The following is a 72,089-nucleotide window of genomic DNA, read 5'->3' on the forward strand; positions in this document are numbered from 1 at the left end:
CAAAGTGTGTAATTCTATTATATATGTATTTTGATGGTTTAAAGATTGCTGAAACTACATTAAATTAACATTTGTGAAGTCATTATAGCTTATATCTTTAGCACCACACATCTCTCAGAATTTCTTATTTCATCAGCCTTTACTACCATTTTATTAATTTTCTTCCAATAAAACCATGTCATTTGTAATGTCGAAGTCTTCCCTATTGAGGAAAATAAGAGATACATTAAAAAATATGCCTTTTCTTTTTTCAGTCTCATTGGTACTACTCTAACTTCATCCCTCCGTACCTCTGGATTACAAGTTGCAAAAGAGTTGTTTGGTCTCTTACATCTCTGTCTCTTATGTCTCTAACAAATTAATATTGTCTCTCCTGGTAGAAGATACAATTATCACTCAATTGTAATGTATTGCATTTTCAAAAGTAAATAATATATAACAAAATATTAATAAATATAATAAAAATAATATATTTTTCTCTAACATCTTCTTATGTTGCTTTTTAGTTTTGTGGAATAATCTTCATTTTTATCTCCACCTAATTTCTTTTATTTTTATTCTTTTCAATTTATCTTTATTGTTGAAAGCATTACAGATGTCCTCCTTTTATTCCCCATTGACCCTCCCTCTGTCCTGCACTTGTCCCCTATCCCAGACCTTCACCACATTCTTCTCTTTTTTATTTTGTTTTGTCTTCTCTTTTTAATTGTGTTGTTATTTTTTAATATATATTTTATTGATTTCAGAGAGGAAGGAAGAGGGAGATAGAAACATCAATGATGAAAGAGAATCATTAATTGACTGCCTCCTGCATATCCCTTACTGGGGATCCAGCTCTCAGGCATTTCCCTGACTGAAAATCAAAACCATTACCTCCTGGTTCATAAGTCAATGCTCAACCACTGAGCCACACCAGCTGGGCTTATTGCATTGTTATTGATGTTGATAACAGATGACAGATATTGGAAGATGATGATATTTGAAGTTTTTTTCTGTGTAACATGTTACTAATGTACATGTGAATTGTCTATCAAATTATTTAAAGTTGACTGTGACATTTTTTCTACATATACTATGGCCCTAATGAAGGAAAATTTAGTTTTTGACACTAACTAGCTAAGTTTTCAAAATTGGCAAGCCTTTAGTAACTTGAGGAACTCATAATTTTAAAGAATTTACTTCCTCTTAGATTTTATTCTGTTCTGCCTCATTCTATCTTTACTTTATATTTTATATTTTTTAGAAACATGAAATGTGATATTTGCTTATCAATTTTTATTCACAAACTCTACCATCTCTATGACATTACTGATATCTTATCTTAAGAGTTATGTACTCTTACAGCAAACAAGTGGATCTGAAAGGAGTAAAAAAGAATTTTTGTAATCTCCAGCATTTATAAATACCATGACTCTCATGTTGAAATGCTAAATACCATGCTTCAAAAACTAAAATGTCAAAACTTTATTGTTTTATCATGTGATTTAATTCACTTTCTTTAAGTTTTCTTGATTCTATTAAAATGTAATATAATATGTGACTTTATTAGGACATCTCATATATTGTGTATGTTTTTTTAAAATATATTTTTATTGATTTCAGAGAGGAAGGGAGAGAGAGATAGAAACATCAATGATGAGAGAGAATCATTGATTGGCTGCCTCCTGCACTCCCGCTACTGAGGATCGTGCCCGCAACCCGGGGCATGTGCCCTTGACTGGAATCAAACCCGGGACCCTTTGGTCCGCAGGCTGATGTTCTATCCACTGAGCCAAACCAGCTAGGGCAGAGTATGTTTTTTGCTAAAGTTTAGTTATGCTAACTTGTCTCTTCATTAGTTTGTAGTATCTTATAAAGCAGGACACAATTTCAGTTTTGCATAATGTGTTAGGGGAAAAAAACACTTAAAAAGCAATGTAAGCATATATTAAAATATTTCATATTAAATTTTCTGATTTGATTATCTAAGAAACTGTTGTAAAGGTATAAAACATATTCTACATGCTCCTTATAAAAATAGACCCTGAATTGGTAGCTTCTCATTATACAAATAAAGCCAATACTGAGACAAGCCTTTTTAATTCCCTATATATTAAAATGGAAGAGATATTATTAGAGGTGGATGAGAGAGTGAGAGGTAAGGCAAATATATCTGTTCAAAAATAAGTGGTCCATTTCTTTACACTATCTAATATTTAAGGGAGAAAGTTTATAATATCTGTCTCAAGACACAGGGTGGACTGATTGCTCATTGCTAAGTATATACTAACTGTGTTAGGATTGTCTTATTGGAATAATTAAATCCCAAATATGTTAATGTAACCCAAGAATTTTATTTCTAGTTCATACAAAGCCATTGCAAATGTCCCTGACCGGGTGCATCTTAAGCATCATTGCTCTAAGCAGTGACCTCAGAATTCAGGTTCTTTTCCTCATACAACTTCCCTTTCCCTCAGACTTACATGTCCAGTAGTGTGAGTAGGGAGGGAAAACACACGAGAAGTGATGAGATATTATACAATGTGGCATGCATGTGGCACAAATCATTTTCACCAATACTCTACTGGGAATAAATCATCACCAATACTCTGCTGGGAATAAATCACTGGCCAGATCTTATCTACAAACATGGGGACTGGGAAAAGTAGTCATTTTGCTTATCCAAGTGGAAACTATAAAAAATAAAAACATGATCATGTGAGGAGTGGCTGATATTTGCATTTGGAGACACTTTGCTAAGAAATACCCCTTTAGTCCCAAGTAGACACAAATAGGTTGATGTAAGAAGTTAAAATAGATTGATGTAAGAAGTTATTTAAAATAGCTATTCAAGAATCTTGGGCAATGTGCCAATTTATTCTTCCACATCAATGATGGAACTGTCTTCACTGCTGACCATTTTATGGTGGTAGCCCACAGGGGTCAGGGCACTGGGAATGGCCCTGGAGGCAGTGCTCCAGGAGGTGGTGACAATGGAAGTTCGATGTCCTGGCCCCAGTTGTCCCAACTGTGTGGGACCCCCCATGTCCCAAGTCTAGTATGTTAAGATATCTTACCTTAGCTCAGTATATATAACTTCTAGATCTATCCGTGTTGTCACAATGGTAAGATTTCATTCTTTTTATGGCCAAGTAATATTCCATTGTATATATGTACCACTCTTTATCCATTTGTCTATTGATGACCACATACCTTGGCTATTGTCAATAATATGCCAATGAATATATGGATGCATATGTCTTTTCGTTTTAGTGTTTTGGATTTCTTTGGATAAATACCCAGAAGTGGAATTACTGAGCCCTTCTTTGTTTCTTATTATTGCTTTGTTTTAAAGTCTATTTTATCTGGTATAAGTATGGCTACCCAAGCATTCTTGTTTCATTTTTATGAAATATATTTTTCATCCCTTTACATTTAATCTGTGAGTCTCGTGTAGATGGCATTTATGCGGGTCAATTGTTGTTGTTTTTTTTTTTTTCTTCTTTTTTTTTTATGTGGGTCAATTGTTGATAGATATGTATTTATTGCCACTTTATTATTTATATTTCTGATATTTTTCTTTTTTTTCTTCTTCTTAAAGAAAACCTTTTAACATTTCTTTTAATATTGGTTTGATGGATGGTGATGGACTCCTTCAGCTTTTTCTTGTCTAGGCAGCTCTTTAGCTGTCCTTTGATTCCAAATAAAGCTTTGCTGAGTAGAGTAGTCTGGGCTGTAGGTCCTTGTTTATCATCACTTTTAATATTTTGTGCCAGTCTCATTATGATGTATCTTGGTGTTGGCTCAGTTGTTTAAGACTCTGTACTTCCTATACTTAGGTATCTATTTATTTGGCCAAGTTAGGGAAGTTTTCTGTCATTTTTTTAAAATAGGTTTTCAAGTCCTTGATCTCTTTCTTCTCCTTCTGCAACCCCTATAATGCAAATGTTGATACATTTCATATTGTTCAGAGGCCCCTTCAACTATATTCATTTTTGGATTCTTTTTCTTTTTTGCTATTTTGATTTGGTGTTTTCTACTACCTTACCTTCCAATTTTCCAATTCAATCCTCTGCTTCATCTAATTTACTGTTGATTTCTTCTAATGTATTCTTCATTTCAGTTATTATTTTCTTCATATTTGATGTATTTTTTCATGTTTTCTATCTTAATTTTTATGTTTATCACTTAGTTGAAGTTCTCACTGAGTTTATCTACCCTAAGTTCATTGAACATCCTTATAACAAGTATTTTGAACTCTATACTTCAAAATATAGTATAGATTGCTTGTCTATAGTAGATTGCTTGTCTCTATTATATTTAGTTATTTTTATAGAGCTCTGATTTGTTTTTGTTTTTTATTTGAGACTAGAGGCCCAGTGCACGAAATTTGTGCATGGGTGGAGTCCCTAGGCCTGGCTGACAATCAGGGCTGATCAGGTTCCCCACCTCCCCCCTCCTTTCCTCATGGCCCGCATCTGCTGCCACCCAATCCCGGTTCTCCATCCCAGCCTGGGGCCTGGCCCCTATCAGTGGATTGGGGCCAGCTGGCTGGGGAGGAGAGACAGGAGAAGGGACCTGGAAGATGGCCATGGCCCTGAGGAGGGAGCCCCCCTGGGAAAGGGGCCACATCCACAGCCACCCACCCCAGGTTCCTCGTCCCAGCCTGGGGGCCCGGGCCTGATCGGGGCCTGCCATCTGGCGGGCGGGTGGAACCAGGAGGTTGGCTGGCAGGCAATCGGGGCCTGTGGGCTGGGGAAAGCTCCTGTGTTGAGCATCTGCTCCCTAGTGAACATCATAGGGACCGGTTGTTCCAGTAATTCCGGGTATTCCGGTCATTCCATTGTAATGGTCGCTTAGACACTATATATATATATATATTTGTGTGTGTATATATATATATACATATATATATATATATAGTGTCTAAGCGACCATTACAATGGAATATGTATATATATACATATATACGTATACACACACACACACACACACACACACACACACACACACACACATACACACACACACACACACACACACACACACACACACACACACACACATATATATATACTAGAGGCCCGGTGCATGAAATTTGTGCATGGGGAGAGGGTGTGTGTCCCTCAACCCAGCCTGCACCCTCTCCAATCTGGGACCCCTCAAGGGATGTCTGACTGCCCATTTAGGCCCGATCCCACTGGGCAATCAGACATCCCTCTCACAATCCAGGACTGCTGGCTCCCAACCACTTGCCTGCCTGCCTGCCTGATTGGCCCTAACTGCTTCTGCCTGCCAGCCTGATCACGCCCTAACCACTCCCCTGCCAGCCTGATTGCCCCTAACTGCCCTCCCCTCCCAGCCTGGTTACCCCTAACTGCCCTCCCCTGCTGCCCTGGTCACCCCTAAATACCCTCCGTGCTGGCTCAGTCACCCCTAACTGCCCTCTTTTGCCATCCTGGTTGCCCCTAACTGCCCTCCCCTGCTGGCCTGTTTGCCCCCAACTCCCCTTACCTGCAGGCCTGGTCCCCCCCAACTCCCCTCACCTTCAGGCCTGGTCCCCCCCAACTCCCCTCCCCTGCAAGCCTTGTCCCCCCCCCCCCCAACTGCCCTCCCCTGCAGGCCTGGGTCCACCCAACTGCCTTCCCCTGCAGTCTTTGTCCCCCCCCCCCAACTTCCCTCCCCTGCAGGCCTGGTCCCCCCAACTGCCCTCCCTTGCTGGCCATCTTGTGGCGGCCATCCTGTGTTCACATGGGGGTGGCCATCTTTGACCACATGGCAGTGGCCATCTTGTGTGTTGGAGTGATGATCAATTTATATATTACCTCTTTATTATATAGAACTAGAGGCGCAGTGCACAAAATTCATGCACAGGAGGGGGTTCCCCTCAGCCCTGCCTGTACCCTCTCCAATCTGGGACCCCTCGGGGGACATCTCTCTCACTATCTGGGACTGCTGACTTCTAACTACTCCTCCTGCCAGCCTGATCGCACCTAACTGCCCCCCACTGCCTGCCTAGTCACCTCCAACTGCCCCTCTGCTAGCCTGGTTGCCCCTCACTGCCCCTCCTGCCAGCCTGGTTGACCCTTACTGCCCTGCCTACCAGCCTGGTCACCCTATGCAGCCTGCTGCTCAGTCATTTGGTCGTCCCTCACTGCCCCACCCCCCCGCCAGCCTGTTCGCCCCACGCAGCCTGCTGTTCAGTCATTTGGTTGTCCCTCACTAACCCCCCTGCCAGCCTTGTCACCCATGCAGCCTGCTGTGCAGTCATTACTATGAGGGCGTCCTGACCAATTTGCATATTACCCTTTCATTAGTATAGATAGATATGTTTGTCTCCTCATTTTGGCCACCCACAGTGTTTGTTTCAGCGTATTAAATAGAGCTGCTGTGTCTTGCAGTCTTGCTATCTCAGCCTTCTGTAGTAGGTGTTCTGTGCTTCCCAGTGCACAGCCTCCCTATTCACCAGAGCAGGGCACTCTGGGTGTGCACCCCCTCCCATATGGGCTGGGTAGTTGAGCCTTGATTGTTGTTGGCACATCAAAAGGGCAGGGTTGACCTCCCACACCAATTGGCTGAGAGGACTGCCCATGGCTCCACAGAGCAAAGCTTGCTTCAGTTGGAGCTCTGATGCCAGCCAAGTCCACCTCTTGAATGTGTCACTCATGGAAGAGGTTGAATGATGCTCCCATGTGGTCTGAAGCTGTTCACTGGGTACGCTGGCTCTGGGGCCTCAGGGCAGTTGCAGGCTAAGGTCAGCCACTGCCTATGCCCTGTGTGGGGTCACCTGAAATGGGCTAAAAAGTGATATTTAAATGGTTGCCACTTATGCTGGTGTGGAGTTGCCAAAGAGAGGCCAAGCTTCAAACCAAGGCTGACTGCCATTGGTGTCAAGCTTAAGACTCCTTAGCAAGAAGTACAGGGTAAACTGAGGCCAGATGCTGCTTGTTTGGTGTTTATGAACCTTTGAGAAGTTTTAGGAAAGTCTGTTGCATGATCCATTTGTATGGAAACACCACTGGAAGTGGCATGGATGGGCCTTAAAGTTGGGTGAGTCAAGGTGTTAGGAAGTCGTCAGGGCAGGACAATGAAGACTCAGATATGGCACCTACCTGCACCTAAAGAGGGAGGGCTTAACATTTGTGTCTTGGAGAAAGCTGCACCTCCAACCTTTGCTCTGAAGCCAGACAATTCATTTCCTCCTATATGTCCCTGGCATCTTTTGAGCTGCCACCCCAGTGCTGTAGCTCAAAGTGAATGAGTCTGGTAAGTATGTGCATGGGTACTTTAAGAAGAACACCTGAGACTCTAGCAGCCCACCATATCACTCAGCTACAATCTCTGTTGGTTTTTACAGCCAGAAGTTATGGGGACTGCTCTTCCTGGCACTGGAACCCTAAGCTGGAGATGCTGTTATGGGGCTGGGTCTCCTCACTCCTCAGAGGGGATCACCTCACCTGAGATATTCCTTTGATTTTTTAACTGTCACATGTGGGATGGGACCTGCCTGTTTCACATCTCCACCCCTTTTAACAGGCGGCTTCTGTATACCCTTAGTTATAGGTCTTCTGTTCAGCTAGATTTCCGGTGGTTCTCAATGATGGTTGTTCCATAGCTTAATTGTTATTTTGATGTGGTTATGGGAAGATGTGAGTACCATGTTTACCCATGCCACCATCTTGATGGAAGCAAATGCTTTCTGCTATTTTTAAGGAAGCAACAGATTAACTTCGTTCCTATATTTCCCAAACTGTATAGTTGACTAGCAGTTGATGAAGAGTGTAAGATCTTGTTCTTGGAGAAAATTTTCTTTTCCAAGCATAAACTCAAGGGAACTGGAAATGAATATTTCTTTTCTGTTTCCGGAGCATTGTAGAACATTTAGGAGGCCCAGGCTTGGTGGCCAGAGATCCTGAATTGGAGCACATCCATTCCAAACATCTCTTCCACTTCCCATGTTTTGCATGACAGTAACTCTAACCTCATTCATACTTTAAAAACACTTATTGGGTACTTGCTTAGTTCTAAGATAAATGATTAGCAAGATAGACAAAACCCCTGACTGCTTACAAAGCAAAAGTATTGCAGTCTATGTAGTATAGTAATAAGTATGAACAAAGAATTTGGGAGAATAGAATTGATATCTGAAGATACAAAAAAAACAACAACACAAAACACAAAAAAACAACAACAGGGTAAATGAAGGATTATTCAATAACTTGTTTTCTAGCAGATGGTTAACCATTTGGAGAAAAATAATGGGACTTGCTTTAGAATATACTCCCAAATAGTTCTTAAATGGATAAAAGGTTAGATTTGTGAAAAGTTAAAGCAAAACACACAAAAATCTCAAAATTTAAAAAAGACTACTAATTATTAAATATTAAATGAGTAAAATAAACAATGATATATATATATATATTTTTTTTTTTGATCACATAAATATCAGCATCATAAACACAATTCAAAAGGTAAACTGGGAAAGAGTATGTGCACCAATATTTACTAAACAAAGTATAGAAAGATTCTCAACTCCTTGGAATAAAATTAGTAGTGATAAAGAAAAAAAAATCACAAAATACATTAAGATCCGCAGAGCTATAAAAATGTGCAGTCTCATTAATAAGGTAAAATGGGAAAAAATGACTTTGTCATCTCATATTAAAAAGTTATGTCATCTTGTTTTTCATTTATTTTAATAGATAGTACATGGTGTTGTCCAGGGATGGATCAAACTTGCATTTTTATATTCTTTGGTAGGATTAGAAATTGATATGAATTTATTAGTGGGCATTTGATAATATTTGTCAATAGCCTTTAAAAAGTGTTTATAAATCCTTTGACTAATAATTCCCCTTCCTAGAATTTATTTTTTATTTTCCTTTTGTTAATCCTCACCTGAGGATATTTTTCCATTGATTTTTTAAGAAAGAGTGGAAGAGAGAGGGAAAGACAGAGAGAAACATTGATGTGAGAGAAACACATTGATTGGTTGCCTCCTGCACACGCCCCAACCAGGGCCCGGGCTGGGAAGGAGCCTGTAACCAAGGTACGTGCCCTTGACTGGAATCAAACCCAAGACCCTTTGAGCCAAACTGGCTAGGGCCTTCTTAGAATTTATAGTATAAATATATAGAGATTCTCATGAAGATATATTTCCAGATGTTCAGTACATCAAAGTGCAATAACAAAACACTCTAACAATTTAAATATTCAATGATTTTGAAATTATATTTCAGTAGATCAAATAATTTCAAAATTGTAGCAAAATCATATCCTAAAAATAGTGAGATGGGGAGTGGGTATGAGTCCTGGGTCTATAAGACTCCGTATGCTGGGTTCTGGTCTTCTTCTTCTTCTTCTTCTTCTTCTTCTTCTTCTTCTTCTTCTTCTTCTTCTTCTTCTCTTCCTCCTCCTCCTCCTCCTCCTCCTCCTCCTCCTCCTCCTCCTGCTCCTCCTTCTTCTTCTATGGGTAACCATCAGAACATCTATTTTACCAGACAAATGATTGTAACAGGAGTATGCTTGCAAAAGAGCATTTTGACTACGGCGTAGAAAATAGTTTGCAAAGAGGTACAATTGGAACCAGAGAGATCAGTTAATAAGTTATTTATGTAGCTCAGTAAAAACAATGGTTCTTGGAACTCATCTGGAGATATTGAGAGTAGCTTGAGTTTGACATGCATTTTGAGTTTCAGTGACATGATTTTGCTAATATATTGAATTTTTAGTGTGAAAAATAAAAATCATGAACAGTTCCATTGTTAGTTCAAACAATTATATGAGTGAATTGCCTTGATCAAAATGGGCAAGATTTTAGGAGTAAGAAATTTGGGGTAGTCCAAACTCAGTTAAGTTTGATTTACCAAGTAGGTATCCAGAGGGAGATTTTGAATGGGCAGGTGGATAGTTAAGTCTATAGTTAAGGAAGCAAGGTCATTTGTATAGACATATATTTGGGAAGTAGTCTATAGAGATTCCATTTAAAGCCATGGGACCAAATAAGATTACTTGTGGAGTAAATGTAGTGAAAAAAGTCTAAAACTGAAGTCCTAGTATGACTTAACATTTAGAGTTTAGGTAAATAAGGAATATTCAAAAAGGAGACTAAACAGGAATGGCTTATGATGTATATGAGCTCATAAAGTCAAAGTGAAAAGATGATTCATGACTGTAGGAGTGACCACCATGACAAGTTGTTGAAGTACTGACAGAGATGAAGACTCAGGATTTGACCACAATGCAGTCATTTGTGATTTGATAAGAATTAGGGTAAAGGCTTGGAAGAAATCCAAACATGACAGTAGGAATTGAGAAAGTGCAGGCAGTAAAGAGAGAGAACTATTTGGACAACTTTTGATAAAGAGAAATAAAGAAACTAATGGCTAGAGAGGCAGTTGGGAAAAAAAGTGTTGTTTTTTTTTTTTTTTTAAATGGGTATAGTATAGCATGTTTCAGTCCTGATAGAAATGACTCAGAAGAGAAAGTGAAATTGATGATTCAAGAGAAAGAGGGAGATAATCAAACTTGTCAGGTTACCACCTACAATAGCAAGGTCACACTTTCCATTTTTCCTGTAAAAGCAGGCATCTTTTGATATTTTTCACATTTCATATCTCTAACATTCAAAGCAGAGAAGCAGAGGCCCAGAGCTCTAATGTTCTGTCTTATCAATCAAACATTTCCTGTGAGATTAAGGGCTATAGCAGCATCAACACCAATACCAATCTGCTTTTTCTTTTCCAAAAATAACCACATCTACCTCCATTCTTACATTTTATCATTTTTATTTTATTTTATTGATATTTTTTACAGAAAGGAAGGGAGAAGGATAGAGTTAGAAACATCCATGAGAGAGAAACATCCATCAGCTGCCTCCTGCACACCCCCTAATGGGGATGTGCCCACAACCAACGTGCATGCCCTTGACCAAAATCAAACCTGGGACCCCTCAGTCTGCACGCCAACACTCTATCCATTGAGCCAAACCTGTTAGGGCAATCATTTTATTTCAGTGGAAGAAGTGTCTCTCTTTCTACCTTTGTTTTATGGATCTATTCACAAATGGCTGACTCAATTAGTTTTCTGTTCTTTTCAACCAAAACAGCATTGATGAGGACACACTAAAGACATATTTACAATTGAAGAATGGATGAATCTAAGCACATTTTTTACAATTTGTGTGTGCTGTAGACATTAAAATATCAAAGCATGAAAAAACATGTGCACCTATGCACATACCTTTTTTTAAAATCTAGTCCTGAATTTGTCAGCAATCTCAATTGCTAAATACAAACAATTGAAGTTAACATTATTGGACAAATAATTAATTTGCCAGAATTAATAATTAGTTAGTGATAACAGATTCTATCAGGGACCAAGGAGCAAAAAACAATCAAATTCTGCCACAAGAATGTGCTCCTTATATGTCACTGGCAGTATCACCACCAGATATTTGATATTTGTTTCCAGGTCACTGGATTCATTGTTCCTAAATTCTCATCATCCATCACATTGCCACTCTGCCATCAATTATCTCTAAATGATTGGCTGAGCATAGATCATGTGACTTTTCTTAGTTGATAGGGAACAGGAAAAGGGTTCTTTTCCTACTTTTAGTTTTTATAATAAGAATTTACGATAAAACTTCTACATAATGCCTGTTAGGAAAAAACAACAACAACTGACAATTGATATGAAGTCTGTGTTGGAGTGAAAACATATCCTTGAGTTTCATGAACTTCTAAAAACATGCAAAGTATCCAGCAAAATTAGACTAACCCATAATGAAGTCCTGTCTCTTCAGTATTTCTATTTCTTTAATACAACCCATCATGAAGTAAATTTCCAAATGTACTTCTTGGCAGATATGCCCCAAAGCATAATTATTATCCCATGAATGTTTCTTTAGCAATGAAGAGAAAATAGCAATGAGCAATGTGTACAGTTTTTCTAATTTGGTGACTGGACTTACCTGACATTTGGTTTTATATATTCTTAATTACATGTTTGTAGTAGTGGAATAATTATCTCAAGTCAGCACTAGGCATATTCAAATATTGTGCAATCTCCAAAAACCTTTTTTTATTTTTATTTTTGGAAAACATACATTTAATTCTCTGTGAATCTATCTATAAAATTGTTACAAAATTACCTGACTTCCAGCATTAACATTTATATTAAACATAAAAAGCATCGATATAACTTTTTGGGGAAATTATTAAATCTGTACAAATAATATGTTATCATGGTTGGAAAGTTATTTTTAATTCTGGCAGATTAGCTTTAGAAAGCAATATTAGGTTATGGTGAAAAACTAAGTTGTTAGAACTATTCCTATAGTACAAATTATAATTAAGGGATAATCTAATTTGAGAAATATAATTAATTATTTAAATATTGTTTTCTTTGTTCCTTATTTTAGTTTTAACAGTCTCCTTTCCCCATTACAGACTATATATTAATAAAGACTATAAATAATTATTATCAGGTGGTCATTGACCTTTACAAAATCTTCCTAGTAGGGAACAGTGTAATTTTCTCAGTAGGACCTAAAACAGTGTCATCAAACACTGTGAGAGCTCCATGAATACTTTATGATAATTCAAGAGGACACATGTCCAAATCCACAGTCACTGATACCTTTTGGCATGTATATAAAAGAATGGCAATATTGGCAGCTTTGGTTACTGAATTGATGCTGGAGGTTGTTCGTTTTAAATAAGAGTCAGAATATCATGGTGTGAAGTGCAGAGGGAAGCCTATTGAGCACTTGCATAAGGAATTAGAAAATCTGGGTTCTATCCTAGTTTTGCTTTGTTTATTAAGTATTAACTTTATATATTTATATCTCTCTTCATATAGTAAAAGAGATATAAGAAATGCAATAAAATGCTAAAATATAATCCAAATATACATGATAAGGCCAAGAATATTCTCTAATTTACCAGCTCTACAAATCTTATGCTATTGTATAACCCATTAACCTTTATATATTGTTTTTAAATCCAAAAATTCAATGTAGGATGTGAGGGCAATCTGGCTGCGACATCTGTCACCTCATTGATCACCAGGGTTGATTTGGCTGATCTGGCTAGCTAAGCAGATGTCCCCTTCCTCCTTCACCGATCTATGTACGTCCCTTCCAAAGCTGTACCCTGGGGTCAATGAGGACAAGCTTCCCCCCAGAGGAGTGGACACGGTCTTCCATCAAGGGTATAAGAGTAGCTGCACGCCTCTCCTAGAATCTCCAAACAAATTCTCAAAAATTCCATGTAGTCGTGAGAATCAAGTAAGATAATAAATGCATAACCTCTTTGAAAATTTTAAAGCATTATGTAAATATATGGTATATGCTCATGGTTATAACTTTTGGTATCATTTTCAGCAGTGGCTTAGGTGAGGGTAAACAACATTTTCATGGCAAGCACTAAACTGATTTTTGTATTGATGATCCTCTGTATCAGTGATATTTGTTTACAGAGTATCTCTTGTGTGGTATACAAAGTGATTTAGAGAATTTGTAGGCAGCTCTTCTCCATTATCACTTAGCATTAGGCTAGTAAATCAAGGTTAATTGAGAAATAAGCCTGGCTTAAGAGGTCCATCCATAAGTCTGCAGTCCAGGTCAATGGTATCTCTTAGTGCTATCACATAAAGATAGCAGTTGCTAGATATAAAACCCAAAGGGGATTTAAAGGTCATATAAGTAAAAAGAATATATAACTAAACAAAAGCAGTTATTTGAATTAACACTATTCACTCTTGTAGGCAAATTCTCTGATATCTTGCTTATATTAGAGAGAGAATTCAATTTTAGCCGATCTCTGTCATACTGATATAATGTGCCACCTTCTACCAGAAGCAAAGATGCAATGCCTTAATCAGTCCATAAGGGAGTACAGTGTAGGATCCCAGGGGAATTGTCCTCAGCACCTTGGGATGCATGTTGTTTCTATAGACTCATTTTAAGAGAGTACTCTTGGGAGAGTTATTCCAAATGAGAGAACACATTTCCTTAGAATGTGGTGACATTTGAGGAGCATAAAATAATATACTGCCTTAATACATCGTACTTTCATTTTCTCCTTTTATTAATTTCAGATCGGATTTTTGTTCCTGGAAGGAGCAACACATTGAGAATTATCTTTTATTAATATCTTAGTTTAAATGGTTCACCAGTTCATTACCAATGGAAGAATAATGGAAAGGAGGTTTCTTTCCACTGGGTAGATTGGAAATGAAGATACAGATATAGCCTGAGAGGAAGATAACTTAGAATTTGGAGAGAGCATAAAAGACAGCATTGGGTTTGAGAGCAGTGAAGATAAACACTATTGCCCTGCTGGCCTAGCTCAGTGGTTGAGGATGGACCTATGAACCAGGAGGTCACGCTTCGATTCCTTGTCAGGGCATATGCCTGGTTGCAGGCTTGATCCCCAGTAGAGTGCACGCAGGAAGCAGCCAATCAATGATTCTCCTGATGTATCTATCTCTTTCCCCTCTCCCTTCCTCTCTGAAATCAATATATATATATATATATATATATATATATATATATATATATATATATGATAAACATTATTGAGTAGGTGATGGATTATAAAGAAGGAGGGAAACATAGGTTTGAGGGGCTTCTGAAAGAATTTCTGTAGGACTGCTCTTATAAAGGAACATACAAGCATACTTCAAAGATAGCCCTGGTGCAGTTACAATCGACCTCGATAAAGTGAATGATGCAATAAAGTGAGTCGTATTCTTTTGCTGATGGAAGGTCTTGCCTTCAATTTGAAAAAAATCCCACATCTGTGAAACACAATAAAATGAAGTGCAATACAAGATACGCCTGCACATTAAAAAACTGTGTTTTTTTAATGCATGCTTTGGAAATCACTGAGACAAATCTGACTAATACAACCATTACTAGAGGCACAGTGCATGAATTCGTGCACAGGTGGGGTCCGGTCGGCCCGCCCTGATGGGGGCCTATGGGGCAGGCCGGCATGGGGGAGATGATGTGGGAGGTGGGCCAGCAGGGGGGAGGAGAGGGGGAGAAGATGTGGGAGGTAGTCCAGCCCCGCCCCTGATTGGGGTGGGGGTGCCAATTGGGGGAAGGGCCAGCCGGGGGGGAGGGGCCTGAAGAAGACCCACTGACCTGGAGCTGAGCATGGGCCCCAGGCTTCCCAGGGAGGACAGCCTCATCAAGGAAACAGAAACCACCAGAAGGCTCTGCAAACAGGTCCTGAGCTTTCTTTGGCCAGGCAGACTCAAAGCTGGTGTCTCTGTACATTAGACACAGCCCAGCACTCGAATTTGTCTGTTGGTCAAATCCATTGCATCAAAAATCTTGTTCCCCGTCTTCTCTTTGGGCCCTTACAACAAATACAGGCCAATTGGAAGACGCGGGCCCCAGTGGCAGAGCCAGGCCCCACAATCACCTGGAATTTAGGCCTAAGACAACTGGGTAGCAATCTCCATGCAATAGAACACACTGCTTTAGAGTCTTAATTCTCCCCTAAAATGTGCCCAGCTGCTCCTCTTTAGCCGGCATAGACTGAACTAAGGAACCAAAGAAGAGTTTCCTTTGAGGTGGGATCCACCGGGAGCCTGCTGGTGGCAAGGTCCCTCCCAGGCGGCTGCCTTCCCCCCAAGCTCGGTGTGCTCTGAGCCGGTCTATTTCCTGTGGTGCCGGGTCCTGGGCTGCTGGTTGGGTGACAGGTCCACAGGGTTTCTCTCCACCGCCTTCCTGGCCTCCTGAGCAGTACCTGAGAGCAGTATCCTCAGGCCCAGTGCGCCAGGCGACTATTGCGAGAGCCGGGATTCGGAGAGCGAAGGACCTGGACCCACAGGTGGCCAGTCCATGCCCCCCACCCCACTTCTCAGTCTTGTTTGTGTGGATCGGCTGCTGCCCGAGACTGGCATCATGTAGGGAGGGTCACAGTGGGAAGAGGGGCACCCTGATCTGCCAGCCTTGGTGGTGATCATCTCAGTGCCCAGCTGATTGAATTCATCCCACAGAGCCTTCATTTCAAGCTGCAGGCTCACGCTGGCCACCTTCGCTTTCTTTACTGGTGCCTTGGTGGCTTCCACGCAACTGGCCCCAGGGCCGTCGGGCTCAGCAGTGGTGCTGGTGGCGGCCCCTGTGGCTGGTGCGTCATAGTGACCGGTCATTCTGCCATAAGATTCACTGGGCTTTTATATATATAGATATCCCATGTTTTGTCCTTGATAAGCTATACTTTTTATATTTGGCATTTTTCAAGTGGATATGATGCCATCCTTCTGGTACCACATTGGCTAATCAAACAGGTATGAAAGCATTGGTAATAAATACAGGATAGAACAAAAGTAGATTTATAGTCGTTTGTATGGAAAATAATACAATAATCCTACCTAATAAAACAGTAATATGCAAATTGACCTCACCTTCGCTATGCCCGAACCACGCCCACCAGCCACGCCCACCAGCCAAGCCACACCCACCATCCAATCAGAGCGAGTATGCAAATAAATCAAACCAAGATGGCAGTTAATTTGCATATATAGGTGCCCTGAGCTGACCCCCTGCGACGGATTGCAGGGAGCCAGAGAAGACACCCAGCTCCCGGCTTTCGATGGATGGTGGGCATAGCGGACACCCAGCTCCTCGCTCTGATTGGATGGTGGGCGTGGTGAGTGGACCCCCTGCCATCGAAAGCAGGGAACTGGATGTCTGCTCTGGCACCAGGCCAAAAGCCTCTGCCAGAGGCTTTTGGCCTGGTGTACGAGTGGAGCCCCTGCGATTGATCACCTGGGCAGGGAGCTGGATGTCCACTGTGGCCTGGTGCCAGAGCAGACCCCCTGCAATCGATTCCAGGGAGCTGGGGGTTGCTTTGCCCTGGTACACCAGTGGACCCCCTGCAATTGATCACCTGGGCAGGGAGCTGGGGGTCTGCTTTCGGCTGGGCAGGAGTGGACCCCCTGCGATTGATTGTAGGGAGCTGGGGTCCGCTCCTGTCCAAGAGGCTTTCAATCTGGGCAGGCCTGGGCAGGGGCTGAGCTGGTGATCAGAGGGAGCTGGAGGTTCCCTTCCCAGGCCTAAAGCTTCAGACAGAGGCTTTAGGACTGGGCAGGGCCCAGCCCTCCATTGGTGTGAACTATAGAGGAAACACCTTTTCTGACTGCACATTGGCTAAGCTTCCTGTATGCCACTGGTAATATTCTCAGTAACTTGGGTAATAAGAATCCAAAAAGGTGATCTAGGGTTTTTCCACCACACTTCTGGAGAAAAAAATGAAGGTCCGCTGCTGGAGGGCTAAGAAATGTCATATCCTGCCCTAGCCGGTTTGACTCAGTGGATAATGCCTCAGCCTGCAGACAGCAGGGTCTGGGTTCGATTCTGATCAAGGGCATGTACCTAGGTTATAGGCTCCTCCCTGGCCAGGGCCCAGATCAGGGCTCATGCAGGAGGCAACCAATCAAAGTGTTTCTCTCTGTCTTTCCCTTTCTCTTCCACATTCTCTAAAAGTCAATGGAAACATACCCTCAGGTGAGGATAAAAAATAAATAAAGAAATCCATATCCTATGAAAGACACATCTTGAAAATGCCTAAAGAAAGTTGTAATTTTTTCTTGGTGAAGGGACTGGAGTCCGAGTTGATGAAAACACCTTGGTGGCTGTGGTGACTGGCAGTGGCTGCAGCAGTGGGGTGATGGGGCTGGTGCCTTCCCCTGATCAGCCCAGTTGCCTCCCACAAAGGGAGGCCAGACTGCGGCTTAGGCCCACTCCCTGTGGGACGTGGGCCTAAGCCGTCAGTAGGACATCCCCTGAGGGCTCCCAGTATGTGAGAAGGGGCAGGTGGGCTGAGGGACCCCCAACCCCCAGTGCACAAATTTCATGCACCGGGCCCCTAGTTAGTAAATAATAGTACAATATTAAACTGTGTTTCCAATACTCACAACTGTAAACCTCCTTTTGCCTCACCGGTACTCACTGTTTTATTGCCTGATTCTTACCCTTCCTTACAAGAATTTCAGCATGTTAGTCTAGAAATGTCAGTCCTCTGTTTTTCTGATGCTTGAAGAAATGCTTTGTGATAATGCCATGAAATGAGCGTTTGACACAGGGAAATCTGTAAATCAACTTTTCACATTAGTTACTGTTACAGTGATTCACTCCAGGGGTGCCATTTTAAGGCCAAACTGTACGTAACTATTATTCAGTAGCAAAACACAAGAGAAAAAAATGCTGAGTCTGGAAAACAAGAGTTCATTTTGTGAATCCTGGAGAGGAAGGTTCCACAGAACAGAGAATCTGAAAACAGTTTTTCTCTCTAGGAGAGTCTCTTGCTGCAAGGTACTGCACATCTGAGACACACACATACTGATAGAATTTGGTGTGAAAATCAGCGGTTATGAGAGGGCTCTAAATGCTGCTTCTACAACCCACACTGCTATATTCTCCCTTCATCCCTGATTTGAAGCAGTAGGTCTTCCCCTGAGCATCACTTTTTTCATTTCATTTTTTTCTCTTTTAAATTTTTATTTTGCTTTCATTAAATTCTGCAGGGATGGTAACTGACAGAAAGCAAAAAGACACAGTGATAAAAAAGGCAGTGTGCTAGTTTAATTGTGTGCCTCAAAGTCGTATTCCAATATTATCATCAGTTCTGTCACAGTCTGTCCTGCATTTCAGATGAAATCTAAGAGGATAAGCAATTTAAAATAAGTTTTATGTGCTGCTTGTGAGAGCAGACAGATCATTGCATCCATCAAATCCCTGTTTACCTCAATAGAGACTGGCATGATCTTAAGCTAGCAAAAACTGCTCTTGGTTTGTTGCTATTAGTATTCTTGGCTGCTTCACGGTCCAAGGCCAGCAGCAGGAGATCACTTAGGCGTCCATCACCCATAGTGGTTCTTACAAAATATAATCCCTAATTCACTTCAGCACAAAGAAGTGTCTTTCATTCTGAAGTGCAGAAACTGGTAAAGAGAACACAATGCTGTTATTGACAGTGTGGCTGATAAGCTCTTGATAATTTGGTAGAGGGCTCAGGGTGCTTTCATTGTTCAATTAGAATTCTTTAAAAGTTATGGATGTTTTGACTGCTTTAGTGACTAGGTTCAAGCAGATTGTTACAGAACAGGGTATCAAATAATGACAAAAGGGCAGAAGTAAATTTTCAACTATATGGCAACAGATTGATTGGAACGTGGACTTTATGGGGTGCAAATATGATTATCTTCAACTGTTCATAAAAAAATGCAAAGTTTTTTCATGCACAATACAGCTCCATCTACATGTTGTTATTTGTGGATGCAATTTAATTCCTATCATATCTTTGTAGCAATGCAAACAAATAAAAATAAAAATCTTGCACCCTAGACTAAGCAATCTGAGAAACCTACAAATTGCTCTTTTAAGAATCATTGACTTCTTTTTGAATGATTTATCATGCACAACAGAATAGATGTTATCATTCATATTGTCATATGAATTGATTTCTTAATTTTGCTTTCTCATGATGATAATAAAATAGTCCCTAATATTAATGATAAGTTTAGGATATGTTATATTTACTCCATTATTTTTAATTTTCTCAACTGGTAATAAAAATTAATTCAAATTTCTAGTGTTCAAATATTGCATTTTTAAAAGTTATTTAAAGTATTTGTTAAAATTCATCTTTAATTTAACTATTAATGAATCACAGCCTTTTGGTTCAGTTAGGTTTTTAAATATATATATATTTTGTTGATTTTTTACAGAGAGGAAGGGATAGGGATAGAGAGTTAGAAACATCAATGAGAGAGAAACATCCATCAGCTGCCTCCTGAACACCTCCTACCAGGGATGTGCCTGCAACCAAGGTACATGCCCTGGAATCGAACCTGGGGCCTTTCAGTCCACAGGCCTAACCTCTATCCACTGAGCCAAACCAGTTAGGGCTGGTTCAGTTAGTTTAAGGCTGATTGGATGTCTTCAAATGATGTTTCTCAACAACTCCTGCAGGAAAGATAAATCCATTTTCTGTAGAGGAATGTGCCCCCAAAAACGTATATATATTTTAACAGCTAATAGCTCAATTTTTCAAATGAAATGTATTTTAGTAAACAATCCTATCTAATAAAGAGGAGTTATGCTAATTGACTCTCATGCCGTCACAAAGATGGGGGTGCCCACAGCCAATAAGGAGGGAATATGCTAATTGATTGCCCCACCCTCAAAGATGGCAACACCCACAGCCAATAAGGAGGGAATATGCTAATTGACTGCCATGCTCTCAAAGATGGCGGCACCCACAGCTACAATATAGTGGCACCCAGTCCCTTCAGCCCCGCCAGGGTGGCAGGCACACGGCAAGGCCGGGCCCGCTCCCAGGCAGGCCCAGCCACTCTGCGCACCTGCCTCTGGAGTTCCCTAGTTCCCTCAGACCCCAGCCACCCAGGGCCGGCCCGAGGCACAGGCAAGCCTCAGATGGCGGCTGCCCAGCCACCCAGCGCCACCCGAGGCTCAGGTAACCAGGGCTGGCAGAGGCTTGAGCTGCTGGCAGTGGCAGCAGCAGAGGTGTGATGGGGGGTCACCTTCCCCTTATCGCCCGGTCACCTGCTGCCCCTGAGGCCTCCTGGACTGCGCGAAGGGGCAGGCCAGGCTGAGGGACTCCCACTCCAGTGCGTGACTTTTCATGCACCAGGCTTCTAGTGCCTTTATAATTATTCAAAGTGTGTTTATACATTTTGGGGGGGACACCTATATATACTAGAGTTAAGACAAAAATTAAAGTTACTCTATTTTTGCATCATAATTATCTCAAAGTTATGCTGAAATATAGATTCATATAAATTCATACCATACTCCTCGTTTTTATCAAAACTAAGAACAATGATAGTTATTATCAAAATCATTGCTAAAATTAGTGTAAAATGCTTGGCTGATGTTTCTTTAACATATTTTGAATGTATTTATTACTAATCTCATTAAGGCAATGGAATTTGAATTGACCATATGTGGTCATATCTTGGAGAGAAATTATTTAACTTTTCAGCATATTAAGACAAATTATGATCTTCAATGGAACATGAAATAAAAAACAAATTCAACTATTAAGATAATGTTTACACCACCATCTGAAATGTTTGCTTATTTCCTCAACCAATAGCAAATGTGTTACCCGCAATGTCTTTTCCTTCTCTCCAAGTTTCTGAGGAAAGATGCAGCCAGGTGCTATTGTTATCAAGCTGAGCCTTTTTAAAGAAACTTTCCTCTATGTGTCCTGGCTTTAAAGTCCTAAGTGTAAATGTGGATGACTTTTTATATGACAGAACCTTTTGTATATCAGATATCATCAGATTTATCTTCAATAAACTAAATGAATGCTGTTTTATTGACATAAGATAAATCACCAGAATATTCTTTGAATTATATGATAGTTTATAGAATGTGGACAGGTGATCATCAAGTCAGAATAGATTATCTCTGACAAGCACACACACACAGAATACAAAAAAAAAATAGTCAAGTTTATTGCTTTATAATGCTTGATAGTTTAAGTAATCGATGTCCATTAGGAAACAAAGCCAATAGAGTCAATTTAATTTTTTTTTTTAATTTTTATATGGTACCTAAACATTTGGGGATCTCAGATCACTTAAAAAAAAATTTTTTTTTTTCTGAAAAAGCATCCAGGTCTTTTTAGCATTTGATCCTGAAAGTGCTCTAAAAAGTAAAAATTACTTTTCTGAGTGCTCAGCGCGCCTCTGGGCCTGGTGACTTCCCAGCGTTCAGATACTTGGAAAACCGAAACCGCCTCCAGCCCTGAAGCCGGAGAGAAGCCGACCCCTCAGGACGTGCCAAAGGGAGAAGAAGAACAGCAAAAAACGATTGAACATATTGATGAAGTACAAAATGAAAGAGACAGACTTAATGAACAAGCCAGTGAGGAGTTTTTGAAAGTAGAACAGAAATATAACAAACTCCGCCAACCCTTTTTTCAGAAGAGGTCAGAATTGATCGCCAAAATCCCAAATTTTTGGGTAACGACATTTGCCAACCATCCACAAGTGTCTTCACTGCTTGGGGAAGAGGATGAAAAGGCGCGGCATTATTTGGCAAGAGTTGAAATGACAGAATTTGAAGATATTAAATCAGGTTACAGAACAGATTTTTATTTTGATTAAAATTCTTACTTTGAAAATAAAGTTCTCTCCAAAGTTTCATCTGAATGAGAGTGGTGACCCATCTTCAAAGTCCAATGAAATCAAATGGAAATCTGGAAAGGATTTGATGAAACGTCCAAGTCAAATACAGAATTCAGCCAGCAGGAGGAACCAGAAAGCTTCTTTACCTGGTTTACTGACCATGCTGATGCAGGTGCAGATGAGTTAGAAGTCAAAGATGACATTTGGCCAAATCCATTACAGTACTACTTGGTTCCTGACATGGATGATGAAGAAGGCGAAGGAGAAGAAGATGATGATGATGAAGAAAAAGAAGGGTTGGAAAATATTGATGAAGAAGGGATGGAGGATGAAGGTGAAGAAGATCATGATGAGGGGCAAGAAGGAGAGGAGGGTGAAGGAGAAGATGACTAATGAACACTGATAGATTCCAACCTTTTTTAATTTTCTCCAGTTCCTAGGAGCAATTTGCAGTCTTTTATTTTTTTTTCTTTCCCCCCCTCATCTTGTGCTCAGTCGCCCTGTTTTTGAGGTCTCTTTTTTCTCCTTTACACCATGGTTCTCACTTTATTTGGGGGGATGTACCTTGAGCAGAATACAGTGGGAAAAGAATCTTTGCCCCTTTCTGTTCCAAATTCATTTTTATCCCTTCCGGTTTCAAGAAAAACTTAATGGAATCACCACCACCGTGCTCTGTGGGAACAAAGAAAAACCTTCTGCTCCCTTAGCTCTGCTGGGAGCTGGAGGTTGCTAGGCCCCTGTGTAGTAGAGCATAGAATTCTAGCTTTTTTCCTCCTTTCTCTGTATGTTGGGCTCAGAGATTACACTGTGTCTCTATGTGAATATGGACAGTTACCAACATGTACCTATCTACTTTCTCTTGTTTAAAAAAAGAAAAGAAAAAAAAAACTTAAAAAAAAGGGGGAGGGGGCTTATAGAAGGTCACCAAAGGGTGGGTTTGAGATGTTTGCATGGGTTAAGTGGGCATTTTGACAACATGGCTTCTCCTTTGGCATGTTTAATTGTGATGTTTAATGGACATCCTTACAGTCTAAGATGACACTTTTAAAATAAAATTATCTCCTAATGATGACTTGAGCCCTGCCAGTCGATGAGAGAATCAGCAGAACCTGTAGGATCTTATTTAGAATTGACATTTCTTTATTGTAATTTTGTTTCTGTTTATTTTAAAATTTTCTTTTTGTTTCACTGGAAAGGAAATATGATGCTCAGTTTTAAATGTTAAAAGTGTACAAGGTGCTTTGTTACAATAAAACTAAATGTGTACACACACACACACACACACACACACACACACACACACACACAAATAAAAATTCCTAATCTGAGAAGTACCCAAAATTGCTATGCTGATCCCAGGAAAATAATGTGCCATTCCATAAAAATGTTTAAAAACTTACTAAGGGCATATGAAAAAGAAAAGCAAATTTCATGTAGCTCATTATTTGTGGTAAGATTATTTATATAAAATATAATTACTAAGTTAGAACATATCTTGCCTATTCTTGGAGTATATTACTTTTCTTCCAATTGTCTTTTATAAAATCTATAGAAAATAATTCTTAAATATGAAATTCCTGCTCATGTGTAAAATTCCCAAATGGAACAGACCCTCATTCCTCAAACCATCATGTGTTTAAGTTGAAATAAATCTTCCACCCAAAAATTATATGTGAAAAAGACAATAGCACATACGCAGAAGGAGAGTAGAGGGGGGACATGAATATCAGAGTGATGGACCCAGAAAGAAGTAGCTGAGTTGTCAGGATTCAGAACAAAGTGAATAGGTGCCATTGAGTGTAAGTGTGAAATCAATATTTAGGGGAAGTAGGGAGTAAAACTTAGCTAGAAAAATAAAGGGGACAAGAGACAGGAGTGCTACTATTAATTACAAATTTCAAGTCATTTTTTAAGCCATCTTTACCTAGTTGCATAGAATTTATCACTGGGCCTGGGCTGACCTAACAAATAAGATACTTTTTTCTTTCCTCCCATTTTATTCTAGTGCTAAAATCATATTCTTGTCAAAGTGTCGAAGTTTCAACGTGATAGTACTATATAAATTTTAAACAGCTAATAAATATTAATCAATGTGATGCATTTTATACAACTATCATCTGGACATTTCAAAACATTTTGTAAACAGTTCTTACAAAGCGCCTTTAATTAATATTGGTGCCAGGGATGACCAGACTAAATATTTATTGAGGGGCATCAGTGTGAAACTTTTCATAGACATTAATTTGACATAATAAAGCACACAAGGCAATAAACACGTGAAAATAAGTGACTTACCCAGGAGGGGCTTATCTGGCATTCACTCCATTTTATATTGTCATGGACTATGAACTCCTCCAAAGACTTTGGGTTTCAAGAAGAGAAACTGACATGTTTAAATAAGAGTGAATGTTAAAAATAGATGATAAAGAGGAAATGACTGTGACTGACATTTCAGGAGGAGTCTTTAAAAAGTCAAAGGAATTGCATGGAATCAGACCTGAGGGAAACATTATAAAGTGATCAAGCTCTTTCTAGAAAGCATTAATAATTCCAAAAGATAGTTTCTGTCTCTGTACTTTTTTCCTTCTTTAAGTCCAAATTTTCAGATTATCAGTGAAGCATGTTTTCTTAGACCTCAATTTTAATATATATATATATATATATATATATATATATATATATATATACACACACATACACACACACACACACATATATATATATATATACTAGAGGCCTGGTGTACAAAATTTGTGCACGGTGGGGGGGTCCCTCAGACCTGCCTGCACCCTCTCCAATCCAGGACCCCTTGAGGGATGTCTGACTGCCAGTTTAGGCCCGGGACTGCTGGCTCCTAACTGCTCGCCTGCCTGCCTGCCTGATCACCCCTAACCATTCTATCTGCCTGCCTGATCACCCCTAACACTTCTGCCTGCCTGATTTCCCCTAACTGATCGCCTGCCTGCCTGATCACCCCTAACTTGCCTCTGCCTCAGTCCCTGCCACTATGGCTTTGTCTGGAATGACATTCGGAATGACGTCTGGAGGGTCATTCAGCTGTCCAGTCTAATAAGCATATTATGCTTTTATTATTTTATGTATATATTCAAATTAACTGGTCATGTTTTCCCCTCCTGAATATTCAACTAAAATGTACCCCATACTCCGTAAAAGACTTGTGCTTTGTAAAAGAGTTATGCCAAGGCTTGAAAGTCAAAATGGAGAATTTCCTTATTAGTTGTTTCTCTCTTCCGAAACATATAGTTTTTATGCTGGTATTACTATTTTTAAAACAATCTACTTTAAGATTAATCCATCCCTTTGCCCAGTTCCCCATATCCTGAATTATAAAACTCTGGGAAGAATTTAGTATAGCCAGTCCCAAACTCACCAAACCTTTGTGCATAAAAATTTTTGATGCAAGCTAATTGTTGGAAACACATAAAGCATTTTTTTCTAAAGTAAATATATTCTGCATATTGCCCCTTCTCTCAAATCAGACTGAAGAAATCTTTTAGTTAATAATGCCACTAAAACAGAATAAAACTATCATTTAAAGCTGTTACAATTTAAACATTAGTCTCTATGAAAAATCATTCCCAATACTTTTCAGCTTAAGACACAGCATTATGAATAATATTTATCTTTTTCTTACAAATTTATCTTCTTTACTATATCCTAGAAAAAGGAAGAGTGTCCTTGAAGCTCCTGAAATGTAGAGTGTATGGTCCACTTTCAGAAAATTTGGAGAAGGAAAATGGATTTCTGTTAGCCAATTTGGCCATAGATAGCATGCATTTAGAATAGTGTGAAGGTGAGATCTACATAGTATTTATATACTTCTTCTTTAGGAAGATTTGCATTTTCATTTCTTATATTGTTAGATGTGGTGAATTGTGGCCCATTATCAATGAGTATTTATGAGCTCATGTTGAATAGAAATAATCCTATCTAATAAAGAGGGAATATGCTAATTGACCCTCACACTGTCGCAAAATGGTGGTGCCCACAGCCAATAAGGAGGGAATATGCTAATTGACTCCACCACCCTCAAAGATGGTGGCATCCACAGCCAATAAGGAGGGAATCTGCTAATTGACTGACTCACCCTCAAGGATGGCAGTGCCCACTGCCAATAAGGAGGGAATATGCTAATTAACTGCCACGCCCTCAAAGATGGTGGTGCCCACAGCCACAAGATGGCGGCACCCAGTCCCCTCAGCCCTGCTGGGGCAGCAGGTGTGTGGCAAGGCCGGACCCACCCCCAGGCAGGCCTGGCTGCTCTGCATGCCTGCCTCCAGAGTCCCCCAGTCCCCTCAGCCCCCCAGCCGCCCAGGGCTGGCCCAAGGCACAGGCAAGCCTTAGATGTCAGCTGCCCAGCCAACCAGGGCCAGTCCTAGGTGCAGGTAACCAGGGCCGGCTGATGCTTGTGCTGCCAGCAGGGGCAGCAGCAGAGGTTTGATGGGGCGTCGTCTTCCTCTAATTGGCAGGTTGCCTCCCATCCCTGAGGGCTCCCAGACTGTGAGAGGGGGCAGGCCGGGCTGAGGGACCCCCCTCCAGTGCATGAATTTTCATGCACCGGGCCTCTAGTTGGGTAATATAGGGGAAAAAGAAACCAAGAAAGATTTATATCTAATTCCTAAGAGCAGACACTACCAGTATATATAAGAGTCATTTTAAAAGGACATTTAATTAGGCTCTAGTTGGGTAGTTTAGTTGGTTAGAACATAGTCCCAATATGCCAAGGTTGTGGGTTCGATCTCCAGTCAGGGCACATACAGGAAGCAACCAATTAATGCATAAATAAGTGGGATAAGATATTTCTCTCTTTCTTTCTCTAAAAATCAATTTTATAAAAGTATGTTTAATTATAAGTTTCAAACAAGATATTTGGCAAAATAAACTAGAAAACCTCCAGGCAAGAGTGAATTACTTTCAACTGAGATGATCAGAGAAGGTTTCATAGAGAAGGTGAAAGTGTAATTGATATTACTTAAGAAAACATAGAGTGCAATATTTCATACTAATTTTAGACTTGAGTTTCACTATTAAAAAGTTAGCCAAGAAAAAAGAAAAAAAAGATTAAATAGAACTCAGTAGGAATAAAAGAAAAAAGTGTTTTACTTTTTTCCCCTGTTGTTCTGTGAGTAACTCCTAAGAGAAAAGTAATCTAGGATAATTAAATAGTTTCAAAAGAGAGTTATCCAAACTTTAGCAAAAGTTAACATTCTGAATACAGAAACATGCTGAGTCAATATAACATGCTTTTTACTGTACCAATTAATGGATTTTTAAAAATAAATGAGAACAGTTATTTAGCCTGTTTCCAGTAATGTATAATTGAACCAGAAAGATAAAAGTTCAAGTTATCCTTCAAATTTATTTAGTTAAGAAATAGGCCTATTTAAAAAATTTTACTTGAAAACAGAGGTGGAAAAACTTAGAATATAATGGAAAAAGTAAATAAACACATAAGTATGCACACATATACACACACACATCATGAGATATATAATTTAATAAAATTCATTATTTATTTATTTAAGTTATAAGCTGCTCCATTTAAGTTAAAAGCTACTTTGTTTCAGAAAGGATTAAAAATGACTTTCAAACTTATTTCTAGTATTGAAATTTTCACTTGTCTTATTTTTATTTTATACCTAGAGGCCTGATGCACAAAATTCATGCAAGGGGCTCAGCCCTCACAGCCCCGGCTTCGTTTGGAAGGTCGTCTGGACAGTCGGTCTGCTGTTTGGTCTAATTAGCATATTAGCTCTTTGTTATATAGGATGAGGTTTTACTCTTGTTACTATCTACATTATTCACTTTGAATGGCTGTGATATGGTAGACAATTAGACATGTACAGAGTAGGATGATAGACCAGATACAGAAGGTCACCCATGGCAAAGAACCTTGGGTGCTTAGCAACAGACAATTGCAGGGTGGGACCTCCCTCCTAGGGGTGACCTTTCTCTCTTAGCATATCACTAGTCATGTGGTTTAACCTCCTGACCTTTAATATCCTTGGACATGTGGTTCAGATGCTCCTCTGATCTTTCTTCCTCTGGCATGTCGCCAGCCATGCAGTAGACCCCATTAAGGGAGGACCAAGGGGGGGGGGCGGGCAGTGGACAGTCTTATATGACTCTTATAATAGACCTTGCACAGTTCTGACCTGAATCAAATAATCTTAAGAACAAAGCCTTGGGTCTGTTGACCACAGAGACAGAGTTTTGGTCAAATGAGAGATAACATCTAAGCCTCTGTTGCATTTCAGCTCCAGGTCCAGAAAAGCAACAAAACTGGACAAAGTGATGCTATTGGTGACATTGGGATCAGCTATAATAACTAATGACCCCCTGACCCCCTACCCTGACACCGAACAATCAGTATAGACCATGACCCTAAAAGAACACACCTGGAAAGCTGGTAAATATTCTATTGAGAGCCTCACCTGAGACCTTCAAGACAAAAGAGCCAGTGAGTGCACTCTCTCTAGATCACACCTGTGCTTTCCCCACCCCTTTTTTTCACCCAGGCATGCTCTTTCTGGAGCACACAGCACTTTGCTATCACTTCTTCCCCCAGGGCTGTTCTCTTTGCCTTCCTTTTTCCTAAGCTCCAAGGGCCCTTCTTTTGCCTCTTGTTTCCTGAGTCCATGCAGCCCAGCTGGCTCACTTCTTTTATGGCTTCTTTACCTCTGTGACTTTCTAAATAAACTTTCACTTGTATTTAAATCTTGGCTCTGAATTTTTTCCTAGCCAAACTCAAGGACCAAGGTCTAACATCCGGTGCCATCTACTATTAACAGCTTTATGATGAATTCCTCTCTCCCTAAACTGCCATTTTTAACAGACCAGCTTCTGTCAAAAGTTTTGCCACATATCACGTCCCGTCTACCTGAAGTTCCACTTTTTGCTCACAAACTCCTCTCACTACAAATAAACATGCTACACACATTCTGTGTGGTTCTTTGGAGTCTGCTCATAATTTCCCTATTAGCAAAACAAGCTTTCCAAGTCTAACCATATTTTCTATGGGAAAAAAGATTAAATTCCTAGTTAAATAAAAATAAACTTTCCTAGAGAAACATTTATAAAACTTTGCAAAAACTCAAACACACATATATTAACAAGCAGAGCACTGAGTTTATAGCCTAAACCATTTATTTAAAATGGTTTCAGAGTTTTCACCCAACGATTGGATCTATATTAGGGTCCACTGAGTTTCAATATTACAAGTGCTAGTTTAAACTTAAGCTAAAAACATATTTGTGCTATTGCAAAGGATACAGCATAGTAGTAAATGCCCTCCTAGCACATCTGTATCCAAGGATTCAAACAATATTTTTAGAAAGCCTCCTTTTATCCTACTCTTGGCATTGTTCATCTTGGCATGGCTTAATTCACAGACGTTCATCTCTCCACATGGGTATAGGGCAGCCCTGGGAACTCCAAACTTGAGTAAGCTTTTCAGCTTTTAACACCAGGGAAGATATATCATAGATTATAATCCAAGGAAGGACTCTGATTAGAAGGATATTTGAACCATATTGGTGGCCAAGATAACGAAGCTTCTGGAATGCTCAGGCCGAATTAAGTATGCTTTACCAAGGCATTGAAATCAGGGCTTTTGGCATACCTTATCCACATGGGCTTTAAAAGTTGTCAAATCAAGGAACAATAATTATTCATAAAATTGGATTCAGGGTAAACAAAATAACCATGTGCTGTCCAATTTCGTAATTTTTAAAAACAAAAAAAATAAGAGGTTTAGTGATTAATTAAATTATTTATCTCTGCAGAGTGGAAGTGCTCTCTACTTTAAATTTAAAGTCTTCACTTCCCAGAATCTACATTTTCCACTGAGGTTTCAAAGTCTTCCTCACTGATATATGTGCAGAGTTCATGCTGAGAATATTTTCCCTCTCTCATTTCCCTCTCAATATTTGCAGAAAAAAAAAAGTATTATTCAAGCACATAATGTAAGGAGGGTAGTATAGTATTGAGACGAAGATAATGGAAGATTCTACATTTCTATACAGTCTTTCAAAGGCCTATTTGGGAGAATTTTGATTTTTCCTATTTGTGTTATCATTCAGGATAATGGTCCAGGACTCAGGAGACTTTTTTTTTTCAAAAAAAGTTTTACGCAAGGCATTACATGCTTGACAATTATTGGAGTATCTGGAAGAACAAAAGTATAGTGACTGCCAATGGATTAGTAATTTCAACTATGTACTAATACATTAGTTTTAACCCAGAGGAGAAGACACAGTTTCTGCCTCTTCAGCTATTTCCACTTGTGAAGTTGATGGCTAGTGATTGGGATCACTCAACTGCCTCAACTGCCTCAAGATTCTATTTAGACTTTGAAGAAAGTCCCCAATATTTATATCTCTGTGACCATTCTAGCTTGTAGGAATTACAGCAGGAAGATGATCTGTGCTTTAAGTCATTTTCAGGAACTTGAACAAGTGCCTCTCATTGGTGGAATCTAATTTGAATTCATAACTCTAGTTTCAAGAAAATCTGAGGTTTATAATATGTCACTTTCCAGATTTCATAATACTGAAAGCCTGCTAGGGTTGGATGCAAAGTACCAATAAAAAATTATATCCTATCTAATGAAAGAGTAATATGCAAATTAACCATCACTCTGCCACACCACAAGCCATGCCCACCAGCCAATCAGGAGCGAGTATGCAAATTAACCCAAGCAAGATGTCTGCGGCCACTGAGCAAGCAGGAGGGAGGCATGGGTTTCCCTGGCAATGCAGGAAGCTATGCTTTACACACACCCTGGCTGGCCTAGGCCTCTACTCAAGGCTACAAAGTTTCAATTATAGAAGATAAATGAATCCCAACAAAATTGGCGGCAGCCATAGAGCTGGAGAGAGCAGGAGGCTAGAGTTGCCCTCGGCAATGGAGGAAGCCAAGCTTTCCGCACACCCTGGCAGGCCTAGACCTCCACTCAAGGCTACAAAGTTTCAATTATACACGATAAATAAATCCCAACAAAATTGGAAGCAGCCACGGAGCAAGCAGGAGGCTTGGCTCTGCTCAAGGCTACAAAGTTTCAATTATAGAAGATAAATAAATCCCAGATCCCAGGGCCTCCACTTGGGTCACTGGGGGCATGGCTGGCCTGCAGAACACCACAGGCCCTTTGCCCAGGCCACGACACGCCCCAAGCGAACCCCCACCCTGATCTGGGACACCCTTCAGGGCAAACCAGCTGGCCGCCATCCGTGGACCAGGCCTATATCCTATCTAATAAAATAGCAATATGCAAATTGACTGTCACTCCAACACACAAGATGGCTGTCCCCATGTGGTCAAAGATGGCTGCCCCAAGTGGACACAAGATGGCCGCCACAAGGTGGCCAGCAGGGGAGGGCAGTTGGGAGGGACCAGGCCTGTGAGGGAGGGAAGTTGTGGGCGATCAGGCCAGCAGGGGAGGGCAGTTGGGAGGGACTAGGCCTGCAAGGGAGGGCAGTTGGGGGCGATCAAGCCTGCAGGGAAGGGCAGTTAGGGGTGACCAGACTGGCAGAGGAGGGAAGTTGGGGGCGAATGGGCCTGCAGGGAAGGGCAGTTGGGGGGACCCAGGCCTGCAGGGGAGAGCAGTTGGGGGGGGCCAGGCCGCAGGGGAGGGCAGTTAAGGGTGACCAGGCCTGCAAAGAAGGGCAGTTACGGGTGACCAGGCCTTTAGGGGAGGGCAGTTAGGGGCAAACAGGCTGGCAGGGGAGCAGTTAGGCATCAATCAGGCTGTCAGGGGAGTGGTTAAGGTGTGATCAGGCTGGCAGGCAGAAGTGGTTAGGGGCAATCAGGAAGGCAGGCAGGCGAGCAGTTGGGAGCCAGCAGTCCTGGATTGTGAGAGGGATGTCCGACTGCCCGTTTAGGCCCGATCCCACCAGGATCGGACCTAAACGGGCAGTCGGACATTCCTCCAGGAGTCCCAGATTGGAGAGGGTACAGGCTGGGCTGAGGGATACACACACCCGTGCATGAATTTCATGGACCAGGCCTCTAGTCCTATCTAATAAAAGAGTGATATGCAAATTGACCGTACCTCCGTTACACCCAGAAAGCCACGCCCACCAGACAATCAGGAGAGAATATGCAAATAAACCCATCTAAGATGGCTGCAGCCACAGAGAGCAGGAGGGAGGCTTGGGTTTCCCCGGCAATGGAGGAAGCCAAGCTTTCTACCTGACCTGGCCGGCACAGGCCTCCACTCAATGCTACCAAATTTCAATTATAGAAGATAAATAAATCCCCCCAAATATTTTGGCAGCCACAGAGCTGGAGAGAGCAGGAGGCTTGAGTTGCCCTGGAGATGGAGGAAACCAAGCTTTCCGCCTGTCCTGGCCTGCCTTGGTCTCCGCTCAAGGCTACAAAGTTTCAATTATAGAAAATAAATAAATCCCAACAAAAATGGCTGCGGCCACGGAGCAAGCAGGAGGCTTTGCTCCACTCAAGGCTACAAAGTTTTAATTATAGAAGATAAATAAATCCCAGATATCAGGGCCTCCGCTTGGGTCACCAGGGGGCGTGGCCGGCCTGCAAACCACCACAGGCCCCTTGCCCAGGCCACCCCACACCCCAAGGGAACCCCCACCCTGATCTGGGACACCCTTCAGAGCAAAGAAGCTGGTACCCACCAGTGCACCAGGCCTCTATCCTATCTAATAAAAGAGTAATATACAGATTGATTATCACTGCAACACACAATATAGCTGCCCCCATGTGGTCAAAGATGACTGCCCCCATGTGGACACAAGATGGCCACCACAAGATGGCCAGCAGGGGAAGGCAGTTGTGGGTGATCAGCCCAGCAGGGGAGGGCATTTGGGAGGGACCAGGCCTGCAAGGGAGGGCAGTTGGGGCGTTCAAGCCTGCAGGGGAGGGCAGTGAGGGGTGACCAGGCTGGCAGAGGAGGAAAGTTGGGGGCGACTGGGCCTGCCGGGAAGGGCAGTTGGGGGGGACCCAGGCCTTCAGGGGAGAGCATTTGGGGGTGACCAGGCCTTTAGGGGAGGGCAGTTAGGGGCAAACAGTCTGGCAGGGGAGCAGTTAGGCATCAATAAGGCTGGCAAAGGAGTGGGTAGGGGGTGATCAGGCTGGCAGGCAGAAGCGGTTAAGGGCAATCAGGAAGGAGGGCAAGCGAGCAGTTGGGAGCCAGCAGTCCTGGATTGTGAGAGGGATGTCCGACTGCCCGTTTAGGCCCGATCCTACCGGGATCAGGCCTAAACGGGCAGTCGGACATCCTTCGCGGGGTCCCAGATTGGAGAGGGTGCAGGCTGGGCTAAGGGACACCCCTCACCCCCCAAGCATGAATTTCATGCACCGGGCCTCTAGTCCATATAATAAAAGGCCAGAGGTGTCACTACTGAAACAACCAGAGACCAGACCACCATGGTCCCTCGTGGGCTAGCCTCACCCTCAAGCAAGCAGTTAGGAGCAATAAGGTAGGCATGCAGAGTGGTTAGGAGCGATCAGGTAGGCAGGCCAGCAGTTAGGGGAGATCAGGTAGGCAGATGGCCCCTCACAAGGCTGGCCACACCCCCCAGCAAAGAAAGAGGGAGGCCCAGACCAGCCAAGCCATCGCACCCCAGCCTGTTTCCTGCAGAGGGAGGCCACCAGTGGCAGGGGAGGGCAGGCAGCACTGCACAGATGGAAGGCAGTGGCAGCGGTGGGGGTGGGGCCAGCTGCCTGCAGCCAGGGAAAGGAAATCCACGATAGGCCCTGATCTCAGGCCAGGCCTAGGGACCCTACCCGAGGGGTCCTGGATTGTGAGAGGGTGCAGGCCGGGCTGAGGAACCCCAGAGTGCATGAATTTTCATGCACTGGGCCTCTAATACAATATAATTATATACATGTTTTATGTATATAAAGATACATTATATGTACACACATGCAGTAAATTTACAAAACTGTTGGGATATCATTGTAATGAATGAAATTAAGGTCCATTAATATTTTATTGTTTTTGTGTAAGATTTCAGAACATATAATAGTTTTTATTTGATTTATTCTTATGAAATAAAATATGTAGTCAAGTCTATTTGCTATATACTATGTAGCAAATAGTAATTTTAAAAATGCTTCTCTATCCTGTATTGTTGCTTCCATGAGTATACTTAAGAAAATGGCTTAATGAAGCTGGTCATCAATGTATGGCACTATAATTGAGATTGGGATAAAATGACAGCAATTTTTGAATCAGTACTTTAAAAAAATCAGTAAGTTTTCCTTGTGGAAGTGATCTATATATTCTGTTTCTTAGTACTTTTAACATCTGGGCTTACATAAAAAGGTATAGTAATTATTTCTCAAGATTTTATTCTGATTCTCTAGTATAAAATACATTCATGATTGTCTTCATCACTTCTTTTTTAAAAAGAGATTTTAGCAGAAGAGAGAAAGAATATTTTGAAATTATGGGCTGGCTATTATATTTCCTTCATACACATAGGCATTCTTGACAAGATGTATACTGTTTATGCCTGCTTTTACAGTCTATGCATAAGATTAAGTTTAGGAAGAAGAAGACAAATAGATTGTTCATTGGTCAGAGAATCAAAGGTTTCATTAATGTACAGCAATCAATGTCTTCACTGGCATGCCAGGGTTAAAATTATTTTAAAGGTTTCAACCTGGTTATTCAAGCTGTCTCATTCCCTGTCTAATTTAGTGTGACAGTTTTTAAAAACCTGCTTTGAAGTACAGTTATTCAACATTAATATTTTATTTTTATATGGTTATTCTTTTCAGTATAACTATATTGCTGAATCTTTAATCCAACATGCATGAGACTTGACATCTCCTAAGGTTTCTTACCCATCATATTTCAGTTGAGATACCCAAGGAGTTAATTGTTGGTAAGCACACAAGCTCCTGTGTGGGTGAATTAAATACAAGCATAGAAAGAAGATCATAACAATTCTAGAAAAAGGAATCAGTACATTAGGGCACATGAATTGGTTATTTAAAACCATTAAATTAACACACTGTAAACAAACTTCTGTGGGAGGAAAGTTTCTAATGAAAACACAAATGGTTTTAATAAAATACATGAATTTTTTAACACTTTCAGTGTTTTTATTAATCATCAGTCTTTTAATAATGATAGCTTCCTTGGCACCTCAAGTAGAAATAGTCTGTGTGTTAAGAAATACATACTCTAAAGGAAATGTCTTGAAACCAGTTAGAATTAATTTTCTGAGATTTAATGCTTTTCAGAGTAATAATACTTTTGATTTGCATGATAACTTTCTTAAAATGTCAAATGATTTACAGGCTATTAACTTATCTATTTTGATCATATATGGAATCTGTTGCAGTCTAGAATATAATTTCCCCTTGATAAATATATATATATATATATATATATATATATATATATATATATACACACCTAGTAGCCAGATTATTATGATCTCTGAATGCATAATAGTCTGGCCACTCAGTGTATAACCTATATAATAAAAGGCTAATGTGCAAATTGTCCCCTTGACCAGGAGTTCGACCAGTAGGCAGGCCGGCCAACCACCCATGTCCCCTCCCCCTGTCCAGGCTGGCCGGACCCCACCCATGCAGGAATTCATGCACCAGGCCTCTAATATATATATACATATTATATATATTATGTGTGTGTGTGTGTGTGTGTGTGTGTACCGCTTAATAATTGTGATTTTGTAATAAAAGAAAACACGATAATTTTAAAAGAAACATCAAAAATACTTTATCCAAAGAAATGTCCATCGCTAGCTACACATTTCCCCCATCTTTCAGGTAATTTGTGGATACCATCCCAATAGAACTTTTCTTGTTTTGAGGCAAACCATTCAGAGACCAAAATTTTCCACTTCTTCATATATTTTGAAGTGCTGCTCAGAAAGTGCATGTACCATCGATCGTAACAAGTGGTAATCTGAAGGAGAAAGGTCTGGTGAACAAGGCGGGATGGTTAATACTTCCCAGGCAATAACCAATGGACACAGACAACAGGAGGACGAGGGCATGAGGGTGAAATAGGAGGGTAATGGGGGAATAAGGACACATATGTAACACCGTAAGCAATAAAGAAATTTTTAAAAAAATACTTCCCAGGCAAGATCTTTTAACGTGTCTTTAACTGGTTTTGAAGTGTGTCATGATGCATCATCATGAAGCAAAGTTACTTTGCCTTGTCTTCTGGAACATTCTGGTCATTTCAAGATTAAAGCATAGTCAAATTGATAATTTGTTGTCAATAGTGATCAGTATTAACAGTTTCACCTGGTTTTAGAAGCTCATAATACACCACACCTTCCTGATCCCACCAAACACAGAGCATTGTCCTCTTTCCAAAGCGATTTGGCCTTGCAGTCGATGTTGATTGTTGACCTGGATCAACCCATGATTTTGTGCATTTGTGATTCTCAAAATAAATCCACTTTTCATCACCAGTCACAATTTGATGCAGAAAAGACTTGCTTTCATGCCATTGAAGCAACTTTTTACTGATGACTTTTCAGTTTTCCATTTGTCTTTTGTTCAGTTGATATGGCACCCATTTTCCTTCCTTTAAGATCTTTCCCATTGCTTGTAAATGATCAGAAATTGTTTGCTGAGCAATGTTTAATCTTTCTGCAAGTTGCTTTTGAGTTTGACACACATCTTCATCCAATAATGCTTGTAATTGTTGGTCTTCAAAGTTTTTCAGTAGATCTGGACTTGACCTTGTCTTTCACATCGAACTCATCACTTTTAAAGCATTTAAATCAGCGTTCACAAATATCTTGAGATGGAGCATGTTCACCATAAGCTTCCTGAAGTATTCAGCAGCACTTTTCTTCAAAATAAAGTAATGAATTAAAACTTTCCGCAAATACTCTTTTTTTTGGCACAAAATTTGACATTTTTAAGCATAAAAATATTTATGATGTTAACACCTTTAGAAAATTTGACATATGAAGTTTTGAAGCTTGTTGTTAATACAACAAAATAGCATACATATCAAATCACATATATATCAACATATGTGTAACTCCATCTATTGAAAAAAAGCCTCATTATTAACTGGTACACCTAGTGTATATATATATATATGTGTGTGTGTGTGTGTGTGTGTGTGTGTGTGTGTGTGTGTGTGTGTGTATGTGTAGGCTCTGCTTGATAGTATCAGCTGTGAGAGTTTAGGTGAGAGATGAGGAAGATGACTAGAAAGATAACAAAATGAAAGCAACTTTGCACACAGGGGACATGAAAATCTATGGATCCCTCCATTTCCCAAGCTAGTTAATTATGAGACAAATTCTCCTGGTTGTAACATATCAAAAAGAATTTTTAACCTGAGGAAAAGTTTCCTAAGCTATAGAAAAGAACCACTTACACCATATATATATATATATATATATATATATATATATATATATATATGTATATCTTTTTTTTTTTTACATTTTACTTTAATGCTAGTTGCTCCTTTCTATCATGAATAATCTTTTAGTTTCATTCTCCCTATATTACAGACAAGGAAAAGTCAATATGAAAGATAGCAGTGGGATATCATCACAGATGGATAGCCTAAAGGAGAATTTCATAAAATATATATCATAGACTAGCTTAGGTACTTTCAATAATAGAACTCACACTGGGTGCACAAGGTTTGCAGCAATTCAGGTCCTCATTTAAATTACCATTCTCTATTTTTTCCCAAATTGTTCCTGTTTACTGATTAGGTAAATGTACCTTTTATTATTCATTGATCAATCCCAGAAATTATAAGAAAAAAAGTTTTGTCTTTTAAACTATTTTATATATTTTAGAATTCATTGTTCCACATTGAAGTTTGATTTGTTCTGGGATGATTATCTTTATGATTTGAAATAATTGAGTAATTGCCTCACATATTTAAAAATTACTGACTTTTCAGAGTTTCCAAATGAAATTAATGTCAGAAATATACTTAGGAATTTTTCTAGATTTATAAATTCAAGATGTTCATCCATATATTTGAAGTTCTGCAATAGTTACCAAAATGTGAAAGCTCAGGAATAAATTAGAAAATAAAAATATCACAATGAGACTTACTTAAACTTTAGTAATTGATAGAGAAATTAATCACTTTCAACTAAATACTTAGAAAATTAAGATTCTACATATATTACTAAGAAACATTTAATTCTGGTTCACTTTAATTAATTATATTTTTGCATAGCATCTTTCTTCTTTCCTTTTTCCCTACAACCATTAATCCATTTGACCAAAGAGTCATGGACCCTTCTAATGTGTTTTTTTTATACATTAAGGAAATCATCAATTGTCTAGTAATTTCCAGGAATTTGTGCTAGGTTCTAGGAATAAAAGGGTAAGCAAAAAGAGGTCCTTACTTTTGTGTATCTTTCTCTTGTGAGGGAGGAGCCACAAATAATTACTCTATGGAAAATGAACTGAATGGGATTAGCAGTGCATGAGGACATACCAGTGAGAGAAGTCTATGGAGGAGAACCACCTTGCCCACCCATTGTGTTTCTGCCCTTCTGGCATAATTATGAATAGTGCCCTTATACTCTCAAAAATGTCTTATCCTAATATGCAAATTGTCCCCACGAGTGGGAGTTCGATTGACCAGGAGTTAGATGTTCACTGGCCACCAGGGGGCGGCGTGGAACATGGCGGGCATCATGGGTGTCAGCGACACCATGTTAGCAGTGGGCAACAGTGGAGGCACTGCCAGGCCCAATGGGCCCCAACAAGAGCAGGACCAGAGCAGGATGGTGGAGCAGGTGAGCGGGCAGCGCCAGGCCAAGGTGGGTGCGAGCGGAGGCCCCAGTCGCCCCACTGGTCACCACACAGATCAGCCCTGATCGCCAGCCAGGCCTATGGACCCTACCCATGCATGAATTTTATGCACCGGGCATCTAGTCCTATCTAATAAAAGAGTAATATGCAAATTGACCATACCTCTGCTACACCCACCAGCCACACCCACCAGCCAATCAGGAGCAAGTATGCAAATAAACCCAACCAAGATGGCTGCGGCCACGAAGAGAGAAGGAGGCTTGAGTTGCCCCTGGCCATGGAGGAAGCCAAGTTTCTGCAGCTCTGGCCTGGATCGGCCTCCGCTTAAAGCTACAAAGTTTCAATTATAGAAGATAAATAAATCCCAACAAAAATGGAAGCAGCCACGGAGCAAGCAGCAGGCTTGGCTCCGCTCAAGGCTACAAAGTTTCAATTATAGAAAATAAATAAATCCCAGATACCAGGGCCTCAGCTTGGGTCACCAGGGGGCGTGGCCAGCCTGCAAACCACCACAGTCCCCTCGCCCAGGCTGCCCCACGCCCCAAGCGAACCCCCACCTTGATCCGGACACCCTTCAGGGCAAACCAGCTGGCCCCCACCCGTGCACCAGGCCTCTATCCTACCTAATCCTATCTAATAAAAGAATAATATGCAAATTGACCATCACTCCAACATACAAGATGGCTTCCCCCATGTGGTCAAAGATGACTGCCCACATGTGGACACAAGATGGCCACCACAAAATGGCCAGAAAGGGAGGGCAGTTGGGAGGGACCAGGTCTTCAAGGGAGGGAAGTTGTGGGCGATCAAGCTTGCAGGGGAGGGCAGTTAGGGGTGACCAGGCCAGCAGAGGAGGGAAGTTGGGGGCGACCAGGCCTGCAGGGGAGGGCAGTTAGGGGTGACCAGGCCAGCAGAGGAGGGAAGTTAGGGGTGACCAGGCCTGCAAGGGAGAGCAGTTAGGGGTGACCAGGCCTGCAAGGGAGGGCAGTTAGGGGTGACCAGGCCTGTAGGGGAGGGCAGTTAGGGGCAAACAGGCTGGCAGGGGAACAGTTAAGCATCAACCAGGCTGGCAGCGGAGTGGTTAGGGGGTGATCAGGCTGGCAGGCAGAAGCGGTTAGGGGCAATCAGGAAGGCAGGCAGGCAAGCAGTTGGGAGCCAGCAGTCCTGGATTGTGAGAGGGATGTCCGACTGCCCGTTTAGTCTTAATCCTACCAGGCCTAAATGGGCAGTCGGACATCCCTTGCGGGTCCCAGATTGGAGAGGGTGCAGGCTGGGCTGAATGACACACCTCCCATGCAGGAATGTCTTGCACTAGGCCTCTAGTCCTATCTAATAAAATAGTAATATGCAAATTGACCGCACCTTCGCTACGCCCAAGCCACACCCACCAGCCAGAGCCACACCCACCAGCCAATCAGGGCAAGTCTGCAAATTACCCAGCAAAGATGGCGGTTAATTTGCATATGCTGAGGGAGGGAGGAGTGAAGACTGAAGACAACTTGGAAGATGGAGGAAAAGCGGAAAGCAAGGTGGCTGCCAGAGGGAAAGCCCAGGCGGGGCGGAGTGGGGCGGGGCGGGGCGGAGCGGAGCTGGGCGGGTGGCAGCGGCCCTCGGGTATAGGTACGGCGGCCGAAATGGCGGCGGCAGTGGCTGCAGCGCACGCGGCCGCAGCAGCCTCTTGCAGGATTCTTCTTGCAAATGGGCTACTAGTATTAAATAATAGGCAATATGACCATGGGACAAAACAGATTTTTACAAGGAATAAATATTTGGATTGTTTTGATGACTTTCCAGTGATGAAATAGATAATTAATGGTAGAAATGCATAGCTTCATGGGAAAGGCAGAGCTTAACTTTGGAGTGACACAGATCACAAGTATGTGACAGCTCACGACTAGATCTGTGATCTTAAAAATTAACCTATTTCTCTAAGCCTCAGAGTCATGATCATGTGAATTCTAATATCATCCTTAAGGTGTATTACAGAATTAAGAGAGATGGTGTTCTTGAAAGGCCTGAAACAATGAAGTTAAAATGTGTTCAGTTAGGGTTAATCGCTCTGCCATAAGAGAAAGTTCTCTCACTCATTGACTTTCTAGACTAAGGGAACTCTCACAAGGTCCTTAAACATAGGACAAAATTGGGGGGAAATTTTTGGTATTTTCAGCATGCCCGTGCAAAGACTATTTTGTATTAATCAAAAGAGCACAGATAAGTTCATTTTCAAACATGGAAAGAGAACTAAAGGACTGACATGATTACCCTTTGAAGCATAGTAAGTCTCTACTTCAGCTAGGAGAGGTGCATTGACTAACTGTGTTTATATTGCAATCTCTAGCTTGAAATTCAAGGGAGAAGTTTACTATAGTAAAGAAAATCTTGTCAAACATCTCAGAAATGGAAAAAGGAAGCTAAAATAAATATTATGTATATGGGAAAAGACAAATGCCAGCTTAAACTGTCCAACTTTTTTGGCATTCTTTATAATATGTATCTAAGGCAATAACTTGATGTGACATGATGGATACCTTTAATGAAATGTAAATCTGTATAAGGACTGTGGTTTGAGGAACCATGTGAGTTTACTGCAGGGGGATAATTTAGCACAATGTGGAGCACACCTGCTGAGCAGCCTTACAAATGCAGGTCTTTAGCACAGTCACACTGTAACGCTCAGTGATTTATTTGACATGTTTTCAGTAGTATCCCAATGTGATTTACATACATTCAGAAAATTAACATGTTTTCATAATTTTCTAGAATTATTTTAAGTAGTTGGCTTAATATGAAGTGACTGGAGGTTTATCCTGCAGATCGTTGACCCAGGAACTTTGCCAAGGATTGCTCCTTTTACTTATTTTTTGAAGATTCACATGGCAATAAATATTTCCTCACAGCAAGACATATTAAAAAGTAAAGACATGTAACATTAAATAGGTCAAAGATAAATTTTAGATAACATTGTTGGTAGGAAAATATAATCCCCTTTATTTTTAAAAGTGCATTTTTGCTGAAGATATGATTAAACATATATTTGGATGATTTTTGGAGTTCTTTTTAAAAATTCTTTATTATCAAAAGTATTACATATGTCCCCTTTTCCCCCATTGTCCTCTCCCAGACTGCCCCGCCCCCATGGAGGAGTTCTTAATAGCTTTTAGAAACTTAAAATGCTTAAACTAGGTTTTTTACTAATAACCTCAAGTATTCTGATTAGCAAATTGTCATGAAAAAATTTTTTAACCATGAACAATGAGTAGAATTTGTCATAATTTTTATTATAAAATTAATCTTTTATTTCTGCTTTATTCCTCTTAAGATATTTATTGATTTCATACACTAGATTACATCCCATTTCTCTGTATCTGTTTTTACAAGTACATAAATCAGAAATGTATTCTAATAAAGGTTCCACTCATAGAGTATATGAGAAAGACTACTGTCCTATACTTGTATGTGTTGCATACTGTTTTTCTAAATATTCTGCTTACATTGTCTTCTTACTCAATATCTGCCATGTAAATTGAAACCTACATTTTGAAATTGTATTATAATAAGCTTTTGGAGAGTGGAAAAGGGATGGAATTGTTTATTTTTCACGTCATTTTGATTTCATCATGTGAGGAAATCAATTGGACATTGAAGGAGGAAATTTGTGCTGGAAATAGAAGGAAACATTTACTATCTCTATGCTGTTTCTAACTTAAAAGGTACCTTACAACATCGAGGGATACCTTTTTAATTAACTAGGCAATCTGCCTGACCTTTATGATTTTATCTCTGCAGGATTATGTTTCTCTTCTGGGTTTATTGTATCCCCCCAAATATGTTGAAGTCCTAACCCTCAATATCTGTGAATATATCCTTATTTGGAAATAGGGCCTTTGCAGATGATAGCATTCAAAATAATGAAGAGCTACTCACAATTTATTAGCATAGTTCTTCTGTATATATGTAGAGTGCAACACCCATAAAGAGATTTTCATAGAATCAAGTGACAGTCAAATTCTAAGACTCTCAAAAGCCACACTTATGGTCTAGTTGGCATGGTTCAGTGGTTGAGCATCAACCTATGAACTAGGAGGTCATGGTTTGATTCCCTGTCAGGGCTCATGCCCAGGTTATGGGCTTGATCTTCAGTGTGGGGTGTGCAGGAGGCAGCTGGTCAATGATTCTCCCTCATCATTGATGTTTCTATCTCTCTCTCCATCTCCCTTCTTCTCTGAAATCAATAACACTATATTCATTAAAAGCCACATTTGTGACCAGGCTACCAAGAAGGATTAGGGTATAAAACACAATTTGTCAGCAGGGAAGCATCAAACATTCCTCTTCTGCGGTTGTTTCATGGCCCATACTGTTCACCTGCAAGGAGAGGAAAGGTGCCTTAGGTGAGTCCAGGACCTGACAGGAGGCAAATGTGTCAGGTCCCACAAGAGCCAGTGTATTTTGTCACAATTCCATAGACCTAGTTTTCAGATTCCTCTCAAGAGATATTCCTAGAATCATCACACTCAGGGAATGATGAATCTGTGGTTTCTTATCAAGCATTTCTAGATCTCTTAGTCCAGATGACATTTGCCAACAGAGGTCATCTATTATAATAAAAGCACAATATGGTAATTAGACCAGACAGCAGAACAACCTTCTGGACAAAGCCAGGGCTGCGAGGGTTGAGGCCCTTGCACAGATTTCATGCATCAGGCTTCTAGTTTTTACTATAATTTTTGTTTCTAACGTATTTTAATTTTATTAGGCTGCCAGGTAAACAGAGTTAGAAAATTAATCTAAGGTCAGATTCTCATGAAGAAGAAGGAAAGGATTTGTTAATCTATTACCTACAATATAAAGGAACACAATATTAGTGGAATTAAGCTACTCTTCAGTAGTATTTTGCACTTGGATCATGTTAAATACATTAAACCATTGAGTATTGTGCTGTACTCAGCTCAATAGTTCAGGTGTAGTATTACCGCTTGCAAAAGTGAAAATACACATACACATTTACAAAGACCCTTATCAAAAACCAAAATGACATTCAACTTTGATCTTGATTGTGTGCAAATATGCTTTCCTTAGTTCTATACCATCTAAGAAATTTCATAAATCTTGTTCTTCTGAATTTGTGAAGAGTACCTGGAAAAACACACACACACACACACACACACACACACATCTGCAAAAAAAGATACAATGGTTAATTTAAATGACTCATGAGACACCATAAAGCATGTTAATGTAATGCATTTAATAAAGGCAAAGGACACTCTAAAGAAGGTGAAAAAGAGGAAGAAAGAGAGTTCAGGCAAGAATTAGGGGCCTAAAACCTTCCCGAAGCATATCCCTTAAGTACTTGCTGTGAACACAAGAATGTGTTTTGTTTCTAGATTGAATCACCAAAACTTATGCAATGAGTACTGATTTGGGGAGATCTACTTCAAACTTTGTAGTGGGGACTTTCATGACCCTTTGTTTACAGAGTTAAGTCAGGCTGTCTAACTGGTTACTCTAGGAGTAAGCTATCAACAAACCAACTGGGCCTGGGTGCCAAAAGGGAGTTTCAGATGTGAAACAGCACACACTAAATCATCAGTTAGCCCAATGCCTTTATTTTGGCCAAAAGTCAGTGCTGTATTTCCAGGCATCCCCCAGAGATAAGCACAGAGCTGTGTGAATCCATGTGAATGTACCTATGCTAAATGTGAACTGTATGTTAATTAGTATAGTGTCATTTTATAAAATTTAAAGTATTAAAAAATTCAAACAAATTCAAGTTTATTTTTCAAAATGTTAAGTATGCTTATATAATCAAATAGATTTTGCTATTTGAAAAATCATATTAAGGATTTTAAAAATATAAATATATATATTTTTTCATTTCAGAGAGGAAGGAAGAGGAAGAAAGAGATAGAAACATTAATAATGAGAGAGAATCATTGTCCAGCTGCCTCCTGCACACTCCACACTGGACATCAAGCCTGCAATCTGGGCATGTGTCCTGACAGGGAATCAAACCATGACCTCCTGGTTCATAGGTTGACGCTCAACCACTGAGCCACTTGGGCTGGGCATCATCCTAAGGATTTAATAGCTTAAAACAATGAGCATTTATTTAACTCCATGTTTTTTTCTGTTATTTAGCAATTTTGGTTGAGCTCATCTGAGCTATTCTTTGAGTGTAGAAAGAGTTTACTCATTTGTCTACAGTCAAGTGCTGGGTGGATTGAGCGCTGGTTACTTTGGAAGGCCTCAGCTGGAATGGTTCATATCTGCTTCCCATGCTCTCTCGTTTTTCAGCAAACAATTCAGGACTTGTTTAAATGGTGCCTTGGTATGGTTCCCAGCAATCTGCAGGCTTTTTTTTTTTTTTCAATACAGTTGACATATTGATTTCAGGTGTACAACCCAGTGACTAGACATTATATAACTTGCTTAAGTGATCATCCTGATAAAACTCAGACCCATCTGACACCATACATGGTTATTATATTATTGACTATATTCCCTATGCCATAGTTTACATCTCCATAACTATTCTGTAACAACCAATTTATACTTCTTAATCCCTTCACCTTTTTCACCCATTCCCCCCAATCACCCTTCCATCAGGCACTCTTTAAAATGTTCTCTGTATCTATTTCTGTTCTGCTTCTTTGTTTATTTTGTGTTTTTTTTTTTAGATTCAATTTTTGATAGACATGTATTTATTGTCATTTTATTGTTCATACTAGAGGCCTGGTGCACAGAAATAGTGCGCTGGGGGAGGGGTCCCCCAGCCTGGCCTGCACCCTCTCTCAGTCTGGGACCCCTTGGGGGATGTTCAACTGCTGGCTTAGGCCCGATCCCCCTGTGTTTTGTTTTGTTTTGTTTGTTTGTTTGTTTGTTTGCAGACATCCCTCTCTCAGTCTGGGATCCCTCACTCCTTACTGCCCACCTGCTTGCTGCTCCTTACCACTCTGCTCGCTGCATCTGCCCCCTGGTGGGGAGGGACCACGGGAGGGCTCCAGGGTGTGTCCGGCCTGTCACGCTCAGTCCTGATCTGCCTGACCCCAGCAGAAAGCTAACCTACCAGTCAGAGTATCTGCCCCCTGATGGTCGGTGCACATCACCGCAAATGGTCGACCGGTCGATAGTCTGCCCCCTAGTGGTAGGTGCATGTCATAGTGAGTTGTTGAGCGGCCTCAGCATATCATTAGCATATTACGCTTTGATTGCTTGAACGACTGACTGGATGACCGGACACTTAGCATTTTAGGCTTTTATTATATAGGGTTTGTTATCTTTGTTCTGAAGTCTAGTCTCAGAGCTGGTACAATGCCACTTATGCCACACTTTATTGGCCAACACAAATGTCATAGGTTGTGTTCTACAGAAGCAGATGCTATTATGGTTTGTGGAGTATAAGTTATTTATTATAGATTTATATCTATGAGAGGAACAGAGTAAACAGAATTGGGCTGAGGAAGAAGTTTATATGCAATGCAGGTTCAACAGTCGCAGCCAATGTGGTGCACTCTGGAGTACGTCTTGCCTGTCCCATTGTCCTGCATTGAGCCACAGTGACTGGGCCCTTATTCTCTTCCTTTGCTCATGCACTGAAATTAAGCAACCTGGAAAGAAAACTACTTTAAGTGATAGGGCTCTCTGTAACTGAAGCAGAGTGAAAACTGTAAGCTACTGATAACTGTGTACCTCACAGCTGGACAGTAAGTCTTTCCTTGAAGAGGAACCTTGGCAGAACATTTCTGAATCTACTATAGCAAGTCAGAAGTCTAATCCAGATACAAGGAGGGTTATAATTTGAGCAGGTGGTATGAACTATGACCATGCTTGCAAACTTTCATAATGTTCAGAAACACATTAAGTACAATTTTTACTAATACAAATGTATCTTATTAAATGAACTGAAAAAAGCAACAATAACACAAAAGACAAAGAATGCTGTTTAGTAGGTATGTTTTGTGGCAAGTCCATATAGTAGCATATCTACCTATTTATTCCTAGATGAAATGGTATGATCTCTCTGCTCTTAGGTATAGCTCTTGTCAACTGTACATTCAGTATCATAAATAAAATTCTTAGAATGATAAGTGTTTTCACATTAGAATTAATGGCCCTATCCTTTTCCCATTCTAGACAGGCAAAACACTTTGATGTAATTTCACTGTCTGAAAGATGGTTTGATTGGCAGTTATTGACTATTAAAATCTGATATAGGCTGGTCTGCTGGAAATAGAAACTTGGCCAAAAGGCCAAGAGCACTGAGGTGTAACCCAAGGTATTCATTTAAATTTTGTAATGATTCTGAGCAGAACATTTCTAGTTAATGCCTTCGTCTTTTGTAAAATCAAGACCCCCATCTAAATTCTTTGTCCTCCTTATCTTTCACCCCTTTCAGTGGCACAAATTTTGTGACCTATATTTTCAAAAACTATTTTTATTTTGGGACTTATTTCATCTAGTAAATAATTCCAATTAAGTTCTTAGATACTGCTTTTTTTATTAAAAAATATAATTTTTATTGATTTTTTACAGAGAGGAAGAGAGAGGGATAGAGAGCTAGAAACCTCGATGAGAGAGAAACATCGACCAGCTGCCTCTTGCACACCCCCTACTGGGGATGTGCCCGCAACCAATGTACATGCCCTTGACCAGAATCGAACCTGGGACCTTTCAGTCCGCAGACCGACGCTCTATCCACTGAGCCAAACCGGTTTCGGCTAGATACTTCTTTTATTCACTTTTATTTTATTCCACATTTTTAAATTTTAAATTCTTTATTGTTGAAATTATTCCATGTCTCCTTAATCCCCCCATTGACCTCTCCTTGGCCTCTCCCACCCCCCAGCACATGTCCCTGTCCCCCTACTGTCTGCCACTAGAGTATCTTTCATGAGTCTGCATTGTGGTATCAGCTCCCTTCTCATTTTGCAGAGGTGAGCTATCATTTATCAGATGTCAACTGCTCTAACTAGCAGTTTCCTGAAGTATGTTCCTCAAGTCAGCAGAAGTAATTGTGGAGGAGTAAAAGAAACCCTCATATTCTTTTGCGGGGAAAACATCACTTGAGGGATCTGTTCTTTACATTAGGTAATTCTTGATAAGCGGTGGCTTACGGTGAATGACCCTGACTATGCGGCCTTCAGGGAGATGCTCCTTTTTCCTAGTGATAGGGCTCAGCTGTCAGTGTGACTGTCACTTGTCACAAAATACTCCAAACTATTCAATTTGAATCTAAACACTGTGCCACCAACATCGGTGACTATGTCCTGGACATGATAAATGCTGATAAGAGAAAGTTGTGTTCTAGCTATCTAGACAAATTCATTGCAGCAGTACCAACAGTTAATGTAATCAGAGTGGAAGATTTCAATGTGTGTGATAGCACTGTTGCCAACATGTGCTGTGGAGAAAACTGTGTCTTAGTGGATTGAAAAGAAAAACACGAAATTATAAGTAAATACCCACTCAATAAAGGATGTACTTGGAGTAATTAAGAACTATCTGAAAATGATATAATTTATTAATATTACCATAGAGAAAGGAACAACTAACAGAGAAGTTTAAGATGAATAACAAGAACTGAGATGGAGTAAATTTGAGCCATTCTCTGACTTTGTACTTAATTCATGATTATAAATGAAACTTATTGTAAATGTTATAGATGAAAGTTATATTTAATATGTTCAGATAGGTCCAAATGTTTTTCCAAAACAGCGGCAGAAAAACAGCATTGCTCCTTGGCTGAAGTTTCAGACTGAGTCATCCAAAGGAAAATGCTTTCAAGCTATGCTATCTATTTTTGGTCTAAGAATATTATTTTTTCTTCCTTGTTTCAGAGGGCAAGAAAGGTGGTTAAAAATAGATGGGGTTGGAATACACTATTGACAGGTAGTTTATTCAGGGAAATATTCTTCAGAAAACAAACAAAATTGGAGCAAAATTTGAATATAATGTGAAGAAATGAATAGAACTAATTAATGGATTCTGGTATCAATGGATGAAAAAATACCCACTACATTGCCTTATGTTGTTGCTCTCCAAGTTTCCTTCCTGTTTTGCCACTTACCATCTTTATCAATCAATACAAATTACTAAAGAATATATGTTTTTGCCGAAACCGGTTTGGCTCAGTGGATAGAGCGTCGGCCTGTGGACTGAAAGGTCCCAGGTTCGATTCCGGTCAAGGGCATGTACCTTGGTTGCGGGCACATCCCCAGTAGGGGGTGTGCAAGAGGCAGCTGATCGATGTTTCTCTATCATTGATGTTTCTAACTCTCTATCCCTCTCTCTTCCTCTCTGTAATAAAATCAATTAAAAAAAAGAATAAAGAATATATGTTTTGTGTTTTTTAGATATTTGGATCTCAGGCCTAGTATTGAGCAAATTTCCATATTAACTATGGAAAATGTGAAAAGTAGTAAAAACAAGAGAGGGGGTTATCCCCTGTTGGTTCTTCATTGAATAAATTCCAGTTGGATTTATGTAATATTGATTAGTTTAGAATGTCAAGGTGCAGAAATATCACCTCATGGTTAAGTAGGGATTCCTTGATTCAGTTGAGGCACTCAATACATTTGCTTTTGTAAAAAAAAAAAATCTTTATATTATATGCCTTAAATTATTCTGAATATACTAGTAATGTTTTAAAATTGAGCATTTAGGGTAAACTTCATATATAAGTGTTCAGTAACTCAAGTGGCCACATTTAAAAACTATTTTTGTCCCCAAATGACTTCTCTTTTCCATAATCCCTTAAAAACTGCATTAGAAATAGAAGACATGTTTCACCCATTGGCTGTTTAAATTTAAAATTCCACAGCTAAGAGGATCAAGTTGGCAGTGACTTGGCAAGTGTATTTTTCTAGTCTCTATGGGAAAGAAGCTAGGAAAGATCACTAATTGCATACATAGAGAATCTTGCATTATATCTTGGTCGTAAATCTTTTTTTCATTTTACAGTGAAGTCAGCTGAATTCAGATTTGCTTTTTATTTATGGTGTTTGCCTAAATACTTGAAATGGGTAAAGCAAAAACAAGAGAAGATATTGATCAACACACATTACTGTGACATGTAAAGTTGATGTTACTTCTCAAACCAGAACTGAGCCACAGTTGACTACTCACCCCCACTCTACATACACACATTGAGTCACTGCCATCTTCTCCACTCAGCTCCAAAATAAAGTGGCAGATTTTAAAGGGTAGAACAAGAAAAGCACAGGTGGTACCACCTACTGTAAATCCTTTAGTTCTTCTTAACTCAGTAACAGCTGTTGGTCTTTTCACAGTCTGTTAAAAGCAAAACAGGGCATAGAATGTGGGCTGTTGACAGTGTGCAACAATACCATTTGTTTGCTCAGATCACGACAACCAATGGCAGTTTGAGGGGTATTTCCTTTTCAGGCTTTGGGTAAAAATTTTTAAGCCTGACTGCCTACCTTGCGAATAGTGCTGTTGATAATAGGGCACATTGCAAGTTATATAACTACCATGTGTCTTAATCTCACTAATCTGAGAATGTGTATTATATATTTTAAAGGAATTTTAAGAATTAATGAGCATCTGTTTCATCCTATCTGGGCATATGGGGGAGAGAGGTGAAAAGAAAAGGGAACAAACTGTTTTGAGGCCTGGTGATGTTGCCTTAAATGCCTCTTTTTGCAGTGAGGATAGGACTTCCCTCTCTCTTCTCCACCAAAAAAGCAGGCTTTCTGCTCAGAGAGCTGTAGTGAGTACAGGAAGAGGTAGAATCCCATACTTTGATTAGGACTGGGCCATTAGGTATAGGGTTGGCTTTATTGTTGGGTAAAAACTAATTCCAACTAGAATAATTAAAGGGAGGTGACATACATGGGCTTGATTCAGGCTATCTTTTGAGATCCAAGATGGTTCACCTTGAAGGGAAAAGTATAGGGTGACATAGTCTAGACTGAACCATTAATAAAACAGGCAAAAGGTGTTTCCATTAGGTCTATTTTGAAACAGAATACTCATTAAATCATAAATAAACAGTGGAAAATGTCCAGAAAAATAACAAGGTTTATAACAAAATTAACCTCAGCCTGCCCAGACTGACAAGTCTGAGGATATCCTGATATTCTGACATTTTTTTCAGGATTAGAACAGCAGCTAAGTAAATAGAGCTTGTGTATTGGTAGTAATTGAACCAAGAGTTGACAGGAGTTGGAAGAGACAAGGGCAAATAAAAGAACTTATAGCAGTTCCTCTATAACACTGATAAACAGATGTATGGATGTGGGTCATCTCATTTCATGCACCTTAAGTATCTATTCCATAGGAATAAGTCCTACAAAGGCACTGAGCGGGTTGATATGTAAAATACTATAGGCCCAGGGCACGAATTCATGCATGGGTGGGTTCCGGCCGGCCTGTCTTGAGGGGGGTTCATCAGGCCAGGCTGGTGGGGGGTGGGAAGGGCCATGGGAGGTTGGCCAGCCAGCCCACCCCCGATTGGGGTTTCGGGGGGGCGATCGGCAGTGGGGCTGGCCAGGGGGAGGGCAGCTCCCTCTGTGGTTGGTGTGATTCTCTTAATTTGACCTCTACTTTCTGTTACTGAACCTGGGTTTTCCTGTCACTCCTTGACTTCATTTGTGCACTTTTGATTTGGGTGTGATAACTTCACTTGGACGTTTAGGGCTCCTGTCTTTTAGCTGCTGTGTTGGTTACCACCTCCTTCCCCTGCAGCTTCCTCCTTCCCCCCTTCCTCCAGCCAGGTTTACTGAGTCAGTAGGTGACTCAACCTGAATGTTGACTCACCAATCAAATCAGTGGGCATTTGTTAATTTGGCTCAGAAAAAGGCTCATGACAAAGGTGTTGGGGGCCAATCAGGGGCCGGGCCAGCCGGGGGTGGGAGGGGGCATGGCTGATCAGGGCCTGGAGGATCAGGCCCGTTGGCTGCCACAGTGAGCATCATAGCCACCAGTCCTTCCAGCCATTCTGGTTGTTCCACCATAACAGTCGCTGGGCTTTTATACTAGTATATAAAGATATAAATAACACTGTACAACAGTAAAATTTAAAAAGATGTTAGAAATCACCACATCCAAACTTCTTACCTTAGATAGGCGAACACAAGCCTAGAAAGCTATTTCATTCTACCTTTATACAACCTTGACTATTCCTTCATTTCTACAAAATGCCCTTAATTTTCAAACACTTATCTGAAACCTATACTTATGAACCCATGTATAATTGATGTATTCTGTCTTCGAAGAATGTCTTCAAATATTTAAAGACACTTCAAAATCCTATTTTTAAAAATTTATCTCTATTGTTGAAAGTATTACAGATGCCCCCTTTTCTTCCCCCACTTGCCCCACCCCTGGCCTTCACCACACTATTTTGTTTTAATTACACCTAATTTTTTCATTCCCAACTATCATTTTAGTTTTTTTGAATTAGGGTTTTTTTTTCTATTGTTCTATCTTTATAATTGTGTCATTTAGTTAATATTACTTTGTTGATTTTCTGTTTGGTTGATCTGTCTAGAGCTGTCAATGGAGTTTTGAGGTCTTCAACTATGATTATGTTTTGCTCTGTTTCTCCCTTTAGTTCTGTGAATAATTGTTTTATATATTTTGGTGTTTCCTGGTTGGGTGCATATATATTATGAAGTGTTATGTTTTCTTTATCATTATAAAGTGTCCATCTTTGTCCCTTGTTATCTTTAAATCTATTTTGTCAAATATAAGTATTGCTACACCTGTTTTTCAGTGGATTTTATTTGCTTGGAGAATCATTTTCCACGCTTTTACTTTGAGTCTACCTTTGTCTTTGCAGCTAAGATGTGTCTCTTCTAGGCAGTATGGTTGGGTTTTATTTTTTTATCCACTGTGCTACTCTGTGCCTCTTTACTGATGAATTCAGACCATTTACATTTAGGGTAATTATTGATGTCTGAGGATTTTCTATAGCCATTTTACCTTTTGTTTTTGGGTAGCTCTGAGTCTCCTTTGGTTCTTTTCCTTTATGTTTCTGTCTGATGTTTTTGTTTGGTGCTATTCCATACATATTTCCTCTTTCTTTAAGCTATATGTCCTGATTTGGGGATTTTTGTGTGTGGTTAACATTAGGTTTATAAAAATGAAGTTGTATATATACCAGAGCTGATGTTTGTTTTTTTGTTTTTTTTCCTTTTGAGTGCATCTAATCTTCATCTTCTTTTGTCAGTACAGACAAAAAAATTATAGGAAAAAATTTTAAAAATTATATCTTTATTAAAGATGATACTTTTAGCCTATTATTTATATTTATAGGAAGTTGATGATATTAAAATGTCATGTATTTATAGTGTATTTACTTTGGGTTTGTTTTCTGTGTTACTTTCTTCTTCTTTTCAGCTAGTGCCTTTCTCTTGTTAATTCACATCAATTCCCCTTCTTTAGTAATCCTTCTGTTATAGTTATGCCAGTATAAACATGTAGAATGCTGCATTAAAAGATTATTTTATTCACATGTTTAATTAAAACTATGATCACAGAAAGAGCCTCTCCTTTCAAATATACTCACATTCATGGGGAAAAAATCATAATAAGGAAATACTTTTCTTTTTCTTTCTAAACCTAAACAAAATTAGTCACTCAACAGAGAGTATGTCTGGAACTCAATAAGTTGTTTAATTACCACAATAGGATAGTGGTGGAGCCAGAAAAGCTACAAATTCTGTATCAGTATCACTATGCTGATGATGGTTTTACCTACACTGTGAATTTTCTCTTTGTTTTCCTCTAGTTGAATACCATTCTTAACTAACATTCTAAACTGTTGACCATTTTGAAGACTTTATCTTAAATTATAGCAATTTACAAGTCTGCTTATTAAATTGAACTACATTTTTCCCATATTCATTTATCTTCTATATAATATTGTGATATTTTTCTGACATTTGCTGATAACCAGCATACCTGATTTTGATTGATAAATTTAATTGTAAATATCTTTTACCCTTTTTTTATGAAATCATAAACTAGCTTATTGATTTAGATTTCACCAAAATGAATTTGTTACTATATTACTTGCTTACCTTCAAACCTATAACTTTCACTCATTATTCTAAATTTATGATTCTTACACTAATTTTAATTGCTGTTCATATTCATATATATGTTATTTCAAGTTGCCGTTAAGAATTATTATATGTCATTATGCCCAAATTTTTATAATATAAATTCATAGTAATGTATCCTTATTTCTAGTTTTTTTATGTAAGTGCATGATTAATAATAAATATTATTTGTACCTTTATTTTTCCTTTATTATATTTTTCTCAGTCAGAATTAATTTACTTTTAACTTTTTACTGTAATATATGACATAACAGAAATCTACACAACCATATGTACAATATGTATAGCAAAATTATTTCAAGGCAGATACCATTGGAACACACAACCCCATCAAAAAGTAGAACTTTGCCAGCCTCCCCAGCTGCCCATGTATATGTTCTATCACCATCACAATCCCTTCCTTCTTGCAAATGTATCCGCTATCCGTTGTTTTATATTAATCACTTTCCTAACCTGTAACAGTTGAAGGATCTGAACCAAGCCTTTGGTATGTCGGATTTTCCACACTGAATTTTGCCACTTATATATTCATTGTTCAACATTTCTATGCTTTTGTATTCCCTGCAAAGTGTCATATGGATCCAGAGGCTTGATCAGACTCAGGTTTTCAGTGTACATTTCTATTGCACAATCTACATACAAGACCTTTGGCATGACCATGGTGGCACTCTGTCCTTTCAACACCAGACAATAAGTTAGGTTGTCTCTTGTAGAGCTGTTTTCCTTATCTACTATATAATTACCCCTTGATTTAGTTCATGCAGAAAAGTCAGGATAAATATTGGATTATTTCTTTTATTGGCCAGTTTTCAAAATAATGAAATGGTTCTCTATTATTCTTCATGGTTGACTAGTTAGCTATTTTTAAAATTTTCATTAAGAACTCATGATTTAGACATAAGTCACAGGTTCAATTATTTGCACATATTATACTCATTGAAGTTCAAGTTGTCTCAAATTTGGCCAGTGGAAATCTCTTAGATATGGTTTCAAATTATGTTTGTCATAACTGATACTTTTGATAACTTTTAAAATTTCTAATATGATAAGATGTCTAGGCTCTTCTTGAATATTTCCTGCTCCGGACTTGGAAATAGCTATTTTGCCAAGAAGTCCTAGTCTCTGTTGTGGGCAGTGGTATTTCAAGATTATAATTTGAGTGGTGTGGCTGCTCATTGCTTCTAGACTAGTCATTGATTTTAGTACTTTGCTGAGGAGTGTGTTAGGAAATATGTGTATATATTTTTATCTTTTCCCCACACTAATAAGTCTGGTTCTCAAAAACACAAGTATAAATGGAATACCTTATAATTACTCATTTGCTTTATCCTGCATTTAACACAACTATCTCTTGCCTCACATTTTGTCACCTTGAAATATCAAATATTTTTATCCATTTACTTATGCCATAAAACTTGTTTGTAAAAACTACAAAGAAATACAGAAAAAATGATTATTGTAAAGGTCAGAAGAAAATTCATATGATGATGTAAATTTCTTTCTTTTTTACGTCTTTTACTCTGATTCTCAAATAACCAAATACATTTTTTTTCTTTAAAAATCGCTCTCCTCCAGCTCCCGGAGCTCCAGCCGAAGGAGAAGAGGGTAAGTCAAGAGGTCTCTGTACCATGGCTCATACCAAGCAGACTGTCCACAAGTCGACCAGAGCGGGGGCAAAGCACCGAGGAAGCAGCTGGCTACCAAAGCCCGCTCGAAAGAGTGCGCCCTCCACTGGAGGGGTGAAGAAACCTCATCGTTACTGTGGCACTTTGTGAAATTAGACGTTATCCAAAGTCCACTGAACTTCTGATTCGCAAACTTTCCTTCCAGCGCCTGGTGCGAGAAATTGCTCAGGATCAAAACAGACCTGCGCTTCCAGAGTGCAGCGATTGGTGCTTTGCAGGAGGCCAGTGAGGCCTATCTGCTTGGCCTTTTTGAAGACACCAACCTGTGTGCTATCCATGCCAAAGGTAACAATTATACCAGGAGACATCCAGCTAGCACGCTGCATATGTGGAGAACGTGCTTAAGGATCCACTATGATGGAAAACATTTCATTCTTTTAAAAAAATTTCTCTTCTTCCTGTTATTGGTAGTTCTGAACATTAGGTTTTGTGTGTTTTCCCCCCCCCATGAGATCAAAAGGTACCTAAGTATATGATTGCAAGTTGAAAATAGGAGACAGAAATCAGGTATTGGCAGTTTTCCATTTTCATTTGAGTGTGAATTTTTTAAATATAAATGCGAGGACATAAAGAATTAATGCAAGTCAAATGTTTCAGTGAACAAGTTTACAGCAGTTCAACTTTATAACAATATAAATAAACCTGTTAATTTTTCTGGACAAAAATAAAAGAAACAGAATATTTCTTTGTGTTCACCATTCTCATTTAATGTTCTCAGATATATAATATGATGTTACTGTGTTTTAAAATATTTAATTTTTATATATATTTTATTTTATTGTTATTTAGTATATAACTTTTGCATTTGTTCTGCCCTCTTATTGTTGTCTTTTCTTAATTGCAAAAAAACCCAAAAAAAAAACATTTAGTATACTGTATTTGTTCTTATTTGTTTCTTTTTTAAAAATATTTTTTATTGATTCCAGAGAGGAAAGGAGAGGGAGAGAGAGAGAAACATCAATGATGAGAGAAAATCATTGATCGGCCGCAACCCAGGCATATGTCCTTGACTGGAATCGAACCTGGGACCCTTCAGTCTGCAGGCTGATGCTCTATCCACTGAGCCAAACCCACCAGGGCTCTTATTTGCTTCTTAATATTTAGAATATTTCTTTGGGATTCATTTTATCTTTATTTAAATTATTACTTTAGCATACCATTTACATTTTAAAATTGTTTTAAACTTATGGAAAAATTATAAGCACAATAACAAAAACATTATTTTTTCATGAAACTTTAGATATATGTATTTTTATGTGGTGCATTCCATCAGATATATAATTACTATTTAATCCTTGGACATATTCAAGTTTTGCCAGTTATCCCTGTTAGGACTTTTTCAGATTTTACCAAAATGGTAAGTTAAATTAACCTATAACAACGTCATGGATGCTAATTGTATGCGTTTGAGCCTTCGGTGAGACATAAGACTTACTTGTCCACAGTACATCAAACAACATGAGATTCACGTTTATGTCAACTTGTCTTGCTTCACCATTTCTATTTATTTTAATTTTTTTTTTGTGTGTGTGTGTGTGTGATTTCTCTTTTCAAATTAAATTTATATGGGTGACATTGGTTAATAAGATTATATAGGTTTCCAGTGTATATTTCTATGACACATAATCTGTATATTGTATTGTGTGGCCACCACCCAAAGTCAAACATTTGATCCCTTGCTCTTTATTAACCTCACCTTTGGTAGCCACTGTGGTTTGTGTATATGAGTTTCAGTTTTATATTCCACATGTGAGTGAAATCATATGGCTCTTTACTTTTTCAGTTTGACTTATTTCACTTAGCATGATATTCTCAAGGTCCATCCATGTTGTCTCAAATGATATTTTTCATTTTTTCTTATGGCTAAGTAGTATTCCATACTATATATGTACCACATCTTCTTTTCCCAATCATCTATCAAAGGACACCTGCCTTGGTTGTTTCCATGTCTTGGCCATTGTGAATACTGCTGCAACAAGCATAGGGGTGCATATATCTATGCAAATGAATGTTTTCAAAAGTTTTGGATAGATACCCAGGAGAGGAATTGTTGGGTCATATGGTAATCCTTTTAATATTTTTTTGAGGAAGCTCCATACTGTTTTGTATAGTAACTATACCAGTTTACATTCTTACCAGCAGTGAATGAGGGTTCCTTTTTCTCCACAACCTACCTGTCTTGTTGCTAATAGCCATTATAACACTTGTGAAGAGGTATCTCATTGTAGTTATGATTTGCTAGTAAAGTTGAGCATCTTTTCATATATCTGGTGGCCATTTCTAAGTTTTCTTGGGAGAAGTGTGTTCATGTCCTCAGACCATTTTTTTCATTGGATTGTTTGTTTACTTGGTGTTGAATTCTATGAGTGTTTTATATATTTTGGATATTAACCCCTTGTCAGAGCTATTATTTATAAATATATTCTCCTATTAAGTCGGTTGCCTTTTTTGTTGTTGTTGTTAGTTTCTTTTGTTGTGCAGAATTTTTTTAGTTTGCTATAGTTTGTTGAAGTATTGTAGATATACCCTTTTCCCCAATTGACCACTTCTAGCCAGAACATGTCCCCAAACTCAGGTCTTCATCACACTATTGTCTTTGTCCATAATATATGCATATGTGCATAGAAGTTCTTCAGTTGATCTCTTCTGTCCCACCCATTCACCCTCTCCTCCCCCCTCACCGCGCCCCCCCCCCCCCACCTTCTTTTTGAGATTTGACAATGTGTCCCATGCTTCTATGTCTCTGGAGCTATTTTGTTCATCAGTTTATTTTGTTCAATAGATTCCACATATGAGTGAGATCATGTGATACTTGTCTTTCTCTGACTGGCTTATTTTGCTTAGCATAATACTCTCCAGGTCCCCCATGCTGTTTCAAAGGGTAAGGGATCCTTCTTTTTTACTGCTGCATTGTATTGCATGGTATACTAGTACCGTGATCGGCAAACTGCGGCTCGCGAGCCACATGCGGCTCTTTGGCCCCTTGAGTGTGGCTCTTCCACAAAATACCATGGCCTGGGCAAGTCCATTTTGAAGAAGTGGCATTAGAAGAAGTTTAAGTTTAAAAAATTTGGCTCTCAAAAGAAATTTCAATCGTTGTACTGTTGATATTTGCCTCTGTTGACTAATGAGTTTGCCGACCACTGTTAGTACATATACAGTATTTTTATCCACTCATCTACTGATGGGCACTTGAACTGATTCCAGATCTAAAATATCATAAATTGTGCTGCTATAACATAGGGGTGTATATATTCTTTCTGATTGGTCTTTCAGGTTTCTTAGGATATATTCCTAGAAGTGAGATCACTGGGTCAAATGGCAGTTCCATGTTTAATTTTTTGAGGAAACTCCATACTGTTTTTCATAATGGCTGTACCAGTCTGCATTCCCACCAATGGTGTATTAGAGTTCCCTTTTCTCCACATTCTCACCAATACTTGTCATTGTTGATTTGTTGATGATAGCCATTCTGACAGGTGTGAGGTTATACCTGATTATCGTTTCAATTTTTCATCTCTCTGATGAAGGAATTCGGTAATGTAGCAAGAAAAAAAAAACAAAAACAAAAAAACACATTAATACCCAGAAATCAATGGCATTTTTATACATCAACTAGAGGCCCAGTGCATGAAATTCATGCATGGGGGGGAGGGTCCCTCAGCCTGGTCTGCACCCTCTCTAATCCGGGACATCCCTCTCACAATCTGGGACCACTGGCTCCTAACCATTCACCTGCCTGCCTGCCTGATTGCCCCTAACTACTCTGCCTGCCTGCCTGATGCCCCTAACTGCCCTTTCTGGCCTGATAGCCCCTAACTGCTCTCCCCTGCCAGCCTGATCGCCCCTAATCACCTTTACCTCAGCCCCCGCCACCATGGCTTTATTCAGAAGGACGTCCGGAAGACGTCTGGTCTATTTATTAGTATAGATAATGAATTCTCAGAAAAAGAAACTAAAAAGATGATCCCATTTACCCTTGCAACAAAAAATATTAAGATACTTAGGAATAAACTTAACCATGGAGGTAAAAGACCTGTACTCAGAAAACTATAGGACATTGAAAAAAGAGTTAGAGGAAAATATAAACGAATGGAAAAATATATCGTGTTTATGGATTGGTAGAATTAACATAATTAAAATGTCCATACTACCCAAAGGAATCTATAGATTCAATGCAATTCCTGTTCAAATACTAACAACATATTTCACAAATGTAGAACAAATACTCCAAAAATTTATATAGAACCACAAAAGACCCTGAATAGCTGTGCCAAACTTGAGAAAGAAAAACAAAGTTGGAGGGATCACAATACCAGATATCAAGTTATACTATAAAACCGCTGTAATCAAAACAGTCTGGTAATGGCACAAGAACAGGCATATAGATCATTGGAATAGAACAGATAGCCCAGAAATCAACCTAAACCAGTACATTCAATTACTATTTGAAAAAGGAAGCAAGAACATACAATGGTGCCAGGAAAATTGAACAGATACATGCAAAAAAATAAATGAAACTAGACCACCATCTACACCATACACAAGAATAAACTCAAAATGGATAAAATACTTCAATTAAGTCGTGAAACTGTAAAAATCCTAGAAGGAACCATAGGCAGCAAAATTTCAGACATCTAACATATAAATATGTTTGTGGATACATCTCCTAAGGCAAAGGAAACTAAGGAGATAATAAACAAATGGGACTACATCAAAATACAACACTTCTGCACAGCAATAAAACCATCAACAAAATGAAAAGGGAGCCCACTGTATGAGAGAACATATTTGCCAATTATACATCTGATGAGGGTTTAATATAAAAATATATAAGGAACTAATACAACTTAATAAAAGGAAGATAAACAATCCAATTTAAAAATGGGAAAAGGACCAAAATAGACACTTCTCCAAAGTGGACATACAGATGGCCAAGAGACATAAGAAAAAAAAAAATACTCAAAGTCACTATTCATCAGAGAGATGCAAATTAAAATGACCATTCATTTATTTTTGCCTTTACTTCCTTTGCCTTGGGGGTCAAATTCATAAAATCTTCTCTAAGACCAAGGTCCATAAGTTTAATCCCTATGTTTTCTTCTATGTAATTTATTGTCTCAGATCTTATATTTAGGTTTTGATCCACTTTGAATTAATTTTATACATGGGGACAAACTATAGTCTAGTTGCATTCTTTTGCATGTAGATTTCAAATTTTCTCAGCACTATTTATTGAAGAGGCTTTCTTTTCTCTATTGTATGTTTTTGGTTCATTTGTCAAAAATGATTTGTCCATGTACATGTGATTTTATTTCTGGTTTCTCAATTCTTTTGGATTGGTTTGTGAGTGTTTTTGTCTGCCAATACCATGCTTCCCAGTTTTATGGAGGTAACATGGTGTGTCTTAGAAGGATGCTCAGATGCAGTGGGATTGCACCACAGAAGAAACACTTTGAGCCTAGAAAACTTCAGTATTTTTGTAATGTGCTGAAAGCTATCTTTATTTTTGTAATGTGCTGAAAGCTAACCTTTTCCCTGTAAAAGATATTACCCTTGAAAGTAGTTATCTGCTTAGCAAATAAACCTGCTATCTGGTTCAAAGAAAAGTTTTATCTCTCTACCCCACTTCTCTTTGGTATACAATTATCCTTGAAAAGATAACAAAGACAGAACAAATTCCACCAGTACCTCTGTTCACAAGACATGCCAAGAATATAAAAGCATAATAGAAAATAGCCAACATCCCAACAATGCCTTTTTATTTGTTGCTTTCCTTTGGTCTCCATCAATGAGCAAGAGTTTCTTAGTCATTCTTTGATTTTCATCATCTTAAAAATTTTGATGATGTTTGTTAAACCCTACAGTTTGTTACTCTGTAGGGTGTCCCTCAATTTGGGTGGCTTTATAATTTTTCATACATAAATTGAATTTATGAATTTTTAAAAGAATATTACAGAAATAATGCTCTGTTCCTTGTTTATCCCATTCAACTTGTCTCATCATTGGTAATGCTAACTTCTTAAAAATGATAGCTAATATATTTCTTCATTAAAAATTACTGCTGGAAGAGATCCAAGATGGCGGCCATCAGTATGTCAGTGAGGAAGAGAGTGTGAGTGAGTGAAAGAGCAGAAGGGGAGTACGTGGATATGTGGGGAGTGTGTGTGTGTGTGTGTGTGTGAGAGAGAGAGTGAAGGACAGTTATATTCTGCAGGATGGTTGGGGGCTGGCAGACCAGGCTCTCCTTGCCAGGCAGCCTCTACTACTGCTGCAATCTCTCCCGGGGTGGCCGGCTCTGCCACAGAAACTGCACCATCTTGAAGGGGAGAGAGGCTGTGACTGGGAGCCCAGCCTCACCTCCACCAGGGGAGCCCTCATACACCACCCAGGACCCTACAGCCACACCAGCCAGGGACCAGCTGCCTTGGCTGTGAACCCACAAACACTGAGACTCCAGCCTCCTTGGCTGCAGGCTCCTATAAAGTTTGTCCAGGGGGAGACAATGTGGAGACCGAATAGGCAGACAGATCCTGTGCCTTCTCACGGAGCAGATAGAAGAAACAGCTGAATCAAATAATATCCACCTGAAATTGGTGAATTAAACACAGCTGGTGAGACAATCCAAGGACAGAAAGGTCAGAGATAGCCAGGAGACCAGCGGGATCCGGGATCTGGGCTGGAGGGAGAAATGTGCACAGCTGGGACTAGAGTGTCAGAGGGAGACTGTGCTGCACCAAGTCCATGTACATTGGGGACACGTGTAGCGCTCATCTGTGGAAGGTGTCCACAGGGCTATTATTATTAAGAACCATGCCTTCCACCAAAGAGAAAAATATCATTTGCTGTAGCAATATATTTACTGATACAGTTCCTAGGGCAATGGAAACTAAGGAGAAAATAAACAAATGGGACTGCATCAAAATAAAAAGCTTCTGCACAGCAAAAGAAACCATCAACAAAACAACAAGAAAGCCCACTGCATGGGAGAACATATTTGCCAAGGTTATCACCGATAAGGGTTTAATCTCCAAAATTTACAGGGAACTTATACAACTTAACAAAAGGAAGATAAACAATCCAATCAAAAAATGGGCGAAGGACCTAAATACTCACTTTTCAAAAGAGGACATTCAGAAAGCCAAGAGACATATGAAAACATGCTCAAAGCCACTAATCATCCCAGAGAGAGATGCAAGTCAAAACGACAATGTGGTACCATCTCACACCTGTCAGAATGGCTATCATCAACAAATCAACAAACAACAAGTGCTGGTGAGGATGTGGAGAAAAAGGAACTCTCATGCACTGCTGGTGGGAATGCAAACTGGTGCCACTGTGGAGAACAGTATGGAGTTTCCTCAAAAAACTAAAAATGGAACTCCCATTTAACCCACTTCTAGGACTATATCCCAAGCAATCAGAAACACCAGTCAGAAAGTTTATATGCAGCCCTATGTTCATAGCAGCACATTTTACAATAGCTAAGATTTGGAAACAGCCTAAGTGCCCATCAGCAGATGAGTGGATTAGAAAACCATGGTATATCTACACAATGGAATACTACACTGCTGTAAAAAAAAAAAAAGGAATTCTTACCATTTGCAACAGCATGGATGGAACTGGAGAGCATTATGCTAAGTGAAATAAGCCAGTCAGAGAAAGATAAACATCATATGATCTCATTCATTTGTGGGATATAATGAACAACATAAACTGATGAACAAGAATAGATCCAAAGACAGGGTAGGACTGAATAGACTGTCCAACCTCAGAGAGAAGGCTGGGGATGGGGGGTTAGAGATCAACCAAAGGACTTGTATGCATGCATATTAGCATAACCAGTGGACACATACACTCGGGTGATGGGGGTTTGCCCTTGGGGGTAGGAGTGGCTGGAGAGGGGGTCCATTGAGAAAAAAAGGACATATGTAATTAAAAAAAAATTATCGCTGGAAAGTGAATCCGTGCCCACATACCTGGTGACTCCAGGTGACTGTGGTCCATACAAGCTCTCACTCACAGGTGGTGGTCTTGAGCCTGCTGTGGTGTAGACATTGTTAATTTATTGTCCAGTAATTTAATTCTCCAACTAGTCATAGTTGTGGAACTTCTACTTGGTAAATCCCTTTACTCCTTCAGTCTTTTTTAAGCAAGTGTGCTCTACCTGGGGTAGTTGTCCTCTGCTTTCTGAGATTTCCTGTGGCCTAGTGTCCCTGTGGTCTCCCAATACAGACAGTGCTGCACTCTCTCCTATGTTACGCCCCGCTGCCTCTGCACTCGTTACAATGCCTTCTGTCCTGCTGTCTGTTGGTACCTGTTTTCTCTTACAGTGAACTTCTGCTCTGACCCCTAAAAATTACTGTTTTCCATTTAATTGAATAAGTATTTTATAAGAAGATACTTTGTAAATATTCTGGTCCTCATCAAACATTTATCATGTGTTTTATTATATACTAGGGGCACAGTGCACGAATTCGTGCACCTTGAAAGGAACTGTGGGCCACGAGGCTGCAGTAGGCACAGGGGTGGGTCTTAGCTCATCCTCCGTGATCCTGCTGGGCCCCTCCTGCCACAGCCCCTGGTCCCCTGTCTGCTGGCAACCCCACTCCCGCGGCCGCCACTCCCATGTGCTGACAGCCTGGCCCCGCTTGCACCTGCTGATGGCGCAGAGTGATTGTGGCCAGCGCCAGCAGCAGATGTGAGCAGGGCTGGCCCCATCAGCAGGTATGAGCAGCAGCTGCTGCCCCGATTGCCCCTCAGGAGCAGGGGAACATGGAGAAGCCCTCAGGGGCAAGCAGGGCCGGCAGCCGCCACTCACATCCTCTGATGGCACCAAGTGATTGGGACTGGTGATGGGCACTGGCAGTGGGTGTGAGCAGTGGCTCTGGCACTGGCTGCGGATGCGAGCAGGGCCAGCACAGGCAGCAGGTGCAAGCACCAGGCTGTACCACGGAGCGCAGGAGCAAAGAATTTTCCTTAACCACCAGAGGCTTGCCCTGATGACAGCTACCGGTGCCCTGCCTTGTTCTGGAGCCCCCGCTCAGCTGCTCCATCCCACCGTGGCCAATGTCATCATGTTCCACACATGACCCCTGGTGGTCAGCGAACATCAAAGCGACCTGTTGTTCAGTTGTTTGGTTGTTCAGTTGTTCCGGTTGTCCCGCCGTTTGGTCTATTTGCATATTAGCCTTTTGTTATATAGGATTAAAGATTTTTGCATGAATTCATTATTGTTCTGATGATTAAAAATGGTTATTTCTAAATTCTATTCCTCTATTCTGCATTTATTTATAAATTCATTCTAGTTCAAAGTAGTGTTTTCTCATTTATATATTCATTTATTTCTTTACAGGAGTATGCACTCATGAATTTCTAGTTCATTTAATAGATTACAATGCATTTCTAACATTATTTATTTTAATTCTTAAATTTTCCAAGATTTGGCAACTGTAAGCCACTTCAAGCTAGTTTTAGATTCTTTTGACAGTTTTACAGTCCTAACATTTTAAAGTGTAAAATTCTTTTTTAGAAAACAAGATATAAACACTAGGTGGGATTTAACAGCAATACAGTATCCAACATCATTCAGGAGAAAAAATGAGAGGGAAAATAAGGGAAGACTAAAGGCAAGAAACAACACATTCCACTTTAATTTATATTTGTTCCTCATTTTTATCTAACATTTTTCTTAAGATATACATAATACCAAATATATAGTAATATATATATATACAGAAATGTTAATATATAGTAATAATATAGATATATAGTAATACTAATTATGGTATGATACATATTTTTTCTTAAGGTAACATATATATGGTATTTCATATCTCTTCTTAAGGTATTATATATACACATACATATATAAAATGATTATTCACTCTTGCATTTCTTTTAACTTGTCTTCATATCAAATTTTAAAAATATATGATTCCTTCATGTGTTCTCCATCTTATTTCTGAGATTTTGTAATTCTGATTTATGTTTTAATAAAATGGTTTATTCTTGTTATCATTGATTATATTTTTAAATAGTTGCTCAGCCGCCATCTTTGTTATCTGGTAGCTCTTGCCATTTTTCAATGCTTATTCTCAAGTAACTCTTGTTTTACCTAATAATTGTCCCAAAGCACAAGAGTAGTGATACTGGTAATTTGGACATGCTAAAGAAATTCCATACAATGCTTCCTTTAAGTGAAAAGGCAAAAGTTATTGACCTTATAAGGAAAGAAAAAAGGTCATATGGTGACATTGCTAAAAATCCGTGTAAGAACAAATACTTTATCCATGAAATTGTGAATAAGGAAAAAAATTATACTAGTTTGCTGAGAGACCACATTCATACTTTTATTATAGTATGCCCTAATAATTGTTCTATTTTATTATTATCCTTAATTTCTTACTTTGTCTAATTTATAAATTAAACTTGATTATAGGTATGGATATATGCATAGAAAAAAGCATAATGTGTATGTATATGATTTGGTCCATTTGTAGTTTCAGGCATTCACTGGGGTCTTAATATATCTCCCACAGATAAGGGGAGATTATTGTACATCAAATTGACAAATGTAACAGCCTGCCATTGATTTTAGAGGTAATATTTACTAAACTGCTTTCTTTATCATTATGGAGGAGAGAAATTTGCACATAAAATGGATGGTGACATGTTATATAGTAAATTTTAAAAGTGAATAAATGCAAATATACTGTATGTACAAGGATGGAATAGATCATTAAGATAGCCCTTTTACAGTTTTGAATGTAGAAATTCTGTCCTGAATGATTGATTTTGCTTGTGAGTTGTAATGATATTTATTTTAGAGAGAATATGACTGGATACAATTAGAAAGAAGTCCATGGTCCATATTGATTGGAGAAGTTATTCTCAGCTTATACAATGTTTATGTGCTTTCTAAGCATACCCTGAATTATAAGCTGCCATATTTATTTATTTTTTAATGTATTTTAAAATATATTTTTATTAATTTTAGAGAGGAAGGGAGAGGGACAGAGAGATAGAAATATCAATGATGAGAGAGAATCATTGATTGGCTGCCTCTTGCACGCTCCCTACTAGGGATTGAGTCCGCAACTCAGTCATGTGCCCTTGACCCAAGTAGAACCCGGGACACTTCAGTCCGCAGGCTGACACTATCCACTGAGCCAAACTGGCTAAGGCTACTTTTTATTTTAATCCTCACCTGAGGATATGTTTATTTATTTTAGAGAGAGAGGGGAGGCAAAAGAGAGAGAAACATTGATGTGAGAGAGAAATATCCATTGGTTGCCTGCCACAAGCATCCTCACTGAGATCATACTCACAAGCAAGGTATGTGCCTTGACAGGGAATCAAACCCATGACCCTTTGGTGTATGGGACAATGCTTCAACCAACTGAGCCACCTGGCCAGGTTGAGCTCCCATATTTAAGCAGGTAAACTCAGGTCCTATTACACACACACACACACACACACACACACACACACACACACACTACAATTATGTTTGGTCAAAGCACTCAGAAATATATCCATTAATAGAATTTAGTAAATATTCAGTAAATGTCTGAAATACTAGTCACATTCTAGGTACAAAAGATATAACAATTATCCAAATAGACAAAAATTGCATTCCACATAGTGTTTATATGATCCTATATAATAAAGAGCTAATATGCTAATTAAACTGAACAGCATAACCACTGTCTGGATTACCTTCTGGATGAAGCTGGGGCTATGAGGGCTGGCCGAGGCAGCCAGGGCTGCGAGGGCTAAGCTCCTTGCACGAATTTCATGCATCAGGCCTCTAGTTGTTATAATAAAAATATGTAAAATATATTGGATGTTAGAAAGTGGTAAATATTTTGGAGATATATGAAGAAGGTAAATGAAATCTGGAAGTGGGGTTTTTACAATTTTAAACAGATTAGAGAAAGCCTCACTGAGCAGGTGATGTTTGATCAAGCTTTTAAAGACGTTGAGTAGGTAAATCATGAAGTTATTTTGAGGAAGGCATATCAACCTGAATTGCAGGAACAAATGCTCTGAGCATGCTCAGCATGCTTAAAGAACAGGAAAGATGGTAGCTTTGTAGAACCTGAGCATAATTGTAGTGCAGAAACAATAGAAGAGATGGTCACTGAGAATATGGGGTTGAGGAAAAAACATATAGAGCCTGCTGGGCTACAGTAAGGATTAGATTTTACTCTCAGTGAGATGACAAACCATTCAAAACTTTTGAGGAGAAAGATTATATAATTTGTTTTCAATTTTTAAAAGAACACTCTCATAGTTGTCCTGAGATAGAACATACAAGACAGAAAGTGTGAGGAGACAGGGCTGTAATTATGGAGTCCAACTAGTTAGCTAGAGGGATAATTCAGGTCAAAGATTATGATGGTCTGAACCACTGTGATCTCAGTGGAGTAGTGAGAAGGACTCAGATTCTGTGTATATTTTGAAGTTAGAACCAACAAAATTTGCTGATGGATTGGTTGTGATGGTCATTTGAGTGAGTGTCATGGGTGTGTGTCATCTGCAGTTGCACAGGCACAAGCTTAGACAGGCCCTATATGCTTGGTGTAATGCTTTGGTTTTGCCATCTTGAATTCTTAAAATTTTGTCTTTTGTAAATCTGATAGAATAATGGATCAATCCTGTGTTTGAGCAATTTTTCATATCCCTACTTATTTTTCACAGCTTAGACTGAAAGACCATAAAAACTGCCAACAGAATTAGCATTTCTGCTTTCTATTTATATATCCAAATCAATGAGATATTTATTCTATATTTTATTTTAACAAGACATACATTCTTATAGATACAGAAAGATTTAGGTTAGTCATAAGAATCCTTCTGCTACATCTTGGATACATGCTCCATGAAGAAATTACACCTTCATCTAGAAGGAGTAATTACTACTAAACACACCTACCTGCAATCTTTGCCTATTTGGATAATTGTTATATCTTTTGTACCTAGAATGTGCGTGGTATTTCAGACATTTCTTGAATATTTACTAAATTATATTAATGAATATACTTCTGATTGCTTTGACAAAACTTAATTGTAATTGTGTGTGTGTGTGTGTGTGTGTATGTGTGTGTGTAATAGGACCTGAATTTACTTGCTTAAATATGGGAGCTTGCCTTGGCCAGGTGGCTCAGTTGGTTGAAACACCGATGGAGCATATTTTAATATTCCATTTTATTTTTAACTTCAGCATTTTCCATAGACTGGCAGCTGCACATGGGAGACAGCTAGTCACTTTCCTGGTGAAACCTGTGGCTCTGTGTAAATTCTTCACCTGTGGCATAATGTCAGTATTGCTCTCTGTTCTGTGTATCATGTACTTTATTTTATGACATAAGCTTTATTACAATGCTTTTCATTTTATTTTGGTCATTTAAAAATTTTCTCTAGCTTGGGTTATTTTTCCAAATGCCCTAGCAACTCATCATCCTTTCTAATAAGATTGAAGGTAGTTAGGTATTTCTTAAAACTATTAACCTTTCCCATTAAAAGAAAAGTCAGTTTTCATTTACAGAACACTCAATTGGTATTCACCTCAGGTAGGAATACATGCATAGCACTCACTTGAAGTTTATTGGAACATTTCCCTTAGTATCTCTACCTGCCACTTCATTGGGGAAACTATAGTTTTTTGTTAATATTCCCTAGAATGGTTTCTGAAAATAACTTTGGGGATTGTTCACAGGTTCACACCGATATTCTTAAGCTGGTTTAATTTTGTTTCTTTTCATTCTTTCCTCAAATAGGCTCTAACATACCAATTTAATGATGGATGTTGATAATAAGTTTTCAACTATTTAATATACATAATATGAAATACATAGAATGCATTTATCTCTGTCTTCTGAGAATAATGCATCAATATTTGAAGAATAATTATTAAAAATAAATTTCTAATTCTTAAGACTTGAAAGAAACATAACATTTCTTTCTGAATTCAGAGGATAGGATTTCTTTTCTAAATATGGAATCAATATGTTTACCACATGGTTCTATATTATTCATACTACTTCTGTATTTCCAAGGAAAATTCCATTCAGTTTTTTTATTCAATCCTGTACGTAAAGAATAAATGGAAAAAAGTTAAGAAAGTAAACAACAGAAGAGTCCACTTGAAATATAATACTTGAAAATTTAGGCATGAAACTTTCATAACATTAATGAGGATGATGGAACTAAACTTTACCTTTTGTTTTTCTAAATCTACCTTTATATATGAGTGTGTAGTCAAGACTAAATAATCTGGCCTTAATTGACTCCATTATGCTGGGATGTTGCTGGAAGAGTGATGGGATATGTGTTCTTGATTGTAATTTGATGCAGTACTACGTATATTTTTCATTGTTACATGATAAAGTTATATTTCCAGATGCTGTGTGTGTGTATGAGAAAGAGAGAGACAGAGACAGAGATGGAGAATGACAGAGAGAGAGAGAGAGAGAGAACCAGTGTGAACAGCTACTGATGGGGGAGAAAGACAATTCTTCATAATGATACCAGAGCTAAACAAATCCTATCTAATAAAGAGGAACATGCAAATTGACCATACCAACACTACGCCAACCAGCCAGGCCCACCAGCCAATCAGGAGCAAGTATGCAAATTAACCCAACCAAGATGAGTTAATTTGCATATCCAGGTACAGAGTGAAGACTGAAGACAGCATAGAAGGAAGCCAAGTGCTGCAGAAGGGAGCGAAGCTGCAGAGAAGCAAGCGGGGTGGCGGAGACGGCTGCAGGAAGCCCTATTCTTGCAGGAATAGGCCCTAGGAAGCCCTATTCTTGCAGGAATCTTCCTACAATGGGCCTCTAGTACCTATAATAAGAACTGGAACAGGAAGCTACTCCTGTAAAAAGGGGAAAGTATTATTTAACTAATCAACCTACTTATTTTTAATTTAGTGTCCTTTACTTTCTTTTATCTTTAATCTCAGTTAATGTAATGATCTGATATGGCAGCAAGTATATTTTTGGTATTTATAAACTGTGTCTCTATGATTATTTTCTAACCTTTCTTTTATAATCCAGCTTCAAATGGTCAGAGCTGGTTTGGTGGATATGCAGAAGTATAGATTGGCTTTTTCTGACTGATTGAAGAAGTTCAATATTTTATGTGAATATCAATTATGATAATATTACGGATAGAATAAGAAAAGTTCGTTTTTTAAAAAATATATATTTTATTGATTTTTTACAGAGAGGAAGGGAGAGGGATAGAGAGTTAGAAACATCGATGAGAGAGAAACATCGATCAGCTGCCTCTTGCACACCCCCTACTGGGGATGTGCCCACAACCAAGGTACATGCCCTTGACCAGAATCGAACCTGGGACCTTTCAGTCCGCAGGCCGACGCTCTATCCACTGAGCCAAACCGGTTTCGGCGAAAGGTTCAGTATTTTAAGTTAACCTTTAAAGAGCATGCCTGGTCCTATTTTTCTTCCATCTCCATTTTCGTCCCCTCCTTTAAGGAAGCTCTAGATTGACAGCCAGGGGGCACTGTAGGTGTGGTAGCCCATTGGTACTTTGAATTTGACCAAATTCTCTTCCCAATAGAGGCAAAGAAAATAATTTGACAAACTAGCATTTGGTTATTGTAACACAAAGAGGATGAGGAAACAGAAGGAAAATAAGCAGAAGTATTTCATAGATACCACTGGAGAGAAGATTGCTAAAATATCTTCGGTTTTTGTTCCAGTTCATCGGCATTATAAGACAATTTACTTTGTTGTAGTAACCCAAATGTATCTGTGGTCATTAGCTAACGGCCCAAGTAACATGTTCTTGATTCCATAAATGTGGCAATGGCAGCAAAAGGTGAAACCTTTATTTCATTTTTGAATGATTATAAAATCTAAGTTTAAGTCATAATAAATAGGAAACTAAAATCAGTAGGTTAGATGCTCAAGTGTGCCAAAGTTATGGTTTAAAATGATGACTCTATTCTTTCTAAACTTTTGACAATTGACCATTAAAATGTTTAATTGAGGTTTTCATCTTACCATTAAATTTTTGTGCTAAGATTTTCTTTTTATTTAATATTTTACACTAGTGTAAATACAATTGTTATAAAATATCTAAAGAAAGTATGGTTTGCCATTACTATTTAGCATAATATTTTCTTAGGTAAATTTTCTTGGCTGGCAGTAGTACTGGATAACATTAAATTCAAGCAAAATTGCCATAAAAGCTCCAGGATATTGGGACTCAATGTGTATATTTTAGGAATACTATATTTTTAAATTCATAAGGACTGAATAGTTTTGCTGTGTATAAAAAATAAAGTGCTGCTTGCAAATAACATAGACAAAATCAAATTTAAAATGACAAGCTG

The 72,089-nt window shown here is 39.3% G+C and overlaps 2 pseudogenes across 2 annotated transcripts; both read left to right on the plus strand.

The window, feature by feature from the left end:
- Positions 1 to 16,246: 16,246 nt before the first annotated feature.
- LOC307096760 (protein SET-like) lies at positions 16,247 to 22,551 on the plus strand (annotated as a pseudogene). Its single transcript has 2 exons — positions 16,247 to 16,263; positions 21,739 to 22,551. The product of its transcript is annotated as a protein SET-like (transcript).
- Positions 22,552 to 55,663: 33,112 nt separating this feature from the next.
- On the plus strand, positions 55,664 to 56,065 carry LOC307096472 (histone H3.3A-like; annotated as a pseudogene). The gene has a single exon. The product of its transcript is annotated as a histone H3.3A-like (transcript).
- Positions 56,066 to 72,089: the final 16,024 nt, after the last annotated feature.

This window comes from Cnephaeus nilssonii, assembly GCF_951640355.1.
Source record: "Cnephaeus nilssonii genome assembly, chromosome: 3".
NCBI lineage: Eukaryota > Metazoa > Chordata > Mammalia > Chiroptera > Vespertilionidae > Cnephaeus > Cnephaeus nilssonii.